The sequence below is a fragment of the Megalobrama amblycephala genome, linkage group LG1, assembly GCF_018812025.1.
Source record: "Megalobrama amblycephala isolate DHTTF-2021 linkage group LG1, ASM1881202v1, whole genome shotgun sequence".
Lineage (NCBI taxonomy): Eukaryota > Metazoa > Chordata > Actinopteri > Cypriniformes > Xenocyprididae > Megalobrama > Megalobrama amblycephala.
This window is the reverse complement of record NC_063044.1, coordinates 22,714,118-22,786,206: the sequence shown is the minus strand read 5'-3', so window position 1 is coordinate 22,786,206 and position 72,089 is coordinate 22,714,118. Positions and strand designations below refer to the sequence as shown.

The 72,089-nt window shown below is 39.1% G+C and overlaps 3 protein-coding genes and 1 long non-coding RNA gene across 7 annotated transcripts; 1 reads left to right on the top strand and 3 right to left on the bottom strand.

Moving 5' to 3' along the window:
* The first annotated feature begins 5,064 nt into the window (after nucleotides 1–5,064).
* LOC125244455 (gastrula zinc finger protein XlCGF57.1-like) lies at nucleotides 5,065–12,659 on the top strand. Of its 3 annotated transcripts, none has more exons than XM_048154542.1 (3): nucleotides 5,065–5,150; nucleotides 5,617–5,737; nucleotides 10,262–12,659. In XM_048154542.1, the coding sequence occupies exons 2-3, from the start codon at nucleotides 5,617–5,619 to the stop codon at nucleotides 11,515–11,517; spliced, it is 1,377 nt and encodes a 458-aa protein (XP_048010499.1). In that variant the 5' UTR covers nucleotides 5,065–5,150; the 3' UTR covers nucleotides 11,518–12,659. The 3 variants fall into 3 exon arrangements, with proteins under 3 accessions (XP_048010499.1, XP_048010497.1, XP_048010503.1); XM_048154540.1 differs by lacking the exon at nucleotides 5,065–5,150 and adding an exon at nucleotides 5,170–5,461; XM_048154546.1 differs by lacking the exon at nucleotides 5,065–5,150 and having other exon boundaries at nucleotides 5,474–5,737.
* A 22,429-nt stretch (nucleotides 12,660–35,088) lies between these two features.
* On the bottom strand, nucleotides 35,089–36,706 carry LOC125245320. The gene is made up of 3 exons (XR_007179487.1): nucleotides 36,324–36,706; nucleotides 36,072–36,149; nucleotides 35,089–35,691 (listed from the first exon to the last, which is right to left on the bottom strand). It is a non-coding gene; the product is annotated as an uncharacterized LOC125245320 (long non-coding RNA).
* Nucleotides 36,707–46,189: 9,483 nt separating this feature from the next.
* LOC125244651 (putative nuclease HARBI1) lies at nucleotides 46,190–47,927 on the bottom strand. The gene is made up of 4 exons (XM_048154802.1): nucleotides 47,456–47,927; nucleotides 47,271–47,386; nucleotides 47,063–47,174; nucleotides 46,190–46,968 (listed from the first exon to the last, which is right to left on the bottom strand). The coding sequence occupies exons 1-4, from the start codon at nucleotides 47,925–47,927 to the stop codon at nucleotides 46,598–46,600; spliced, it is 1,071 nt and encodes a 356-aa protein (XP_048010759.1). The 3' UTR covers nucleotides 46,190–46,597.
* Nucleotides 47,499–50,659, bottom strand: LOC125244894. Of its 2 annotated transcripts, none has more exons than XR_007179400.1 (9): nucleotides 50,175–50,659; nucleotides 49,179–49,249; nucleotides 48,915–49,091; nucleotides 48,763–48,824; nucleotides 48,594–48,680; nucleotides 48,465–48,506; nucleotides 48,223–48,396; nucleotides 48,030–48,144; nucleotides 47,499–47,625 (listed from the first exon to the last, which is right to left on the bottom strand). XR_007179400.1 is itself a non-coding variant. In XM_048155281.1 (9 exons), the coding sequence occupies exons 1-8, from the start codon at nucleotides 50,330–50,332 to the stop codon at nucleotides 48,109–48,111; spliced, it is 807 nt and encodes a 268-aa protein (XP_048011238.1). In that variant the 5' UTR covers nucleotides 50,333–50,655; the 3' UTR covers nucleotides 47,869–48,010. The 2 variants fall into 2 exon arrangements, 1 of the variants encoding a protein (XP_048011238.1); XM_048155281.1 differs by lacking the exon at nucleotides 47,499–47,625 and adding an exon at nucleotides 47,869–48,010 and having other exon boundaries at nucleotides 48,109–48,144; nucleotides 50,175–50,655.
* Between the last annotated feature and the right edge of the window lie 21,430 nt (nucleotides 50,660–72,089).

The following is a 72,089-nucleotide window of genomic DNA, read 5'->3' as shown; positions in this document are numbered from 1 at the left end:
CTCTTCGATACAAAAGCATACCCTTCTGGGAGTTAGTTTTTAATGTTGATCATATTATACAAGCAAGAAGTTTCCCGAATATCCTCACGATTTCAAATATGACATTGATTTTATACAACAGTTTAACAAACAAAAGGGTAATATTAAGTGATGAACATTTTAAACAGTATTGTCAGTATTTTGCTCTATTTTGCAACGAAAGCCACAGCAGAACTGCAGCACACAAGCTGTTTCGTGAACGAATCTGCAGCTCTGAACGAATCGGCAATGATTCAATGAACCATTTATAAATACAGCCGCTTGCTTTGATACTGAAAGAATAGCCCTGTCCAAAGACCCACACTTGCAGTCTTTGCACTTGACCACTTGTCTACTTACATGACATATTTCCTGTATTTGGCTCAAGTGTTCAAGTGGGCCTGAAGACTGCAAGTGTATGTAGAACTTTTGATTACCCGATGGGACACACTTACAGCCTTGCAAAAAAATGCAAGTGTTTACAGAGATTTTTTCAGTGATTACAGAGATTTGTTTCAGTGCTTTGCATTTTAAAATACACTTGTAAATGTCTGTTCAGTGGTCGCTATGTAACTAACATAAGACACAATTTTAATATTGTGTCTTCTGTTAGTACAAAATACACATAGCCTACCCACCTTTGCATCAATAAAATGTGCAACACTTTATATTTTACTTCCAAATTATATGTATTATATAATTAATTTAACTTACGGGCACTGCACTTGGGCATTTTTTAGACATGGGACAGTCTTGCACACACTCACTTCCTGTTGCGTACACGCACTCTCAAGTGGCCAAGACCGCAAGTCTGAGGTATTTGGACAGGGCTAATGAATGACTCGATGATTCACTCATAAAAACAGTGACTTACAGCCACATACTGGTAGTTTTAATGTAATATTTAAAAGTATCACATTTCGTTTTTATCATCATTGTATTTATTGAATTTTTTTAAAGCATTATTTATTTTATAAAGATATTTATAAAGGTAAAAAAAATGCATTGGAAAAAAATCAATTTAAGAGGGCAAATATTGTCCCTTATTGGAAAAGGTGTAACTGCATACATATAGGCCCGGTTTCACAGACAGGGCTTAGCCTAAACCAGGATTAAGCCTTAGTTCAATTAGGGCATTTAAGTAGCTTTTATAAACATTCACTAGAAAAAAACATTTCATATAAAACATTACTTCTTTTTACATATTTGTTACATTCCCCTCATACTGTCTTAACCATTAATGTCTATGAATTTAAATGTGTCTTGTTTTGATGACCATTCTGTTGTCTAACATTTGATATTTTTGTCAAACATTAGATTCGTACTAGCTAGTGATGGAGTATTTTATCTATTTTATAGAAAACAATTGTAGAATTAGTTTGCTTACTATAAAAGCCAGAAGTGTTTTGAGGCCTCTTGGCCTACATGACTATAAGGGTCAGATGTATCCGAGAAGTTAGCTTGGCCACTAAGCATATTTGTCTGGTAGTTTTCCACCAGACAACAGGAGGATGTGAAATGAATAAGATCATTATTAATGGTGTCATGTAAAGGCTTCTTGCATCCGGGGAGTGTTGATTGTTTTTGATACTATGTTTCATTTTGCCTATGAGAAAGGGTTGACAAGAAGCTTTAATTGGCAGAATTCCACCATGAGAGATTAAGTAAAAAGATGTAGACTATTTTGCAGTCAGCCACCCTTACAAAGAGAATTATCTCTTGCATAAGCAACATATGCAGTTTAATTGATGAAGTGACTGTCATAAAAATGATGGGGAGTACTTGGGAGACTCCAGGAAGAGAAAGGGAGGAGAGCACCTGTAAATGAGATCATGGTAAAGAACTGAAGGAGTGGATCTTACACGGTTTTAAAAGATAAGAAAAATGTAGAAAAACTGTGCCCTGGCTAGAGAGATTCAGATGTGGAGCTGGCATCTCACTTTGTTGACATTACAATTGCCCCTGACACCATCAAAATTGTGTCTAGCTTAGTAAGGACATCAAAATAGATTGATAGATTCCAATAAAAAGTGTTTTTGCTTCTCAATTTGGGTATTCATTTTACTGAGTAGGTCAGATCAAGGAAAACAGCAAGGAGAGTTAAACAATTGTTCTGGATAATATGGATGTAATGAATATTGAATAGTTTTAACTATATCTATAATCTCTGGAGTTTATTGTGGTCATTGGTATTTATATGAAGGTATTATATGTGTTGTAACAATTGCCCCCATATGCTGTTACAATCGCCCTCTCATGTGGGGGCAGAATTAACATTTGACTTCTAATGTTTCAATCAATATTGTGAACAAGGCCAAGAGGGCACAAGATGGCGGCTTTTAACATCAGACCCCAGGACACGGGCTATAGCCTTCTCCTGTTCCAGGAATCGCTCAATCATCTTTTGGCGGGAGCCCCATCTGGTTGTGGATTGTTGTTAGCTGATGAGGGGGAAGGCCAAGCTCTGACTGAGCTACACCCAGCTCTCTTCTTTTCTTCCAGCTGTAGGAAAAAGCAGCGACTATCTTCTTGCAAGCTCTAATGGCATGATCTATGCGGGGATCCTTAACACCATTCTCTGTATGATAAAGAATAAAACACAAAGACATACATCACTATTGGGGACTTTAATAAATATCAGTCTACATCCATCTAAAAATGATTTTTCTTCTGTATTTCAAAACTTTGTCATTCCAAAACTCAGACACTGCAGATACACAAATAGAATTTTTGTTTACTATAGGCATATGTGCAGTTTGTGGAGAAATTTGAATCCATTTCATAAAATAATCCATTCGACTGTCTTTATGAATCAAATACAGATCAAATGGACATGCCATATTGAAACATTTTTGCCGAGTTGTTTTTTTTTTTTTTTTTTTGCTAGGCCTAATTTAAAAAAAATATATATATTTTAATAAATCACGTACAGCACTTAAACTTTTTAAACGGTGGATGAACCGCAGTCAAGTAGTCAGACACTCGTCTTTTCGTAGTCGAGTCAGCTTGACTAAATGTTGGGTTGGCTGACTGAAAAAAAAAAAAAAAAGAAAAAAAAAAAAAAAACTCCTCTAGCACTGCATGGCAGCACCTGTGTCCGACAGGACTCACAGCAATCTAACCATTTGGGGACATTTGAATTCTATTGAGAATGTAGTAAAATGCTATGGCGAAAGTCAAACATGATCTAAAGCCAACCACTAAAAAGAAAAGAGGAAAACATGATGATGATCCTACAAGCTTTTTAAACTTTTCATGACCATCTTTCCTAGAATTTATAATATATAATCTATTAAGGCAATCGATTTAAAAAAAAAAAAAAAAAAACAGAGAGAAAAAAGTTAACATTGCCCTAAGCATGAACTGTGAAGCCATCGATGGTATAGTTTTAATTATATCCTTATTGTAACAAATGCTGTGTTAAACAATTACAAGAACTACTTTTTCATAAGGCCAAGTTAGAATCATGGATCTTCATGTGTAAAATGTGTTCTGCTAATATGACAGATATGCCCATTAGGTAAAACCTGGCTGTACTCCAAGAATTAATATGTTCAGTATAAGAACATTTTATCTTAAGATAGTTTGACTTCCCATGGCACTTTGTAAACAAGTGTTAACTATAGGCTGTTACTTTATTGCAGTTGTGTTATCAACCATCTTTGCATGTGTGGATCATTTTGCAAAAATAAAACAACAAACACATAAATAAACTTCAAGAGGGAGCAAACCCAAACTCCTCGCAACCAAGGAAGACAACCAGTCCCCCATCCCAAATGGAAGTGAACAAAATAGAGTAAATCACCCTTTGAAAGTAACTTGATGCTTCAAATAAAGATTGCATTAATTACATTGTTACACCAGTAGGTGGCGACAAATGATTGTTAAAAATGTATTTGTCATTGAATCATTCATTACAAAGATTTGTTCAAAAACGTTGATTCATCTATGAAACAAGTGACATCTTTATAATTGAGTCAGCAGTTGAAATTATTTCAGCGAATATTGTAATAGAACTGCATGTTCAGGTAGCAATGTTTTAAAAAATCTAAAACTATGGTAACATCCTCAAAAAAAAAAAAAAAAAAAGATTTCAGCCCTTTTAACCATTGTTTAGGAAAAGGGATGTGTGAATATTATTGTATTTTCTAGCTACATTATTATCCAAATTATTTTGTTTTTTAGAATGCACATCAGCTTCCTTTTGCATTAAAACTGGATTTCCCCTTAAATGTGTTTAACTGTTGATATTCAAAGTATACTAAACTGAGAGGTAGCCATCCAAAACATTTTGTTTTCTTTAAGCTGAGGACAAATGTATTTAAAATGTTTGTGACCTGTTCAATTCAGTATACACCACATATGTAAATTCCTAGACAATGTATCTTTAATCTGGCCAAAAATCAAACAGGTTATTTTCTCCAAGGATTCTGTTGAATGAACATGTTTGTGCCACACAATTCATAAATGTTGTTCATTGAACTTTCATGTGCCTGCTTGATAATTAAGAAAATATTATTTAGAGAAACCATGAAATAGGCCTGTTTAATGTTATTATTTATATAATATTTTATATTTAAATACATCTGAAAAGTCATAAGTCATCCACATCGCAGAAATAATCACTTCATAGGCAGCAACTCACACAAATGACCCTTAAAATTGAAGACTTTACTTGCTATTGATTTAATTACAAATGTGAAATATTACATTTTTAATTTGACTCAAACTTTTAGCAATAATCTTTGGTATTGAATGAATTACATTTAATTTTGATTGCTTCTTTTACTTAAACTGTTTCTTGAAAGATACTTTTTACACATTTCATACCCATCTTTAAACTAAAATAAACTTGTCCACATTTTATATAATTGGTAAAACACTGACTTTAAATGTGTTTCACTTTGGACACATGAACTCAACATTTTTTTAACATGTTTGTTTGTATCATATTTGTCACTGTTTTAATAATAATAAAAAAAGATTATCTGATAAAAAACAGTTGGATTTCTATGCACTTCTGTGATTGTAGACAGTGCAGCGTCTAAACAGGACTTTTATTTTGGATTTATGACATGACGTCACAAGACTGCGCCGCGCTCCTGCATCTGTTGTGATTCTGCTTAAGAAAGGTATGTTTTAAGTATTTAATCGATAGAAACAGTTCATTGATTTATAGTTGTGGTATTATTTTTTACAAGCGATGTGAAATGAGTTTATTTACTATTTAATGTAACATTGTGATTCTTTATCTAACTGTAATGAAGGATATTTCTGAGTAAAGCTCATCCACTGATGAAACTGAACTTTTCAACTCTGAATCAATTGAATCAAATACTTTGAGAATCGATTCATTGAATCACGACACGTGCTGCTCAAACAGTGAACATGGACGAGAACAAACATTAACTTACAAACAAACTAATCATGTTTTCATCAAAGTGTAAATATAACCTATAACTCATTAAATACCAAATATAGATCCTAAATGTCTAAATATGAAGTTTATTCATTTGCAGCGTTAGTTTTGTGGGATTTTTTTCTAGCCAGGTCATTGAAGACGATGAATATTATTATTTAATTATTCTCTTCTTAAAGATGGCGCTTATTAAAGAGGAAACTGAAGACATGAAGATTGAGTTTATTAAAGAGGAGACTGAAGACATAAAGATTGTAGAATCATTCAGAGTGAAACATGAAGATACTGAGGAACAAACAGGTTGGTTTTATTCTCAAAGCTGAACTCAGTCATTTGATCCTTATTAAAATGTCCAGCTCTACAGAAATAGACAATATACAGAAGTATAATCTTACAGAATATTACATAAGTAGACAACAAATTATTTTACAATTATTTTCTAAAACATTAAACCCAATATCTACTTCTGAATAGTGAACAAAGGAAAAGTAAGATTTTTCTGTTCATGCTCAAAAGTGCTGTACTAATATTATAACAGACTTCGGTAAAGTTGGTTTTATATTCGCACATTCGGACTTCTGATAAAATTAGACTTTCCAATAAATGTGCAATAAATTAATGTTTGCGAATTTTAAGCAGCAACATGATATTGACAACCAACGATTGTCAACTTACAGCATTTTTCACAGTCGATCAAAATAGGCAAGTATTGTCTTAATGGCATATTTACTTGTGAATGTCCACTGAATGTCCAATGTAGTGTGATTAACAAGGCTATTGAATACGGATGTCCGAATGTGCGAATATAAAACCAACTTTACCAAAGTTATTTTAACATGCCTGAACATAAACGGCAGTAATTAAACATTAAATCAAGCAATAAATAAGTCCTATTATTTTGAACAATCCCTATCCACCTTATTCCTACGCCCCATGATGCTTTGCGTGAATTATGGGTGTAACTTCCGTTAAGCTGTAAACAGTCAGTGAAAGGCTCACCCTATGAATGCAATAATACATTTTATTAACTGGGTACAATGAGATAACATTATTCTACTCACCCTTCAACCAATGAACAGTACAAGAACATTTAAAAGTGTAAAAGCATCAACAAGGTACTTTCAACAGACCATAAAAAAAAGTGCGATTCTTTCCACCGCAATAACGGGTTAAATATAACTAGTGATGTATATCTGTATTATGTAATATATGTTGCCTTATAAAAAAAAAAAGAAATTCATAAACTTCAGCATTGTGTGATACTATTTCAAAGTGATTTCCATCATTTTTACAGATAATAAATTGTATTTACTTGTGATAACAAACCTGGAAAGAGACATAAGGCTTTGAGGAGAAAAACGAGAGATTCTTTGTGCATTCCAGTGAATTATTAATGGGATATATCGTAAATTATATCGGGAGAACAGACCACAAATATGCAGTATATGTTGTCCTTTTTCATACTATTACAGTGAAATGCAAAGGGACAAAATAAAATGATCACAAGGATAGAAAGCAGTGACTGAATAGAGCTCTTACCATAGATATTCTTGTTATAACATGTTAAAATATCAAGCGTTACATTATTCTCATGATGTATGAAAATAAAACATGAAAGAAAAATTGACAACTCATTCAGTGAAACTGACGGATAAGCTTTATTTGTAGAGCAACCTTATGATTTGAAATTATTAGTTTCAGTCTTTTTAAATGGAAGTTCCCCAAACCGGAAGTGACACCCATAATTTGAAACACAGTAGGCTAGTCAGGAATAAGGTGGATATCAATAATCATTTTATGTGTGTGTGTCATATGGAGGAAAGTCAGCAGGGGAAGTGTGTGAAACATTTTGAAGTAGAACTGAGTGAACTGCTAATATTTGATGAAACCAGTGAACAATATTTACCTTGTCATTTGTGGCTCAGGTGTAGGTTGGAAATCAGTAAGAATTGGCAGATTGAGGCTAGAGGTGAATTGGTATGAAAATGACATATCGTGATTATTGTGACAAAATTATCATGGTTGTCATTTACATACACAAATGCCTAAAATTGCTATTTTTGTTGTTGTTGGCGCCGATATCCTCATGGGCAGTCCCACCTTACTTCCTGACCACTCTCTATGGTCCAGTCACAATAAAGGCAAAAATCACCAAAAATTTAATTTAAAATTGCTATTTTGGTAGTTGGTGTTGATGCTCCATGTGTGTTTTGATCCTCATTTTGCCTCTGTTGTGCTTGGCTCTGTTAATCACTGCTTGCAAATATATATATTTTTTTATTATTATCATTAAAGTAGCTTTACTTATTCTGTGACCCGGTCAGGCAATTCATGTCTCGTACAAGAGGACTTTTAGTAACAGGTGGATTTTTATACTGAGATTAGCTCATATATGATCCTCCAGGTCATGTCTACTCTCCACCACTGGATAAATTTCTTCTGCTTCACTTCAGACACATACTTGCAAACAAGAGTTGACAAAAGTACATGCTTTAGTATCACGTCAGTGCTGAAATTAAAAAAAAATCTGACACTTTGAGCGCTGTTGAGTGGATTCATAAACACCTCTGATTGGCCATTGTGTTGACGCACTCATCGGATATGCCTGTGATTGGATACAATGATCAACCCATGGGAGTGTTTGAAAGCATCCGTCTGTCAGTGGACTGATCCACAATAGATGCCTGCTTTCAAACGCTCCTGTGTGTTAGTTATTCTGCTTATTAATGGCAGGTGTTCATCACTAATGCTCAATCATCACTTAATTATCTACTTAACACTGATTCAGTGTTTCTTTTTCACACTCTGAATGTTGACTCATATAACCCCCAATCTTTTTATTAACTTTAATAAAGTTTAATCTAAGTTTCATTTAAAAATAGCAACATTTTGACCAATAAGCTGAGAAAATCAAGGTTTTTTTTAAAGACCATGTCTGGATCGGATTCATAGATTACATCCATCCACCCCCCAAATCTTGCATGTTGTACTTTTCATACCTCATCATCTCCTCACTTCAATCTATCTACTTTTACCACAACTGGGGGGAGTACTCTGGGTTCGGGCCAAAATATCCGAGCTCAGAGCCCTCCCCCCCGGACAGCATGCCAAATACGAATAACTATGTTTCATATACTTATTTCACAAGTTCACATTTACATATAAGTGAAAACATAGACTGCTGGAAAATTCTGTCAATGGCGGGAAAGCGTGGTGTCATAAATTACAGAAAATCTCATCAATGGCAGGGAAAGAGGTAACGACTTTTCCTGGATGATATACATTTTTGATAAGATGATTTTTGATAATGAATTAAAATGTGTTTTGAAACAGAAATACTCGCACTAGGAGATCTAAGCCGGGCCGAGCACTTTTAACCCCTCAAGTCTGTCTTTTAACCCCTTAAGTCTTGTACTCATGCATCAACATGTAGGAGCAAATCAGCTCAAATAAAATAATTAATTTTTAGGGAATTATAAAAAGGTCACTTAGTTTACGACCGAGCAACTGAATTGTCCAGCATTCATTTGCTCGTGCCGTAATAAGCTCTTGTAGCGGATATGAATATCCAACTATTGTGAAAACACTATTTAGTAGCATGGTAACTTTAAGATCGACAGTTTAAGTCAGTGGTTCCCAAACTGGTCCTGAAGGACCCCCAGCCCTGCACATTTTGTATATCTCCCTATTTCTAACTCACATTTCAGGTCTTGCTGTATCTACTAATGAGCACATGAGTTGAATCAGGTGTGATATATGAGGGAGACATACAAAAGGTGCAGGGCTGGGGGTCCTCCAGGACCGGTTTGGGAAGACGTTAAATTATGTTAAATGACAAACTAATCTAACACGCACACACATTCATACACATTGCAGAAAGAAAGGAAACGAGAGTTTTAAGAGCGGTAATGAAATGAGCTTTTCTAGCAAAATGTGCATTTCATAAGACCTGACCTGAATGAACCATTAATCACAGTAATTTAATGTACCAGTCCAGCTTTAGAATCTGGAGGTACTTGCTTGTTGAAAAGCCAAGTACACCTTAAAGGGAATCCCCATTCAAAGCCCACTTTGTTTCTTCCAGTCTTATTTTTTAAAATACACACTGTTTCATGCCATATTCCTAACAGGCTTATTTAATTTGCTAAAAATACACATGAAATCATCCATTGTGTTTGAGTTTAGCAGATGACTTAAGAGACCTGATTTGATCCCTTAATTTTTTAGGGCTAAATAATTACTAAAGACTTTGTTGCAATGCATAACAGAACTTAAGGGATCACTTAAGCAATTAAGAGAAATACTAGTGGAAGCCTTAAGGGTTTTTTTCTTGCAACCCTTGTTTCACTAAGGTTACCCTTAACCTTATAACTAAGGGTTTTCTTAACTTAAGGGCTTTCATGCAACCGGGCACAGGAATAGTAGTTTGCGATTAAAGCTGCAAAATCCTTCATCAATGTCAGCTCTCTTCTATCAAGCTGATGATCTTCACCAGGTTTAAAAATAAAGAGGACATACAAATGTGCAGTGGTGGGTCCCTTTGGACCAGGTTTGAAAACCTCTGGTGTATAGAGTATTGGCAGAGTTTAGCTCCATCCTTGATCAAACACATCTGCAAAATTGATCCCAAACCCAAAATTTAACCCCAATTCTTCAGGACTGCTTAAATTATGGGTAGGTGTATTAGATTAAGGATTAAACTTTACTCTGCAAGACAGTGGCCCTCCAGAACCAAAGCTGCCCATCCCTGATCCAAATGATAGGGTGTAGATCATACATGTTGTTGTTATGCATTATATTATTTTATGTCTATTTTTGCCCTAGACCTGATGGCACTGAAAGAGGCGAGTCATGAACTTAATGAAAGGGAAGAAGAGAAAGAACATTATGACAAACATCACAATTTCATGACTGGGGAAAGATCGACACAGGCTAAAATGTCTTCCTCACGAAAAAGAGCTCAAAAGAAAGGAACTAAAAGTTATTCCACCTGCCAGCAGTGTGGAAAGAGTTTTGATCAACATAGAAACCTACAAGTCCACTTGAGAGTTCACACTAGAGAGAGCCCCTTCACTTGCCAACAGTGTGGAAAAAGTTTCACACTTAAAAAAAACCTTAAAGTCCACATGAGAATTCATACTGGAGAAAAGCCTTACACCTGCCAACAATGTGGACAGAGTTTCAGTGGAAAAGGAAAACTTAATATCCACATGAGAATTCACAATCGAGAGAAGGCTTTTTACACCTGCCAACAGTGTGGAAAGAGTTTTACACATAAAGGAAATCTTAAAGACCACATGAGAATTCATACTGGAGAAAAGCCATATACCTGCCAGCAATGTGGGAAGAGTTTCAGTCAAAAAGGGAGCCTTAAATACCACATGAGAATTCACACTGGAGAAAAGCCTTACATCTGCCAACAGTGTGGACAGAGTTTCACTGTAAAAGGAAACCTTAAAGACCACATGAGAATTCACACTGGAGAAAAGCCTTACATCTGCCAACAGTGTGGACAGAGTTTCATTCAAAAAGGAAACCTTGTAGTCCACATGAGAATTCACACTGGAGAGAGCCCATTTGCCTGCCATCAATGTGGACAGAGTTTTACTGTAAAAAAAAACCTTAAAGACCACATGAGAATTCACACTGGAGAGAAACCTTTCACCTGCCTGCAATGTGGAAAGAGTTTCACAAATAAAGGAAGCCTTAAGGTCCACATGAGAACTCACTCTGGAGAAAAGCCTTTCACCTGCCAACAGTGTGGACAGAGTTTCAGTGAGAATGGAAACCTTAAAGTCCACATGAGAACTCACACTGGAGAAAAGCCTTACACCTGCACTCTGTGCGGTAAGGGCTTCACACGGGAACCAAGCCTCAGGGAACACATTTATATTCACACTGGAGAGAAGCCTTTTACATGTGGTCAGTGTGGAAAGAGTTTCAGACATAAATTGACCCTTTATTCCCACATGAATATTCACACTGGAGAGAAGCCATTCATATGTGGCCAGTGTGGAAAGAGTTTCAGATTTAAAGGTGACCTTAAGGGCCACATGAGGATTCACTCGAAAGAGAACTGATTTAAAAGTCGTCGCTGTGGAAAGAGCAGAGGTGTAAAGAGTACCTGAAAACCATTCTTGAATAAAAGTACAGATACCTGACAGCAAAAATGACAAGTTAAAAGTGACTAATTCTAATACAACTTGAGTAAAAGTCTTGGAGTATCTGATTTTAATTGTACTTAAGTATTTTGCTCATTCATGCTGAATTCAGGCTCATTCAGGCTCAAAGATGCACTAGTCCTCAACACCTGAAAGACATGCCAGTGAAAAAAACAATTGATTTGATTGATGAGAAATGTTTATTTTCAAAAATAAAATAAAAACTGAACACCTCAACACTGCAATAAATCAAGGTTAACACAACAGCCTCTCAAGTCTCAGTTAAGGTCAAGCACACAAAAAGCCACAAGTAACCTTCATAAAGGTTTTGTCAATACAGCGGATAAATTCAACTTGCACTGGATGTGTTGGTTTTAGCCTCATCACCAGTGTAGCCAAGTCTGTGGTTTTCCCACATAATTGGGCTACTTTACACAGTTGCAGTGGGTTGTTTTGCATATCCATGGGTTGAAGCAACCCTGTAACAAATTCACTTTACAGGTATGTAATCAATTTAGCTCAAATCATGGGTGAAATATATATTTAATAAATCATAAAGTGTTATGATTAATTATGATATATGTCGACCCAAGAGGGAATTATGCACATATATTGTGAATTAATTACAACGGATTATAATAAATTGCACATATGATTAGTTGTAGTTTAATAGTTGTTTTAGAAATACTGTCCTAGTTTGCTCAGCAAACCATTAGTTTTCTCACAGACTATTATAAAAAGAATGTTATTCTCTGGCCACGAGAATAACTTTCTATTATAGCATCAAAGCATAAAGCAGTGTTGCCAGATCGAAAACGTAGAAGTGACTTGGTTTTTCTGAATGAGCAGCAGAACAACCGAGCATGTGTAGTGATTTTTACTTTGTCCATCCAAGGACGCGAAGTAAAGTAGGGATTGGTACTCACGTCACCGCTTACGTTGTGATTTTAGGATCACTCGTCACTTAAGGTGTGATTATGAGTACATCAGATGACCACTTCCCCCCGTTTCCCTAGTTCAGGGCACCAGTCAAGGTCTTTTACCATTGGCAGTATGAGAACACTCCCAACAGGGGCTTTCATTCATTTAGAACTAATGTAAAGTGGTCAGCTGATTTATCTGAAAGATTGGTGAAATTGCTAACTTGTAGAGCCTTTTCTGTATTATCAGCACAAGGAAGACACAAGTGTAATAAAATAAATTGTATTAACAAAAGATAAACAAGAATAACTAACACAACTACTAAATGAGTACCATGAATGATAAAGGAATAAAGTGCATAAGATACATAGAATACAAGTGATTAAGTTGGGTGTGGCTATGGAAGAGTTACGCTATCTTATGGAAAGATAAACTGTTTCTCTGAAAATAATAAGGTGGAGAACCTTATTATGCACCAAACAAATAAACGAAAGATTATTTGTTATTAACTAACATCAGCTATATTACATCTAATGGAAATTAGGAAATTATATACTGATAATATACAACAATGCCAAGGTCTCTGGAAAGAGGTTTGGTTAAGTGATATTTACGTTCCACTTGGTCAAGTCCGATGACGGTGACGTCTTCCACTGGTTGTGCTGGGTGACAATGCAGTGGGGAGAGGAGCCAGAATCTGTTTCAACAGTCTTGAACACGAAGCTCTGTGGGATGCTGATCTCCTGGAGCACCAAAGGGTCCTAAAATCTGGAACACGCAGATGAGGCCCTGGTGTAGGTGCAGAAGGTCCTTAACAATCTGGAACACGCAGACGAAGGTACCTTGAAGTGAAGGTTTGCTCTCCCGAGCTTAACCTTGTTGCAGATGTCGTTACTGTCTCGCTGGACGGAAACTCTGAACGTAGTGTTTGTTGATGTCTCTTTCCTCGCAAGCTTAGAGGCTCAGAACGTGGTCGTCTCTGTTGCTGCCTCACAAACTGTAGGCTCAGATCACGGGATCTGTTGTTGTCTCTCTGGATGGACCAGAGGCTCAGAACTGTGTTGTATCTGTTCTGTCTTCTCCTATGGGAGACTCAGAACGATATCTGTTAATTTCTCACTCCTTACAGAGTTGGGACCCAGAACCGTGTATCTGTTGTGTCTTTTCCCTTTGACAGGCAGACTCAGAACGGTCTATCTGTTAATGTCTATCCCCTTTGACGGACAGACTCAGAACTGTATATCTGTTAATGTCTATCCCCTTTGACGGACAGACTCAGAACTGTGTATCTGTTAATGTCTATCCCCTTTGACGGACAGACTCAGAACAAGGAGTGTCTGTAGAAAGGGTACCTTTATCCCTTTCCGATGAGGAGGAGATTGCATTTTGGCGTTTCTCCATTCGAGGGCTGCTGGCATCAGAGGGAACACACACAGTGTGGCCCACCCTTCTCTCCCCTGTGGAACTCATTTGCATAAAGCACAAAGTTGAAAGTCTTTACAGTGTCTTTAAAGTTTACCAATGCATTTCTCACTTTCCAAACCACCACCAGAATACCTTTGGCAATATTCTAAACAAATAGAGACTAAACATCATGGAAAAAGATTGAACTGTCATTCAATTGTACATTAACAGCTGAATTTGTATCAGATGTTGCACTACAAATAGCTGTCACTGAGAATACTTATTTCTGTGAATAAGTATGAAATAGATGTGTAGTTTGAATCAGTTCCAAGGTTTTCAAACATAGTTTTTAATGGATTTGGATGGATCTTTGTGATCTCTCTTTTTTTATTTTTATTTTTTATTTTAATTTTTATGGCGGGTCTGTGGCCAACCTAAGGAGGTAGTGTCTAGATGGGTGAAGGGCAGAAACTGCCTGTGGACCAATGAGAAGTCCTGTGCTTTCCCAGCTTGGTACAAGAGGTCTTCTTCTTGCCCTCTAAGAGGTGTCTGGATGTTGTCCTTACATCTTTATCTGATGCCGTTGGACAGTTTGTTTGTGTTAGGCCACCAAGATCCAATCAAAATGTAGCAAACCTTTGTCCGCTGTTACGACAGAGAGGGGCCCGGCCGTAAACTGGGCCCTAGAATGTGCTGTTCACTACACATGAATATAATGTGTTTAATATATGAAACTACTAATACAGAGGTTATACATCTAAATATACACAGAGGATATACATATATACAAAAGCAAAAGTAAAGACAGGAAAATAGAGAAAACAAGTAGCAAAACTTACTAACAGTCCTTGAGAGCTAGCAAAGAATCAGTATCACTTGGTTAGGTCGTATGACTTATCGCATCTAAGATAGAGAGAAGCGGTAGGCTACTTGCGTTAGTTTGCGTGCTGAGTTTCGGTTCAGTGCGGCTGCAGTTCGTTGGCTTCTTTCGTTTCCATGGGAAGATTTGAACTGAGGACTTGAAAGTTTGTTTCGCCGGAGATGGTCGTCCCGAAAGATGAGCGTGTGATGGAAGCGTGGTCGCCGAGACGTCCGGGAGAGACGTGCATGAGAGGGCAAGGAACAATTGAGACAAACGAGAGACGAGGGACAAAGGAAAAATGCATGTGGTTGTCTTTTATGGAAAAACAAGCCAACACGCCTCCTTGGTTGAAACAGCCAATGGTAAGGGTGCAATTTTGGCGGGAAAACATTTTCTTTGTCTTGTCTTGCGGCTCGATTTGCATAATTTATGAAGTGTTAGATCAGAGTACATTTTTCTTCGAAGTAGCATTAAAAATAGAACAATGCATTTTACAGTAATGTGACATACATTGTCAAATAAGGCATAAAGAGAGCTTTACAAAGAAACCAATCTTGTTAGGTGGCAAAAACATAAAAGGGAAGATACAGTTTATACTCAAATTTTATTGTTTAGAATAAAAACTAACACAACTACAGTCATAGCTAAGCTTATACTCTACGGATACATAAATGCAATTTGACATACAACGGCGGGCACACTTTGGCACAGTCATATTTTGTACAATCTTCATGCGTGTTTGTGTGTCTCTCTGTGTGTGTGTGTGTGTGTGTGTGTGTGTGTGTGTGTGTGTATTAGGTTTTGGCTGGTGTCTGGAATCTGACCACATGGTCCTTAACCCACATGGGGTGATTTTTCTTTGAAGTCCCCAGAGCTGGGGACTGGGGCCTTCTGCATAGCCTCTTATGGGCTACAAAGATGCCAAAGTCACAGTCTCTCCTAGACCGGCCGGAGCTGATTCGTAATTTACATGCACAGTTCAAGAGGCTAAAAGCATTTTGAAAATTCCAAAGTTGGTTGGCTAAGACTGATTTTTGTACAGACATTACAACCCCAAATAACATATTTAGCCCCTGTAATGCAACTTTTATCTGGGGAGTCCCACCAAAAACGTGGATTTTATGCGATTTGTGATATGCGATTGGGCTAGTTTTGTGTAGCAATTGGGTGGGTTTTGTTGTGAAAACCTGGCAACACTGCTTATCACCGCTGCGGTCATGACCATATCTCCTAAATAAAACACCTGCGATTCACAACTACCTCCTAATGCACTCGCATTCATGTAAAGTACAAGTTTGGGTGAGTACAGGCGAAACGCAGATATAGTACCTTCAATGCCGCCTTTATAGCAGAAACAAACTGCTGCAGAAAAAGTTAGGTGTCATGCAAAATGCAAAAAGGTTAAAGGGTTACTTCAGGATTTAGCATTAAGCTTTGTATTAGTAGAATACCAATAGTATTTTCGAATTACCGTGCTATCCCCCTTCATATCAGCCCGAGATGAGAGATTTATGCATTTTTATTCTGTAAAAAAGCCTCCGATGATGCAAAAATCGTCATTTTGCGTCATCGGAGGCTTTTTTGGCCAGAGGCTTAAAACTACAGCCAGTAATAGCAGGTAGTTCCGCATTTTTTCACCACGCCCATACATATGCGCGTTTGAGGTTACTCATGGACATAGATCAAAGATTTTATCAAAAGTGGGTGTCAATTATATTTTTAAGCTTACAGTAATTAACTTTATTTTGTCTGCACTACATCAGTGGTTCATCTCGCAAATTTATCGTTATCTGCAGTCATCTCAACCAATACAGCAACAGGCATTTGTGGTAATGTTAGCATAAATAGATAAATAGACTAACTCAGTTTTACAGAACAGTGGCTTTACTTTGATAACAGTCAACTTATATGCAACTTATATGTAATTGACTATCTAACGTTACTTTGCTAAGTTTGCAGTTTTACTGCTACCTACAACACTACATATAGGCTACTGTGTTATCAGTCTAGTATCAGCGAGTCTTACCTCTAGGCGAATACACTTAGTACCAGATGCCCAGGCTGTTCGTCCTCTGGGAAAGTGAATATCGATGGTATCGCGGTGTCCTTCAGAATGGTTCTCTTCATTGCAAGGATATTTGGTTCGTAGTCCTCGTGCTTGAAATGGAGACTACATATTCTGCGTTTTTTTAGGTTTTCTATAACGGTGTCATCTCCAAACTTCGGGTGTTTGATGGCCCGCAGCCACTGTTTACATCGCTCCAAATCTTTAACTTAATCGGAAAATGATGGAAACTTACTTGTCCTTTCCTGGTTTTGGGTGTACATCCAGGTACAAAGCAATTTAGCACCATTTCGCTGTAAATGTATGAACTAACTCACGATTTATAGAATTAATATGTAACAAAGCAAGCCTAGTTGTTTGAATTTTCCTGGTAATGCCGCCTGTAACCGATAGGCGTGGTTTGGGCGTGGCCTCGCAAGGGCAGCAAAACAAGTGCATTCTGGGAGTTGTTGTCTTTCATCCACATTAGTCAAAAATACATTTTCTGCCTTTTCTCGGTCTAGAAAGCTCCAAATTCAAAAATAATTTCACATTTCTACTACATAAATGACCAATTTTAAATACACATTCATCTTTCCAGGGGTGAAGTACCCCTTTAATTGCATTACTCATCACAAATGTATAGGAGTAAAAAGTACATTCACTTGTTCAAAAATATAGTCAAGTAAAGAGTAAAAGTTGCTTATCTCCAAAAAGATACTTAAGTACAGTAACTAATTACTTGAGACCACTGGGAAAGAGTTTCACAAACAGGAAAACAACAAGAATCATGTAATAACTCACACCAGAAAGAAGCTTCCATGTCTTCAGTGTGAGAAGAGTTTCCCATATTAAAGAGATCTGGGCGTGTATGTATAAAGCCACTCAGAGTAAAATTTTAGTCTTAAGTGAGTCAAAATTCTAAGAATGACATCATTTTACTCTTATTCTTAGACTTATGAAGAATGTGAAGAATATCAAAAACTTTAGAAGTCAGTTGTCCATGCCACACTCAACAAAATATAAATACTTTTATTACTAAAATCCCAGAAAATATTTCACTAAGCCAAGCCCATATCCATTTATTTTTTATACTTTTATTGATTTCTGATACATCGGAGCCTTCCTTCACTATAAGTGTGTCCATGCTAGATGAAATATAGTTCTACCTCAGCTGTAGCCTGACATACACATCTTCAAAACTAAGCCGTAAAATTATTAAACAAAACATTAGGGATCGCTTGCAGAGATACCTGATGAGTTTATAGTTGGTGTCTATGTGTACCATGTACTTGGGGTAAGGAACACTATATCTTCTCCAAGCAATACACCTCAGTTTGGTCATCCAGGAGAGAACACAGACACTGTCCACACGGTGCATGGATGCACACACCCTATTGCACTGTACATGGTGCCCCTGTGCCAGTAGAGCCCCTCAAACCATACGATATCCTTCTTCTGAACTCTTCGTCAGGACATGTGCTGTACAAAGCTCTGACAGATAAATTGTTATCTGTGTGACTCGTCATAGACATAAACAGAGAAATAGCTCCGGCTACAATGTTCGTCCACAAGACGCATGTGGTTCTGTTTATTAACTGCTAGAGCACCAAAAGTTACTGACTGCAGCTTTAAACAAACACATTTCTAAATATCTGATGTTGTATATCTTGTTCAAACTACATTGTTTCAACATAGTGTTTATCAGTAAACTACGTTTTGAAATGTATTTGTTAATGTAAAAGCAAGTTCACACTGACCTAACATCAATTAATAAAATCAGATCATTTAGAATAATCATTTCACAACACCCAAAAAGTTACTAGTCTTACACGTGTTTCTTTTTACTATCCTGATTGCATACAGTTTCATTTAGAATAAAAAACTGTAACTGAGGCGGTTTTGATTGACAAATGTGTAAATGATAAACTGTGTATACTCAGACTTTTATAAAATAAAGTAATAATTTACACATGCATCCCAATCTTCGTTCGACATGCTGGATTAGTAATGTAAAGGCTTCATTTCCATTCTAATTAATTCACTTTACGCAAAAGGTGCGCGAAGCTGTGCTCCTCGAGTCCTGCATTCTCAGTGGCTTATGACTGGTTGAATGATAAGCTCGCATCTGATTGGCTAAAGAGTATGATAGCCCCACATGGGAGGAGGAGCAGGCAGAAAAGTCTCAAAAACACAAATCCAAGGTGATATTTGCACATTCAGATTCATGGATAAACTTGTAAATTTTAAACATTAATACTGTTTGTGTACAGTTGTATATCTATGAATTGTGTATTGCATTTGTGAAGTGTATTTTACAAATATATAATTCTATTTTGCACACGTGAATTAGGTTTCATGCATGTGAAATTGGCTACGCATGTGTGAATCATGTTTCTTGCGTGAATTATTATTGATACTATTTTGGCTCCATAATATATAACCCATTTCAAAAGTATATCCACAGTGTATAAAAATTATTTAATATAATTTGTGACATTACAACAATATGCTGGATCTCACACTAACATTACCTGTGCAAAGTTATATTTTTAAGATAATCAACAATATACCACTGATTGTACAGGTTGTGACCAACCAACTTGCTATCACAAGCATGTCACTGTCAATGAGAAACTGAGATGCTGATGGAGTCAGATGGTCTGGTTCTCCTTCAAAAAGGTTTATTACTTCCATGTTTCATGTTCAGAGAAAAAAAATATATAGTGTACTTTAGTTGACACAAATAAATAAAATAGTACTCAGATTTACATCTGAATGGTCCCTACATAAATTCATAAATTCCTGAGATCTTTTACCATATACAAGGTATGTTTACTACAAACAGACACTACAATACAAACAGACTGCCAACACCATCAGCTGTGTCTTGAATCAAGAATAAAGCCTGTCATGAGGCTCAGTGTATACAGCTCTTGATCTTAATCAGTCATAATCAGGCTGTTAAACACCTTTAAACTGCCATTGGTCCATAATGGATACATAAAATGTGGATGTGCTTTGGATTTCTACTTTTTTGACATGAAAATCTATTCTCAATAATTTCTTCAGTTCACCAAGGTCAGACTTGAGTAAATACATGAATACAGTGCAAAACTGCTTTCTAGTTTATTTATAATTGAAATTCAGATTCCTGAGATTGAAGATTTCTGGTATACTTATGCTGATTTTCCAGTGTAGCTGCTTTGAAGCAATAAAGTGCTAAATAAATTAGATTTTACTTGAATAGAGGGCCAAATCTGCAGATCTTGTGCATATCCACATCTCTTTGCTCCTTTATTATCACTGTCATTTGTTGTTGTGTTATCAAAAGAACAGGTTTGAATGTGGAATTTTACCCCAAAACAAGCATAGAAATTCATTGCGAGTATATCAGGGCCTAAAGTCTGTGTGTAAATTAGCTGTTTACAAATGATTGTACGTTTGTTTTTTTTACCTCTAAATGTGATTCTCTGCTCACCAATATCAGCTAATGAAAGCTCACACTTTTGCTGCTTGTTGGGACCATTTCAAACAAATGATCACATTTAAACAGGAAAAAGTTGTGTATAAATATCCTGAATTTTGGTCACTGCGGGTCTCTTTTGGGCGCCAGATACCGAGGGTCTGGATAAATTATATGGTCTGCACTGAAGCCTGCCGACCTCTGTTATTGGGGGGAAAATAACTAAAAATAGGGCAGTAAATGTTGAGGAATGTTACCTTACAGTGCTCATTCAAGCCAATATAGAAGCACATATGAGAAATACTGACAGGCAGTATGACGTCACTGTAAATAAAGATGAAGAGCTTGTTGTCCTGTATTGTCATGTATCTCAGATCATTATCATTATCATTATATTTGAATATACCACATTTAGCCAAGGCTGCAAAACCGACTCCCTGTTACAAATATGGTAGAACTATTACTTCTATCACTAAAGATTGCTTTATAAATATTCTTCCTCATCAGTTTCATCTCCTTAGCATACCAGTGGCCTGTTGCACAAACCTGGTTTCAGTTTCTACCTAGGTAAGTTAAAGATTAGTTTGAGCAAACTCTGTTTTTTTGGGCTCATGAAGGTGGATTGGTTTTTAGCAGGTTTCATTGCTATGGTAACTTACACTGCACGGTGATCACAAACCAATTTCGACCAGTCAGCTGTATCTCTCACTCCAAATTAAATCAGTTTATAGTGAAAACATTTTAGAGACAAACTTGCTCATCTTTTGCTGTTAATTATTCATTATATTTATATTTAAAAAAATGTATGTCATATGAATTATATATAATTTTTTCATATAATTAGGCCCATTATATTGAAAATATTAAACTTTGTTTTTAAATTAAAACAAATATAATACATGCATAATATACAAAGCTTTTGAACAGATTAAACTTACATGTATTCTTTGAGCTCTTTGTGAAACTATATTGGTAACACTTTACATTAAGGTTTCCTTTGTAAAGGGTTTATAAAGGTGCTCATTAATGAGTAATAACTCATTTACAAATGCATACTAAATAATTTATAAGCAGTTATAAATACATGAATAAAAAGGCTGGCTTTTCCAATACTTTATCCAATACTTGCCAAATAGTGAGCCATTTTTAACTCACAAGTTATAAGTGCTTAATAAATGTATTTATTAATACTTTCTTCTCCCCTCAAAACCAGATTCAGGATTATCATAATGTCAATTGAAAAACTGACTGTTATAGTGAGGCCATAGGGTGCTGTATTGTTTTTTTTCCCTCATTATCCTAATATGTCTTGTCTTTTCGTGCATGTTGATGCTGGTCATGATGCTTAGCCACAGCAATTCATAAAAGTTTAGATGAATTAGTCAAACTTTATATCCTCAAACTCTAAATGCAAAAAGTGTGATTGACTTGTTTATTCATGATATTTTATTAATGAATGAATTTCTTCCAATAGTAGTTGTACCAGCAAACCTCAGGGTGGAGACCAGTGAACCATTAATTGATGAGCTAGAAACATTAGCAATCTGTGAATGTGTGCTTGAATACAAAATGGGCACCCATGAATCATTTATTTTTTTAAGTTTTATTTTTGGCGTTTATGTCTTTACTGCATAGAATAGTATAGATGTGACAGGAAACAACCGGAAGAAGAAAAGGGAATATGATTAGCAAAGGACCTCAAGCTGGGATTCAGACTTAGATTAAAGGTGCCATCGAACGTTTTTTTTTACAAGATGTAATAACAGTCTAAGGTGTCCCCTGAATGTGTCTGTGAAGTTGCAGCTCAAAATACCCCATAGATTTTTTTTAATTAATTTTTTTAACTGCCTATTTTGAGGCATAATTAGAAATGCGCTGATTCAGGCTGCGGCCCCTTTAATTGCTCGCGCTCTCCACCCCCTCCCGAGCTCTTGACTCTATCATTGCATAAACAAAGTTTACACAGCTAATATGACCCTCAAAATGGATCTTTACAAAGTGTTCGTCATGCAGCATGTCTAATCGCGTAAGTATGGTATTTATTTTGGATGTTTACATTTGATTGTGAATGAGTTTGATAGTGCTCCGTGGCTAACGGCTAATGCTACACTGTTGGAGAGATTTATAAAGAATGAAGTTGTGTTTATGCATTATATAGACTGCAAGTGTTTAATAATGAAAATAATGACAGTCTTGTCTCTGTGAATACAGTAAGAAATGATGGTAACTTTAACCACATTTAACAGTACATTAGCAACATGCTACGAAACATTTAGAAAGACAATTTACAAATATCACCAAAAATATCATGTTATGGATCATGTCAGTTATTATTGCTCCATCTGCCATTTTTCGCTGTTGTCCTTGCTTGCTTACCTAGTTTGATGATTCAGCTGTGCACAGATCCAGACGTTAATACTGCCTGCCCTTGCGTATTGCCTCAATCATGAGCTGGCATATGCAAATATTGGGGGCATACACCCCGACTGTTACGTAACAGTCGGTGTTATGTTGCCTGTTCTTCAGAGGTCTTTTAAATAAATGAGATTTATATAAGAAGGAGGAAACAATGGAGTTTGAGACTCACTGTATGTCATTTCCATGTACTGAACTCTTGTTATTCAGCTATGCCGAGGTAAATTCAATTTTCAATTCGATGGCACCTTTAAATGAAGTGAAAGTGCGCTGTATTGGAGAGCTTGCCCACAAGACTGTGGCTCTGACATGAACCATTTATTTATGAGCTATAAACAATAATAATCTGTTAATCAGTACCTGTAAAGTGGACACCTGTGAATCATTTATTCATGATTATAAATGTTAGTAACCTGTTAAAGTGAACCTTTTATTGTGAACCATTTATTAATAAGTTATAAACATTAATAACCTCTGAAAGTGTATCTTAATGTAAAGTGGACACTTATGAACCATTTATTAATAATTTATAAACATTAATAACCTCAAAATGAACCTTAAAGGTACAGGTTGTAAGACCTGCCACTAGAGGGCGCACTACCAAAACAATAACAATCGCGTGGTTTGATGATGCTAAGAAGGTGCATGGAATGATGGGATTTGTTGTCTTCTACCCAACTGCTGACGGCCATCAATCAGACGGAAAGATAAATCATGGATTTAACAGATGAGGTAAAGTTTTATAAATGTTGTGTTTGATGTCAATGCAAAGACGCGATCAGACGTGTCCTCGCGCGGGTCTAGAGACGTGATGCCCCGCGTTTGGCATGTATGCCCCATAATACTAAGGGTGTTTTCACACCTATGTATCGCTTGTTTTTTTCCGAAACAGGGACTAAATTTGTTACAATGTTGCTTTTTTTTCTTGGTTCGGTTCGCTTTCACATAGCAACATTTCAAAGCGTACCAAAATGCGTTAGGCAAGTCACATGCGAGTAAAACTGTCCTCTTATTGGTCAGAATTTTCTCTGCGTCATCCATCAAAATAATGATTGACAAGTTCGCTCCATGAGTTTATTGTGGCTTTATTTGTAACTGTCGAGACACACGCAAACACTTTATAAATGTAGCCGTCTTTCCCGCTTTTAAATTATACTACATATATTAATGCTGCGGCAAATTCAAATGCCCTCTCTCTCTTTCTCTCTCGGTCCGTCTCTGGTTTCCCAGCGCTGTCTAGTAGTAGGCGAACTGTTGTCAGTGTGTCGAGAGAGACCATATACATTTTATAATGAAGCAGAGCGGGGAAAGGCTTTGTCGGGACAGCATTCTCGCACGGAGAAGTGTAAATACACAACAGAGGCGCTCGTTGGCTTTCAGCTATGGTAAATAATGTGCTCACTCACAGAATCAGACACTACCGCTTTTTATATCAAATTTCCCGTTATGAATTCTGACATCATTTGGTTCGTTGGTCCGTTAACTGGGTCGGATTGCTTTCACATCTCAAGCGAACCGCTCCAGAGTTCGTTTGAAAGCGTACCGAGACCTGCTTGAAGAGGCTGCTTGTTTGGTCCGCTTTTGGTGCGCACCCGAGTGCGATTGCTGCTTTCACACCTGCCCAAACGAACCGCACCAAAGGGGGGAAAACGAACTCTGGTACGATTCAACCGAACTAAATGAGGCAGGTGTGAAAGCACCCTAATTGTGTTGATCGTTATAATGGCATACGTTTTCTGTAAAGATACGAATCAAAACAACTCACCTGTCGAGTAAAACACAAGCGAGATTGGCATCTCTTTCTAGGTGAAGTTTGTCGCGAAGCTCTCTCCATCTAGAAAATGCAACACCGATACTGATCCTCGCTCTTTCTCTTCTCTTGTCCCAAACTCTTCTTGGGTCGTTTGGTTGGCCCGTACGCTTACGTTTACGGGAGCTGTCCTTGTCGACAGAACCAGCGACAGATGGTAAACAGTAATTATGTTCCATAAATAAGTAACACAATCCACCATAAAACGTGCAAGAAGTAAATAAGGAACTGCTTGAAGCAAGCTAGTGGTTTGCTGAACACTAGACACTACTTCTGCATTTGTCCACGACACTGTTGTCATGTGGTTTCTAGGTCTGTAAAGGCGGTAACAAAGGGTAACTGACGTCATTGACAGGCGACTGCACTGCCCCGTGTCACTGTTTAGAATGGGAATTTTCTCATGATTTACAAGTAGTTGAAAACATTAGAGATATTGTTAGTAATCAGCTGGACAAAATATATAACACTAGCCTAGTGGTTTTTGGACATTTTACTGCGAATATCTTACAAATTGTACCTTTAATGTAAAGTGAACATCAGTGAACTGTAACTCAAAGGAAACCCTAAAATATAATTTATTTAACATTAATTTAATATTTGTTAAAAATAACTCTGTGATGAAGACAAGCCCACCAGCTCGACTTCGGGGAGCAAATCCATGAGGGGATGTAAAAAATTATGGCAGAAGCATTTTCGTGCAAAGTGTAGTTTAGTTACAGTGCCAAAAGTTAGTCCACTGTGAAGAATATAAACAAGTGTCCACAAAAATCCAAAGTACCAAAGAAACAACAAAAAGGGAAAACAAACCAGAAAATAATCCAACAACGATATATACAGGTATCCACAATATACGAAAAGGTTTTTTGGTTTGCTCGAGGCTCCACGGTAGCACTCTTGCTTCGACTTGGTAAACAAGTATTGTCTTTAGGTTTGGCCCTGGCTTATATAGGTCAAACCCTGCCCCTTTTTGGGCCACCCATCTTAGGGTACATATAACATATAATAAGCTTCCAAATACTTCCTCTATTTATATTCAATATGATAATCAACAATTATTAATTCACACACACACACACATATATATATATATATATATATATATATATATATATGAAAATGCCTGTGCTTCTGGATCATGTTTAGATATGGCTTCTTTTTTGACCTATAGAGTTTTACGCGAATGGCGAATGGCACGGTGGATTGTGTTCACCGACAATGTTTTCTGGAAGTATTCCTGAGCACATGTTGTGATTTCCATTACTGTAGCATTCCTGTATGTGATGCAGTTGTATGTGACGGGAATTGGTGATCCTCTGCCCATCTTGACTTCTGAGAAACACTGCCACTTTGAGAGGCTCTTTTTATACCCAATCATATTGCCAATTGAACTAATAAGTTGCAAATTGGTTGCCGCTCTATCGTTCAGTTTGGCCAGTGCGTTTCCCACCGGAAGACTGACTACGCCCACATCAACAAATAGCACTGGGATGAAACAAGACGACAAGCGCAGTGTAGGTTTATGAAATGACCGGGAAATGAATAGGGAATGGAGGAGAGTGGAAAAATGGTAGAACGTCCATGTGCTATCGGGATTGCGGCAATGGTCGGGAGGAACGATACAGAGGATGAATGAGGTAAGTAGACAGTGGTGTGTGTGTGTGTATGTGCACACCCCAGTACTGCTTCCCCAGTGGTGGCAGCTAATGTGACTTTATCACACCATTTTCCCCCTCTTCAAGCCGCGTACTGGCTGGAAACCTGGACAGGGAGTCGGCTACCACGTTGAGTCTGCCAGGTTGGTGCCGTATCTTAAAGCGGTATGGCTGCAAAGCGAGGTATCACCGTGTGACTCTGGCATTGTGGTCCTTCATGGACTGGATCAAGGTTAGGGCCCGTTGGTCGGTTTCTAGGTCGAACTCTCACCCAAGGAGGTAGTAGCGTAAGCTGTCTATGGACTACCTGAGGGCGAGACCTTCCTTCTCGATCACTGAATATCTAGTCTCCCTGGGCAGTAGCTTGCGGCTGAGGTAACCAACTGGCCTCTCTTCATTGGCAGTTCTCTGGGCAAAAACCGCACCAGTTCCCATTGCGAAAGCGTCTACGTGCACCAGGAATCTCTGAGAAAAGTCTGGACTCTGCAGGACCGGGCTGGAGCACATCTTGTCTTTTAGAGTAGTGAAAGCTGTTTCACACTCATTGGTCCATGGAATGGGGTTCATCACCGTTTTGGACAACAGGTTGGTCAGGGGAGCCGCAATAGAGGTGAAGTTTGGTACGAATTGCCTGTATCAGCCCACCAGTCATAGGAATGATCTCACTTCTTTCTTAGTCTTTGGTTGTGGGCTCCTTCGGATTGCCTCCACCTTGTCCATCTGTGGTCTCAGTTGTCCGTTGCCCAGGTGATACCCCAGGTAGTTCTCTTGCCTTGCCCACTCACATTTTGAAACATTTAACATCAATCCTGCTTCCTCTATCCTCTTTAAGGTTTGTTGGAGGTGTTGGAGATGCTCTGCCCAAGAGTTGCTATGAATTACCACATCATCCAGGTACGCTGCAGACCAGTCTTCACAGCCTTGGAGAACTCAATCCATCAGTCTCTGGAACGTGGTGATGTACTGTGCTCTTCCAATTTTCTCCAGCAGATCATCTATTCTCTGGGTATGTCCCTTACCTGGTGGCTCCTTCTACTACTTCAGGAGATTTACATGGTAGGTCTGCCTGGTCATGCACTTCATATGTGACTGAGAGGAGATCGAACGGTGAGAATCCCGTTGATGCTTGGGGTACCTCTTGGCACGCGAAGAGAACAAATGGTAGCCACTCGTCCCGTCCTGTGTCTGCAACAAACTTCCGCAGCATGTTCTTGAGTTTGGTTGAATCTCTCCACCAGACCGTCCGTCTGCGGGTGGTAGGGAATTGTTCGGATGGCTTTGATGCCCAACTGCTTGTACAGCTGCCCCATTAGTCGTGACATGAAGTTCATTCCCTGGTCCGTAAGAATCTCCTCAGGTATGCCAACTCTGGAGAAGAGTTGAACCAGGGCATGGATGATCTTGGGAGTGGTGATAGAACAGAGTGGAAAGGCCTCAGGATACCTGGTGGCATAGTCGCTGACTACCAGGATGTAGCGATGTCCAGCACTGCTCTTTTCCAATGGCCCCCACAATGTCCAAGGTGCAGAGATAACAGGGAGGGGTTGCAGGGGTGCTCTGCCCCACTGGGACACAGCACTTGTCTTTTGGCAGATAGCACATGTGTTGCAGTGTGTTTGTACATCAGTGTATAGTGTGGGCCAGTAAAAGTGTGAGCTAATGCGTGCATATGTTTTCTGTTGGCCCAGGTGGCCAGCCCATGGGACAGTGTGTGCAAGGTGCAGAACAAGAGGACGACAACAAGATGGTACAATTAAATGAGTCACATCATTGGTTTGCACATACAACACACCATTCATCATTGCACAGATTTGTGTCACAGACATGCCAGGCTCCACAGTTAAACAGACACAGCGCACGTCATCACCTGAGTATTAATCACTCACACCTGACACTCATCAAGCACCCTCATCAGCAACACTATTTAAGACACCGCAGCACTCACAGTCACTGTCCGGTCTCATTTATGCATACTCACCTGTTATGCTTACCTTAAGGACTCCATCAAAGTTACTCACCTGTCTCCAGCGTCTTCCTCATCTCCCAGTGTTCTCGTCTCCAGTGAGTCTCTCTGTGTCTGGTCTGCTTCACGTCTGCCTGCTCTCCACGGTTCCTGCAAATAACAAGACAAGTATCAGCTCGACGATCACATCTGCCAAGAACTTCAACAGCTATCACTCACCTGCATTCTGCTTATATTCTGGTTGTTCAATAAACTCTCTTACATTCCATCAGCATCTCCGTCCCCTTCTGTATTATAACAATTTGATGATTTTTCACACACAGCTTTGACAAATAAGTGTTTTAAAGTTTCATCCTTCCTTTGAAGTTGTGCTATGTTCCCTGGGACCTTCCAGCCATTAACTTCAAGGCCCTCCACCAAGGTTTAAAAGGCTTGGGTACCCATGTACTTTGCAAGCCGCCTTTGGTGCCGTGACTTTTTAGGGCCTTTAGTCCCACCCTGCAACAGACTACCATCCAAATCTGGCAAAGGATGCAGACATGCCCATCACATACATTCTGACCCTCCCCCACAGAGTCAAAATCACAGTCCCCTTCTCTAGGCACATAACAAAACCCTGTAAGCTTCGCTTTGCAGGTGGGACACGCAGCTGCTTTGTGGCCCAGCTGCTGGCAGTGAAAGCAAAGCAAGTCTTTGGTCGTTGTCTTTGGCCCTTGTGTAATGTCAGTTCAACACAACCCCTATCAGGCCCACCAACTTTGCTGCTGCCAATTCTGACTTCGGGTCATGCTCTCTCACCCAGGTGTGTCGTAGTGTAGCACCCGAAGAAGCTGCTCCAGGATGATGGATTCAACAATCTCCTCTTTAGAGTGCTCCCACCACCTGTACAGATTCTTTAGCCGGTGGTAAGTCTCTGTTGGTGACTCTCCAGCTGGGACTGTAGACGATCGAAAGCGCTGACAGTAGGTCTCTGGAGATATGTTGAACTTCTCCAGCAATGCTTGCTTCAGGTCAGTGTAGACCTCAGCCTGCTCCTCATCCATTGCCTCGTCCATAGCTCCACTCCTCCTCCGGCCACCTCCAGGTCCTGGCCAGATGTTCGGACCACCAAAGATAATTCTCAATGTCTTTCCCCTGCTGGAAAAAGCCTCAATGGGCTAATGAAGATGCCTTGTGTGCAATTATTCCAATAATTCCAATATAATTTCTTTTTATATATTATCATTTCATTTTCACTTTTCACAAAATATTCTGTTACAGTTTTATATAGCTGCATACTTAAACATACAAGTACAGCAACTTGCTACTGGATTTACAATGCTTTTGTTTGTTTGATGTAGAACACTGGCAAAGTTTACAGATCTATACATCCATGAGTCTATTTCAGCAAAGACAAGACAAAATTATAATCAATAGATGAGTTGAAATGTCATCATGTATGAAGCCACAATTGTATATTATAGAAAGAACTTTTTAACATCGCTAGTAAAATGGAAGGGGGGTGGGGGGTGTGCTTTACAAAGGATATGCATGCAAAATATCTTTGAACAGCTGCCCTAGTAACCCATCAGGATGTTTTCTTCCTGCCCAGTATGACCACTCAATAACTGCAAGATGCTCTGTTAACAACACCTCAGTTTTGTTTCCCCTTTGTCTCCAGATGTGTTCCTTAAAAGCTGACCATGCTCTTTCTAAATGTTGTGTACCTGATTGAGGATCAACAAAACACTGACTGTGATTCACAGTACAGTGGATGTATCCCATATTTCCTAAGGCATTCCTGTATGTCCTCCATTTGTCACTTATGATGGTACTGCCTTGCTTCACATGCTGTCTAATCAGAGGCAATAGGTGGTGTCTTGACCTTCTTTCCACAAGTTTCAGCACTGGTCTTCTTCTGTCCTTTTTAACTCCCATCATTCCGAAGACCCATTTCTTTCTTTGCCAGGTTCTTCCAAAATGCCCACGGGCATACTAAGTGTCACAATGAAGAAAGGACCCAGAAGCGAAAGCTGGTTCTTGTTATTTATTAAACAGTCAGTAAAAGGACAAAATAGGCTGTCTGCCGGTCACCGGCCGTGCTAAGGCGGACGCAGATCAGGAGAAGGAGAACTTAAAGGAACCAGACATCAAACAGGCGGGAATGCCTGGTACAGGAAGCCTGCTGTCAGAGGGTGCACCACTGGAAACGCCGAACACACAGTCCACTTGGCAGACACGGCGGTGCAGGAGCGCAGACTTGAAGGCAGAAGCTAACAGGGTGAAATCCTCGTTCCGCCACGCACACACTGCGATACAGGACTAGATGAGCAAACAATGACAAGGCGTAAGTTGCTGACATGAATGAACAAACAATAACCCGACAAAGACGAGAGAAGAGCATGAGAACTAAATAGCAAGGTAATCAGGGCAAAGGAGGAACAGGTGAGAGACTGTGCAGAGCGCAACCGCTGATTAAGATAGCGAACAGCTGTGAGAGAGTAAAAGCAGTTAGAAGAGAAAGGCAAAAGAAGGAATCAAACCAAACTCCTGACAGTACCCCCTCCCTGATGGGCGCCCCCTGGCGCCCCCGAGGAAGACTGACGGGAGCGGAGGAAGTCCTCGATAAGCGAGCGGTCCAGCACATCCCTTCCTGGTACCCAGCTTCTCTCCTCCGGACCGTATCCCTCCCAATCGACAAGGTACTGATGGCCCCGACCCCGGGGTCGGACATCAAGCAGCCTCTTAACCCTAAAGACGGGGGAGTTAGCGAGAACAGCAGGGGGAGGAGAAGGAGGAGAACGAGAGCGAACCGCAGGCTTAATGCATGAGACATGGAAAACGGGGTGGACGCGCTTAAGGGAATGGGGCAACCTGAGCCGTACTGCCACAGGACTGATAACTTTAGTGACGGCATAGGGACCAATGAAACGGGGAGCCAATTTCCGAGCGGGCGTCTGAAGGGGTAAGTTACGTGTGGAGAGCCAAACCCTCTGACCACACACATACCTAGGTGCTTTAGACCGACGACGGTTAGCGGCATGACGGGTGCGTTCCCCTGTCCGGCAAAGAACCGATCTCACTCTTCTCCAAGTGCGACGACAGCGCTGTAATGAAAGCCTGGACCGAGGGAACAGCGGCCTCGGTCTCCTGAGAAGGAAACAGAGGCGGCTGGTAACCCAAGCAGCACGAAAATGGAGACAGGCCAGTGGACGACGACGGCAACGAATTATGAGCGTATTCCGCCCAAGTCAATTGCTCGCACCAGGAGGAGGGGTTATGAGGCTGCCAAACAACGAAGCATCCGACTAAGGTCCTGATTAGCGCGCTCGGCCTGGCCATTGGTCTGAGGGTGGAACCCTGACGACAGACTGGCAGTAGCCCCAATCTGTCGGCAGAATTCCCTCCAAAAATTAGAGACAAACTGGGGTCCCCTGTCCGAAACCACATTAGTAGGAAGCCCGTGAATCCTAAAGACATGGTCTAACGACCGCACGTGCAGTCTCTTTAGCGGACGGAAGCTTAGGGAGAGGGAACGAAATGAACTGCCTTAGAAAAGCGGTCAACGACCGTAAGAATCACCGTATTGCCACTGGAGGGAGGGAAGCCCCGAGACAAAGTCCAGGGCAATATGGGACCAAGGACGGGACGGAATAGAGAGGGGACCGAAGCAGACCATCGGGAGGCGAATTACCGGACTTTTGCTGAGCACAGACAGAACATGACGCAACAAAGCGACGTATCTCACGTTCCATGGCAGGCCACCAAAATCGCTGGCGGAACGACTGCCAGTGTGCGTCCCACCCCCGGATGCGCTAGCAAATTTAGGAGGCGTGACTCCCAACGAAGAACAGCTGGACGAACTGACTTGACGACAAAAAGCCTACCCTCAGGACACCCCTGGGGAACGACAGTGTGAGCTAGCGCCCTTCTCACCAACCGTTCCACACCCCATGTGACGGACCCCACCACGCATCCTTCTGGTAGGATGGTCTCTGTGGAGGAATCGCCCTCAGAGGAAGAGAACTGGCGAGAAAGAGCGTCAGGCTTAACGTTTTTGGACCCAGGTCTAAAAGAGATCGAGAAATTGAAACGCCCGAAAAAGAAGAGCCCAGCGAGCCTGTCCTAGAGTTAAGTCTCTTAGCAGAGCGGATGTACTCTAGATTACGATGATCCGTCCAGACAATAAATGGAGTGGAGACACCCTCCAGCCAATGGCGCCATTCCTCCAGGGCCAGCCGAATGGCTAGGAGTTCCCGATTACCCACGTCATAATTGCGTTCAGCAGGTGAGAGCCGACGTGAAAAAAACGCGCACGGGTGAACCTTTTGATCAAGAGCGGAGCGCTGCGAAAGCACAGCTCCCACCCCGACATCCGACGCGTCAACCTCAATAATAAACTTGTCTCTCTGGATCAGGCGAAATCAGAATGGGAGCGGATGTAAACAATCCTTTAAGATGTTCAAAAGCGCATTGAGCCTCCTTAGACCAGACAAAATGGGACTTAGCAGACGTAAGAGCAGTCAAGGGGAGCGGCAACCTGACTGAAATTACGTATGAAGCGGCGATAAAAGTTCGCGAACCCTAAAAACCGCTGAAGTGCCGAAGCGCGACTCAGGGAACGGGCCAATCCGTGACAGCCTGAACCTTGGAGGGGTCCATGCTAATGCCCTCTTGCAGACACGACTGAACCAAGGAAGGTAACCGACTGGACATGGAACGCGCATTTCTCCGCTTTGACATAGAGACGATTCTCTAATAATCGCTGTAATACGCGACGTACGTGTTGGGTGTGTACCTGGAGAGATGGGGAGAAAATGAGGATGTCATCCAGATACACAAAGACAAATATGTTGAGCATATCTCTCAACACATCGTTTACGAGCGCTTGAAAAACGGCTGGGGCGTTTACCAGCCCGAACGGTAGAACCCGGTATTCAAAATGTCCTAATGGGGTATTAAACGCCGTCTTCCACTCGTCCCCTTCTTTAATGCGCACCAAGTGGTATGCGTTACGGAGATCTAACTTCGTAAAAATCCTTGCCCCCTGCAGGATCTCGAAGGCTGATGACATCAGAGGTAAAGGATACCGGTTCTTAATGGTGATGTCATTCAGCCCACGATAATCAATGCAGGGGCGCAAGGAGCCGTCCTTCTTTTTAACGAAGAAAAATCCCGCACCAGCGGGGGAGGAGGAAGGGACAATGGTACCAGCCGTGAGAGATTCGTCTAGATATCTCTCAAGCGCCTTGCGTTCGGGAGCGGACAAGGAATACAAACGCCCACGGGGAGGAGAGGTACCAGGAAGAAGATCGATACTACAATCATACGGACGATGTGGGGGGAGAGAAGCAGCCCGGGAACGACTAAACACCGCTCGCAGATCGTGGTACTCCTCCGGGACTCCAGATAAATCAATAGACTCCTCCTGAAAAATAGACAAAGATGAAACAGAGGGAACAGCAGAGACAAGACAATCAGTGTGACAAGACAAGCTCCATGATACAATAGAACTATCAGACCAGTTGATTTGGGGATTGTGCTGTATTAACCATGGATGTCCTAGGACAATAGGGGCCATAGGTGAATGAAACACTAGAAAAGAAATTGTCTCTTGGTGGTTGCCCGATGTGGTGAGACTCACCGGGGCAGTGGCCAACCGAATGTTAGAAAGAACACGACCATCCAGGGCAAAAGCTGTGGGAGTCTCTTTTAATTCATGAAGGGGAAGACCGTGTTCAACAGCCCAGGTTTCATCAAGAAAATTTCCCTCCGCCCCAGAGTCAATCAGGGCAGAGCAGACGACTGAAGAGGTGCCCCAGCGAAGAATGGTCGAAATCATGGTGCGAGACTTGAAGGATGGGGATAGAGGAGTTGCGCTCGCCAATACTCCCCGATCTACTGGCGAGCTCTCTCTTTTGCTGGACATGTGGCAGCAAAATGTCCAGTGCCACCACAGTAAAGACACAACCTCTCCCGGATGCGGCGTTGACGTTCAGCGGACGAAAGGTGTATTCTACCCAGCTGCATGGGCTCAGGCTCTGGGTGAGCCTCAGATGGTGCCGATGATGTGAAAGGGGATTCCCGGAATCCCGTGACGTCAGCACGAGCGCGTCGGCGCAGATCAAAATGTTTGTCTAAACGAATGGCTAATTCCACCAACTCATCCAGGTGTGAGGGAAACTCGCGGGCAAAAATTTCATCCTTCAGCTCATCATTTAATCCCTCCAAAAAGCGAGCCGTGAGTGCAGCCTCATTCCATTCACAGGTGGCGGATAAAGTTTTAAAGTCAATCGCATAATCAGCTGCGGAACGCCTTCCTTGACGAAGAGCCGCCAGCTGGCGAGAAGCCTCGCGACCAAAAACAGAACGATCAAATACTTTCAACATCTCTTCCTTAAATGAAATGTACCGATTACAGCAATCAGCCTCAGCCTCCCAGACAGCCGCACCCCAATCCCGAGCCCGGCTCGTGAGAAGGGACACGACATACGCAACCTTGGCGCGGTCTGCTGCATACATGACGGGCTGAAGGGAAAACACCACCTCACACTGGGTGAGAAATGCCCGGCACTCGGTCGGCTCACCGGAATAACAGGGAGGATTGTTAATACGAGGCTCGGCCGCTTGTCGCGTCCCCGGAGATGAGGACTGGTCTTGACGTAAGTGATGTAGCTGGCTGGTCAAATCTGTCACCTGGGCCGTAAGTGCATCCACGGCGTGTTTGGCGGCTGACAACTCCTCGGCATGTTGTACCGCTTTCTATCTGGCTAATAACTTGTAGATTTAATAAATAATTAACTTGTTATATGCCAATCTATGGACCAGCGTCTCAGAAGGACAGATTCGCTACTGAGAAAGATGCAACAACAACAGTGAACAGACTTGAAGAATAATTTGGTTGAACACACAATGTGTATTTGTTTGACTGCATTCAAAAGGTAAGTTGAATCAATGTGAAATAATAAAAAAAAAATATATATATATATTTTCACAATTGAAAATATTGTTTCTGAATTTTCCTATCAATCTTTTCTTTTCACAGGTTTCGTGAAACTTTTCCCTTGATTGTCAACAAGGTAAGTACTTTATTCACTTTAACTCAGTGTTCGATTCACCCAAAAATTAGTGTTCAAGTATCAAAACCCAAACAATATATCACTTGTCAACCCAGAAAATTGACACTTCTCAATGAAATAAAATAATGTCCTTTGATCTCAAAATCCTCAATTTCTCAGTCTTTCAAGAAAAACAGTTCTTCAAATGGTCCATAGAAGTACAAATGTCTTTTCTTTGTCCATGAGGAACATCTCCATCCAAAACACAAAAAAAGAAGAGTTATTCGATTTCCTACCATTCGCAGAGTTCAGAAAATCTTTTGTTTCCACAGAAAATCCAAGAACAACTCAAGGGAGGCTCGCCAGTCCAAACCCTCCTCAAAACCACTGGAAGGCCGGGACAAATCCAGAATACAGGCATCGGTACATCTCGTCACATCGGACAGGACAGCAATCCAATTTGGACAAGGGCAGAACAAGAAAAACAGAACAAAACCAAACAAAAACAAAAAACCTGACCTTGAACAAACAAGGTCATGAAAATATCATGAATATCTTCATTGTAACAACATACAATAAAGTTATCAATCACTATACATCATTCAAATTACACAGAACTTGAGTATTCTGAATATATGTACATGTATCTTTTCAAATAAAGAATATTTTCTTCATATATGCAACGTCTGTGACTATTTTTCCAACATAGCGCACTAATTATTATATAACTGACAACTTTCCGTCACATACTTGAGCACACAGTTAGCTCGTATGTACTAAAGACAGCATTACACATTTTTTCATATATAAATCAGTCACAAATTCAATTTCTCTTGCTTTTTCCACTTAAACAATAATAATGATTCAATTGTGATGAATAACAAGGCAAATTGACTTACCAAGGAGATCTTTAAACTCACAGAAAATTCCAGAATGGAGCGGTTACAACGCGTCCGATTTAAACCCTTTTCTTTAACCTTTTTAATCAAAAATACACTTCGTAAACACTTTAGCAACACTCTGTCGCTAGTAAAGTATATGCATATCACCATTAACTTTTATATTTTACAAATTGAATGTCCATTTCACTCACATTACAATATCAACGTCATTCACAACCAATGGAAAATAAAATGCGTCACTTCACTTACATCAATCCATCGATAAAACACATCCAGAAGATTATTTCTATGTTTCTGTTCCCCGGAGCGTCAGCAAACACCGCGCTCATCAGCACCTATGCACGATAGAGAGAGCTGCCTCTGACTCCACGAGCAAACCTCGTGCAAAATCCGGAAACTAATTTCTCCGCTGCGCCACATTCTGCGCTCTCATTGGCTCACGTTGCATTAAAAGCTACTCTCTATTGGTCACATTAATAACCAAGTAAAATATATGTTTATATAAAATTAATATTTTCTTTTATAATAGTACTCGTTTTTAAGTAGTTCTCAATAGTTTTGTTTATATATTAGTATGTTTATATATTAATAACTTTATTTCTATATTACTCTGGTAACCTTGGTTACAATGTCTTCCCAGCATAGCTCCCTGGAGCTCGACCGCTGAGCGGATGGCCGTCTCATTCGCTGGGTCCATAGTGGTCGGGTTATTCTGTCACAATGAAGAAAGGACCCAGAAGCGAAAGCTGGTTCTTGTTATTTATTAAACAGCAGTAAAAGGACAAAATAGGCTGTCTGCCGGTCACCGGCCGTCTAGGCGGACGCAGATCAGGAGAAGGAAACTTAAAGGAACCAGACATCAAACAGGCGGGATGCCTGGTACAGGAAGCTGCTGTCAGAGGGTGCACACTGGAAACGGCGAACACACAGTCCACTTGGCAGACACGGCAGTGCTGGAGGGCAGACTTGAAGGCAGAAGCTAACAGGGTGAAATCCTCGTCCGCCACACACACACTGCGATACAGGACTAGATGAGCAAACAATGACAAGGCGCAAGTTGCTGACATGAATGAACAAACAATAACCCGACAAAGACGAGAGAAGAGCATGAGAACTAAATAGCAAGGTAATCAGGGCAAAGGAGGAACAGGTGAGAGACTGTGCAGAGCGCAACCGCTGATTAAGATAGCGAACAGCTGTGAGAGAGTAAAAGCAGTTAGAAGAGAAAGGAAAAGAGGAATCAAACCAAACTCCTGACACTAAGTCCCAAACACTCCCAGAAAAATTAAATAAAACAAGTCGTTTTGTAATAAAACTCTATAAGGGTGGGTGATAAAGCATTTAAATCAGTTTACTGCTAAAGATATTTCTATTAGTAACTTCACTAAGAGCATTCTCTCTCTGTGTCTCTCTCTCTCATACACACACACACACACACACACACACAAACACATATACCTATAACTTAATATTTAAGGAAATTCAGTTACAATCACATGCATGTGCAACAAAAATAACTGAATATAAACATTTGAATTCAATCATTTTTAAAAAGAATAACACAGCCAAGAATTAAAATTTTGTCATCAACATTGTTAAACAACTAACCTTTCGCTTATATCAGAAGCTGCTTTTATCTATTATGACGAATTATCTTCTTCCACCCACACAAAGTTTATTCCGTGCTCTCAGTCTTTCCATTGAAATAATGCAGACACTTCCTTTATTTTTTTGCCATTCTGCTTAGTGTTCTACTGCTTCAAGCAATGCCATCACTGATTAGGTGCCCTTGTGAGAACCTGATAAAGAAATAAATACTTAATAGTTCTCACTTCATCAACAATAGTTATATTTATGGCATCAGACATTCACATACAGCAGAGATAGATAGATAGATAGATAGATAGATAGCACTTTATATTAAGTGTTCCCATGATTCAAAAATTAAATTATATTTTTTCTCTCGCGCATATACTTCAATGAGACCGAGACATCACTGCTGCTGTCAGAGCGCGATCAGACCTTACTAACGAGTGCTGAATGCGGTTGGACATAGTGGTGTATTAGCGATGTCCACCCACTACAGTCTCACAAAATCCTGTGGGAAACACTGTGGATGCATTAATCATTGCATCTGTCTTTCAAAGATGTCAGGTAAAAGGCAACTAATAAGCATCATCTCATTCACCCTGAGGCCAGGTTACAGGATGCTGGCCCAGAGAAGGTGGCGAAAGTTGTTTTTTTCTGGGAATGGGGGTGTTTGGAGATGTCACTCTTGCCTGTCTCCAAAACTTGAGAGCCCTGCTACGATATATGCAGAAAACATACTTTTGAAAGGTTAAAGTATGGTTAAAGGTTTAAAAAGGCCTACTGCATGCAGTGTAGACTTATTCAGTTTGTGAAAATATTAAAGACAATTACAAAATGTAAGTATTTGCTAAATACAGTTTTTTTGCAACATATATTGTTATTATTTGCAATTGTTACTATTTTGTGTTTTTTATAGCGAGATTATTCTTGAATTGTATTCAAATCAGCAGGGTTGTTTTAACAAAAACAAATTGAAAAACAAAAAACATACAAAAATGTATTTTTCATAGATAATAATAGGTGAGATTTCAATCAAATTTTGACCATTTTGACACACACACACACACGCACACACAAACATTTTTCCTAATTTAATCGATCAAAGTTTTAAACTATTTCCTGAAATTTTTTCCGCTGAACAACTAATCAACAAACACAAAAGGGAGATTGATGTCTTAAAGGACTGGGTTGAAGGTCAGAACAATGTAATCAAGGAACTGCAATCTGAGCAAGATTTTCTGAGGCAGCAGGTGGCATCTCTTACAGCAGGTGAGTTGTGATGAGTAATATGCATGGTGATGTAAATAAAATTTTAATTTTTAGATTCATTGCTTATAATAGGACTTTCAGTGTGAGTGAGCTCAGTCAGTTGTACCATAAAAGGAAGTGTTCTTTTCACAGTTTGAAGAAAAGCTTGTTTTTCATGGTTCTAAGGCCAATGCTGACATGTACTGCAAAGTTTCAGGAGTGACAAATGCATAAATACTAAATTATTCACTTAGCGACTCCTGTAGTAACTATGATTAATGTGTAATGCAGAGCAACAGACTTGCAACATTTACCTTAAACAAGAATAAGAAAAAAGGTGAATGTGTTTTTCATGTGTCCTTTATGGAGCAATGTTTAAAAAATATTAGGATTTTTTTTTATTGAGACTAAAATATTTAAAGGTATCTAATGTATTATTTACTTAGTTAATTATTAATGACAATATTAATCATTATAAGTTAATTTGTTTTTTGTATTTTGAGTAGCTAAAATGGTAAATAATTAACTCCTCTAAGCTTATTAAATGTTCAAAATGACTAGCTATACTTCATACCTAATAGGGCCGCACAATATATTGGAATTATCGTAATATCGCAAATGTACATATCGCGAAATGGCATTAGGTCAACGCATATAGCAGTAATTAGACTGGGCATGCAACTGTTACTTACGTGACGTTAAAAAGTTATTAACCGCAATAAGTTGCAACTTATTTGTGGAAAACAAGTTCTTTCGGTCTCACACTGTCTGTTGTCTGACACACAACCGAGGCGCGCACACAAGCCACCTTTCTTACATTGTGTGATCCCTTCAGTTCTCTTTCACGCCTTATTACACTCAAACAGTCAAATACACACACTGTTATGTCAAATGTCTGTCTTGGTGAGTATTCATTTAAACAATTACAGTATTAAGTGAATGTTATCAGTTGGGAAAGAAATAGGATGCATTTAGTAGGATCTGTGGCGTTGCAATTGGTCTTAAAGGAACACAGTAAATTATACTTTGCACCTTGACATTTTTGTTTTTTAAGTCTGACTTAGATTTAATTAGATCAGAAAAATATATATTACCTGTTTATTTTAGTATTATAATTACATATATAAATTTTTAAAAAAAAGCTAATAAAAATAGCATTTCTCTAGGGAAATTGTATATCGCAAGAAATATTGTTATCACAATACTCAACAACAAAATTGGATATTTTCCCAGTATCATGCAGCCCTAATACCCAAGTAAAATAATAGTGCTAAACTGGTTACAATAGTTATTTTATAATAAATCCAAAAGCAAAATATGGAAAGAACTGTATTAAAGATGCTCTAAGTGATCCTGGGTGGAGTAACTTTCTGTTGACATTGGAAGTGTTGTCAAACAAAACAGAGGCTAGCTAGACCCTCCCTCCTCCTCCTCCTCCCCCTCCCCCTCCATGCTTCCTGAAATGCTTCCGCATTTAAAATCATTCTTGTCGGTTATTGGCTGGAGCATGTGTATTATGATTTGTGGTCCAGGCTGCACCAGTTTGTTTTTTCGGAGCTTGTGGCGACTACAGAGACTGCATTTTTTTTACAGTGTGTTCAGGGGACAGGCAGCTAGCGGATAGTGAGGAGATGTTTGCTGTATGTGACAAAAAATGTTTTGGCCTAAAAACGTGTGACATCACTTAGAGCACCTTTAAGTATTACAAATGGCAAATGAGCTAATGATTGGTCCTCTGCTACCATCTACTGTTTATAGTCGTGTCGTGTTTCATGTTCAAAGTGTTTGTTTTCCACTGGGTGTCGTCCACTAAAGCATGGCACAATTTCCATCATGTCTCCATAAATTAAAATGCATTGTGTAGATCTTTATTACAGTGAATTTCACTGCACAACTGTAGAGTAAAAAATGTCACTTTTAATATGTGTGTGTGAGTGTGTAAATGGGCGACATTTGACTCTCGAGGTGGGGAGGCAAGAATTTTTTTTTTGTACCTGCATCAGCAAATTATTCACAGAAATTTTAAGCAAACAAGTTTGTTTTCTTGTTTATTTACTCATTTATATAATAATTCGCTTAATTTTATTATTACAGGAAATGACGTGGACGATTTGTGAATCATTGTCCATCATTTTGTGAGCAACTGGTGATAAAGAAAAATGCCATGTCGCAATATTGAAAATATTTCCATTTTAAACCATGAAGGTGAGCTAGTGGTTATCACACAAACATTGTGCAAACTTTGCGTGAGAATTATGTGGGTGAAGAAGTCTCAAACGCCAGTCAATTATTCACTACAGAAACTGAAAGTAAAAACTGACTGAGCCTTTGGCATCCAACGCTGCAATAACGGCTCATATTCTCTTTATAACTATTTTTATAACTCATATTCTATTTATAACTGCTCATAAATTATTTATTATGCATTTGTAAATTAGTTATTACTCGTTAATGAACACCTTTATAAACCCTTTACAAAGGGAAATTTAGTTGGCCTATTTGTTTGATTCACATGCATTTTTATAGTCAGATATTTTCTTTCAGCTGCCTTCACAAACTTTCACTGCAGCAGTGTTTATTTCTGCTTTGTTAATGCATGTAATTTCATATTTTTCATAACGATTTCTTAATCTTCGGAAGAGACATGAGTTGTGCAGCTCTTTCGCGAGAAGTGAATTAAACTGATGTTGCTACCGACTAAGCTACTGAAAGAGATGCTTCCAGAGGTCATAGATCCTCTTCTTAAAGGTGCCGTAGAATGGAAAATTGAATTTACCTTGGCATAGTTCAGGGGTAGGCAAGTTTGGTACTAGAGAGCCGCTGTCCTGCAGAGTTTAGCTCCAACCCTGAAAAAAAACCTTCAGCTGCCTATAGCCTTAGTAATCCTAAAGAGCTTGATTAGCTTGTTCAGGTGTGTTTGATTAAGGTTGGAGCTAAACTCAGCTGGACAGTGGCTCTCTAGGACCGAACTTGCCTACCCCTGGCATAGTTGAATAACAAGAGTTCAGTACATGGAAATGACATACATTGAGTCTCAAACACCATTGTTTCCTCCTTCTTATGTAAATCTCATTTATTTACAAGACCTCCGAAGAACAGGCAAATCTCAGCATAACACCGACTTTTATGTAACAGTCTGGATGTGCACAGCTGAATCATCAGGCTAGATAAGCAAGCAAGGACAATAGCAAAAAATGGCAGATGGAGCAATAATAACTGACATGATCCATGATATCATGATATTTTTAGTGATATTTGTAAATTGTCTTTCTAAATGTTTCATTAGCATGTTGCTAATGTACTGTTAAATGTGGTTAAAGTTACCATCGTTTCTTACTGAATTCACAGAGACAAGACTGTCGTTATTTTCATTTTTAAACACTTGAAGTCTGTATAATTCATAAACACAACTTCATTCTTTATAAATCTCTCCAACAGTGTGTAACGTTAGCCACAGAGCACCATCAAACTCATTCAGAATCAAATGTAAACATCCAAATAAATACCATACTTACGTGATTAGACATGCTGCATGACAAACACTTTGTAAAGATCCATTTTGAGGGTTATATTATCTGTGTGAACTTTGTTTATGCTGTTTAAGGCAGTCGGGGGCGGGGAGCACGGGATTTAAAGGGGCCGCGCGCTGAATCGGCGCATATTTAATGCTATCACAAATACTATCAAAAATACTAGAAAAGGCAGTTTCATCACAACTATGTTCCTTTTTAGAAAGAAATGGTATCTGTGAGGATTTCCAGTCCTGACCATAGTACTGAGATTTAGACCGTACCATAGTACTGAGACTGCTCTCATTATTGTTACTAATGATTTGTTTATCATCAGATCGTGGTTGTATCTCTCCATTAGTGTTACTGGATCTTAGTGCTGCATTTGACACTATTGATCACAATATTCTTTTACATAGACTCGAAAATTATGTTGGCATTAGTGGAATTGCATTGTCATGGTTCAAATACTTATCTGACTGTTATCAGTTTGTAGTAGTAAACAAAGAGATGTCATATCGATCACAAGTTCAATATGGAGTAAAGCAAGGCTCATTACTAGGACTGTTGCTTTTCACTCTGTACATTCTGTACCCTTGGGAGATATCATTAGGAAGAATGGCGTTAGTTTTCACTGTAACACAAACAACATTAAATTTTGCAAGTTAAACACTTAATATTCTACGTAAATACAACTGATTCAGAGTAAAAAAGATAACTCAAAAAGGTAAGTTGTCAGTCTTGTTCATTGTGTCTTAGTTATCATGGACTTTCAGTTTGTTTTTATTGATCACGTGTTCCCTTGTTCTATTTTCCCGCCACAATCTGTCACCATGGACACTAATCCCAATTATCATCATCTGTTCATCATTTGAGTTAATCATCTGTATATTTAAAATCCTGTCTTTCCTCTGTTCAGTGTCAGGTCTCATTTATGTTGGTGACAGATGCTCTCTGCTTCTAACTTTTAAAATGCCTGATCCAGATATGATTTCTGACAAAGAACTGGAAGCAGACATTGTAAAGGCACATTGCAAGTCACTAATAGCAGAGGAACTGATATCAGGTTTGGACAATATAATAACAGTGATTATTAATATCATCAACACATAAATCAACATTACACAAGGGTATGCCACACAAAGAAAATATTTAATTACAGTTTTACGTGTTCAACTGTGGAAAACCCATACTGCACATCTGTTCATCACTCCACTTTGACACCATGGATGGGACAGCAGATCACCAGAGAGGAAACATTCTCCCAAAAAACTGAGCTCAAAAAAAAAACTATGAGGACATAAAACTTAAAATCACTGAGTCAAAGACATTGTGCTGATTATATTCATATTTAACTGTTTTGCAAGTTGTATGTCAGAGGGAAATACAGATATTTAAATCTGTTCAAGTCTATTTAAGACTAATTTTTGTAAGTACAACATTGTGGCAAGGGGGGCGTGGTTCAGCGGAGTCTGCAGCGGGAGAGAGAGGGAGGAGACGCGCTGTGACTGAGTGGATTAGGCGCAAATAACAAACACCTGTCTCTTGTTTCAGTAATTGGCGTGGAGAGAGTATTTAATGCCAGGAGAAGCAGGAGCCAGCGAGAGAAGGACTACTGGCTGTTCAACACTCCTGGATGCCTGCCTGTTCGTGCTGGAGTGAACTATTTATTGTTTTGACTGTTTTGTGCCGGTCTGCACACCGTTCTGTTGTTATTATATTGTTTAAATAAACAGCCAGTTGTCAAGTCCTCTTCCCTCCTTATATCTGAACTCTGTTACACTGGTGCCCCGGAGGACTCTGGCATGGCGGCGGCATCCATCTTCCCTCCCGGGTTTCGGCACCAGTGTAACAGAGTTCAGATATAAGGAGGGAAGAGCGCCTAATCCACTCAGTCACCGCGCGTCTCCTCCCTCTCTCTCCCGCTGCAGACTCCGCTGAACCACGCCCCTCTTGCCACAAACATATTTTATGTTTTCATCTGAGTATTTATCTAGCAGCATTTAGTAATTGATGTTCAAGGTGAATGGGACCTATTTACATTAATGTGGTATTTTACCTTGGTAAAACAAGTAATATTAATAACTATACTACTAACATATTTTAGATTCAATTTCATCATTTTGTACGATATTTTTGTGTTTCCATAATGTGAATCCAGCCTTTCTGTCATAAGCTATATATTAGAGCTGATTTGTATAAGAGTTACTGAAATCTATGATACATAAAATGCTAAGCCCATTAAAATATATGCTATTAAGGTAATGTGAGTGTGTTGAACATGGTTTTTCACATTCAAACTTTTACAAATGTACTGTTAAGAAAATGACAACCACGAATACATCTATAATAAAATGGCGTTCATTTTCAAGGGGAACAAATTCCAAACAGCAATATAGCTGCAAGCAGCAATGACGGGCCCAAACCACCAACCCGGTGGCTACAGGGCAACTGTGCATGCCGTGCAATAGGCATTTAAAATGGGTTGAACACCACATTTACTCCAGCAGCTGGTGCCCATATGATCCCAATCCACAACAGCCACATCCATTTGATCGTTTAAATTTAGATGAATTTCATGTCATAGAATGTCAGTTTCAAATGAGTGCAGAATATCATCCTGATCTGCCATGTCTGTGCACAGTACTCTGAGAAATATAATCGAGTCTTCGCGAATGTCTGAGATTTCTTATGTTATATTATACTAACACTTCTGTTCATGTGTTTTTTGACCTCCCTGAGCTATTATTTGTGCACCAATCTTATGCACCAAAAGTATGCTTTCATTTAATTTCAAAATGTGTGGTATACAATGAAAAAATTAAATTATAACATTAATAAATAGAGCTAAATCACAAAACCTGCAAAGATGATTTTAATGTCAGTCTCACTTATGCAAGTTTATTTTAAACAGTCACTTTTATAATCATGTGAAATTTACTTTAACAGGGGTTAATACATTTTAATTATATCAATAAATAATTTAAAATTACAATTTCAATTGTAAAAATAATAATTGTAACTCAAACGACATTTAGAAAACTAGTCCTGGGGCCTGTTGCACAAAAGTAGGATAAGGGATTAAGCCAGGATATCTTGGTGATCCTGGCTCAATTGATCCCTAATCCGGTTGCACTAAAGCTGGATGGGGGCAGGAGGATATGTTATGGTATAAATTACCATGGAGATTTATTCTGTGGAGCTAGCCTGCTCCAGACCAGGCTAAATTCCAGGATCTATTTAATCTCATCCCTAATGTCAGTCAGCAGTAGCCACAAATGGAAACCAATAGTTATTTCACTGCTCACTATACATTGTTATCACATATAACTAGACCCACTGTCATTATTTAAACGTTTGTGATCATTAATTTCAATCATTTTGGATAAATAATGATTTTTAGATGATGTTGCTATCATTAGATAATTTACAGTTTCCAATAGACTATAAGGCTATATATAAAATGATAGAATATTAGGGCCACAGAGGGAAAAAAAAAGACAAGTCATAATATTGTAACCAGTTGTTTTAAAGGAGGACAGTTGTTAAAATGACAGATGTGGGGCATTTCGTGAAATTGTACTTCAGTATGGTTTCATAAACAAAGACATGCAGAATATGAAGTATCACATTGTCATAACTATCAAAACTGTAAAAAGAATATGTTGCTTTTCTGCAGAAAGAACCAGCCTCATAAATTTATGACTTTATCCTTTTTCCTCAGTGGGGCCCTAGTACTCTGTCATATAAACAAATACACATTCCATATGAATATAAAAACACAATGTGTAACATTATGTTCCTTTATTGAATAAGGACAAAACAAAGCAGGTAAACTATCAGCTCCTTTCGAAACTGAAGTCACAGTGACTCTACAAGATGGAAAGCACAGAATCAAAGCATATTATACAAAATGATACATACACATTCAAAGGTCTGTATATAACACACCCTGCATGTCTGCACACTAAAATAAATGCAGGACAAATCCATACACATCAACTGAACAGACAAATGGATGGAAATGGATGCAGTAGCCTCCCTGCAGCCTTGTATTACACACAGTATACCGCACAAACATCATAAGAGGCCAAATTCGTAAAAAAACCAACCCAAAAAAACCCTATTTCCTCTGCCACAGCAGGACATTTTTTACCTAAATTGAAAGCACACATACTAACTAAAATAATTCAACACATATTGGTCCCTCAGCAGCCGACCACTGTCGTCATCAGGGAAGATTGCCGGATTGTCCCAGTCCATGGCTGGTGGCACTCTGGGGGCCCTCTCCTTCCTCAGGCAGGCCACATTGTGGAGGACAGCACAAGCCACAGTAATATCACATGCCCTAACAGGGTTGACCCTTAATTTGTGAAGGCAGTGAAAGCGTGCCTTCAGGAGGCCAAAGGTCATTTCAACTCTGGCCCTGGTCCTGGCATGGGCATGGTTGTAGGCCTGCTGTGCTTCCTGGGGGTCTGTGAAAGGTGTCAGGAGAAAAGGCTGGCAGCCATACCCCCTGTCTCCCAGCAACACACCAGAGAATTCACCTGTCAACACAAAATCTCATCATTACTACCTCATAAACACAGTGATATTCTTGACACAGCCATGATGGTTATAAATAGGGGTTGTGTGGCTTACCTTGTGATAGGCACTGATAGATTTCAGAGGCCTGAAAGATTCTGGAGTTATGGACTGAGCCAGGCCATTTTGCCACAACATTGCTGATCACACAGTCAGCATTGCAGACCATCTGAAATCATAAGATGAGGAATATTACACCAATCAGTGCACATCATTGGCAATGCAGAGTGTTCGTCAATGGACAATATCAAAAAGTTATGTTCACCTGAACATTAATGCTGTGAAAGGATTTCCTATTCACAAAATCGGCCTCATGGGCACCTGAGGGGGCTTTTATCCTTATGTGTGTGCAGTCCACTGCACCAATGACATTGGGGAAACCTGTCACACAAAGTAATGAGTATCCTACTATGTGTTAACAGTTGTCCTGTAATTTGTAGATCCTCTTACCTGCAATCCTATAGAACTCCTCTTTCATGTCACAGAGTCTTCTGTGGCCAGGGAAGGAGATGAAGACATCTGCTAATGCTTTGATAGCCAGACACACACTCCTTATTGTGCGGCAAATTGTGGCCTTGTTCAGCTGTTCTGCATCCCCCACTGAGTACAGGAAGGCTCCACTAGCAAAAAAGCGCAAGGCCACACAAACCATTTGCTCCACACTCAGTGCATGGCTCCGTGCAGTGCGGTGCTTAATCCTGGGACCCAGTAGTCTGCATAGATACCTGATGCCATCTGCAGAAAACCTGTATCTTTCATATAGATGGTCATCAGGGAAGGCCAGTGGGTCCAACCGGTCCCTGAAGACCCTTTCTCGCCTGAAGGCTCTCCTCAGCACAAGTGCTTCTTCATCCACCACATCTCGCAAGAATGGGCATGCCATTGTCAGAGCAGAAAGGAACACACAATTTTGGGCCTTCATATAGGCTAGTGGCCACACCTGGTGCTGGGGGGGTGGGCAAAAGAGGCCGGTGCCTTATAACGATGACTTGGTTGTACTGATTGCTGTGAAAATAAAAAATACCTTAGAAAGATGCCACCGTCCTGTGTGCTCACAATAAGAGCTCATATGTCATGGCTCACTTGACTTTACGAGAATATACCTAATTTTTATTTTGAGCTGTGTCATCTTCTTGGAGCTGGGGGAGGAAAGAAAAATAATGATTAATACATTTGTGTACAGTTAGCATACAGTGTACATTGAAGGCATATCTCACCTCCCTCTCAAGTTTTTTTATTTCAAGGTCCAGTTTCCTAATTGTCCTCTTTTTTATTTCGGACTCCAGTGCAAGATTTTCTATCTTTTTCTTCTTGTACTGAATGTCTATGTCTGCCAGTTCTATTTGGCGCCGGAGGTGGTTGCCATACAACTTTCTGATAGCTTGTGAGCTCTGTGAACACAATACAATTAGCGCAGCTGGAATTTGGCAGGATGTGGTGTCCTTTTATTAATACGCACTATGTTGCCAGGCTGGTTTTCCCACTGTATAGCATCTGGGTCCTGTAAAAGAAATTAGATTTTTTGATTTTGATGAGGACTCCTCACCATTGTAGAGTAAATAGTACTTTCACAGTCTTAACATGATACCTCATGCCTTCTGGAATCCACAGAGATGGTCTCCTCCTCATCATCGTCTCCATCATGTGCTGTTGCTGCTGCACTGGGGCTTTCACCCTATCACATTTAATCGGATTCATATTGAAGCTAGTAGACAAGACATGCCAGGCCTACAGTATGCCTTTGATGGAGTACTCACTGGATCAGCATCGTCTGGTGCTTGTGCTGGTGGCTCTAACAGGAACACAGTGCTGCCAGACACTGCAAGGCAATAGGTAAACCAAAATCAGACAGTCCAAATTGATTCAATATGAATGTGGTTGTATTCCATGTAGAGATGGAAGGACATGCCTTGAATGAAGCGGGTGGCATCTTGGGAGGAACCTATGCTCGTCTCTTTCCCCCCAGGGATCCCCTCTAAGACGGGCCTGCCTTTATTTAGCTCCAAGGCCATGTCCTCTGCTGGGGTAAGGTCAGCCTTTGGTGACCCACCACCCGTGCCTTGTCTGTGGGTATTCTTTTTCACTGCTAAAACAGTACAGACAATGTGTGAGCAGGCACCTTCTGGGTACAATATATGCTTGTGCTTTGTTAAATATTAGTCAGGGACCATACCATTCTGCAGAATGTTCTTGTATTTGATTTTGACCTGCTGCCATGTCCGTTTTGGCCCGTTCATGTTTAATCTACATCACACGCACACACACACACACACACACACACACATTCTTTATCACAAGAACATTTAATGGAGTCACACTGACAAAAATGACTTGGTATTTTTGTATTGTTTTCAGTAAAAATATAAAAAAAAAAAAAAAACACTAAAGATGTATTTTCTTGATTTTCTAAATGACCTAGCAAAATAAGTATAGGTTTAGACCAAAAATATAAACTTCAAGTAAATGTGTGCTTAAAACAAGCAAAAAATTTAAATATCTGTCAATATAATAAGAAAAATTCTCTTGAAATAAGTTTACTTTTTCCATAAACACTTACTTTTAGAAAAGTTCTCTTGTTTCACTGGCAGAGTTTTTTGCTTATTTTCCTAGGTTATTTTGCTCTAGAAAATATTTAAGATTTTTTTTAGATATTTTTTTTTGACTGAAAACAAGACAAAAATACTAAGTAAGAAAGACATTTTTGCAGTGCAGTGAGCAACCAACCTTGGGTCCTTTGAAAGGCGCTATATAAATTAAAGTGATTATTATTATAGCTCATCTATGTATTCAAGAAAATTTTATTTATATAGCACTTTTCACAATTGTTTCATTCTGTCAAAGCTGCTTTACATTAATAAAAGCAGGGGAAACACAAAAAAAAACGGTGGACAACATAATAAGCAGAGTACAACGGCTAAGATTAAACCGTACTGAGCGTAGTAACGTAAAATAATAATGTAAGGCTTTAATAATAATATATCATAGCTTTATACAGTGTGATGGAGTTACGTTACACAATTTCACTCATATATGCAGTGCATTTCAATAAAAAAATTTAACCGTTTCATAATTACAGTACAACTGCGTTTTTGGAGATGTGAATTAAATATTTGATTTGTAATTGTGATGTTTCAGCGGAGCGGTGAGTGTGTAATTGTGCACTACTTACGCATTCAGGCGGTCTGCAATACTTTGCCACGCTTTTTCTCTTTGCTTTATCACTGTGGCGGTGTTGCCTTTCTTCTTAATTATATCTTTTACCTCCTCGTATGCCTCCATGAGGATTTGTGCTTCCGATGGGGAAAAGTACGCGGCTCTAGTTGCCATGGTAAATCAGTTAATCTGTGATCTGTGGCGGGGTCTATTTGAGTGAGCCGTGAGCGCGCACCTATCCAGGATTGGTTTCACCTGGCTTAATGAATCCGTGTCTGCTCATCCTGGCTTGGTCTTTGTGCAACCAATTAAGCCTGGACGCACATGTTTTGGCTTTATTGAGCTCAGCTGAGTCATTTATCCTGGATGTCTTAATTCTACTTTTGTGCAACAGGCCCCTGTCGGAATAATAATAATAATAATAATAATAATAATAAACAGAGGAAATCCAAGAGGGTTTTCGCACCTTGGCACTTGGGCCCTAATTAATGGCAATTCTGTAATTTTAAAAAAATACAGATTTTAAAACTATTCAAAACATTGTGATAGTTAGGTGAATCAATTTTTTTTCGGCCCATCCCTAGTTATGGTCAATGTTTATACAATGCCTCATTGATTTGTCATCTTTTCTCATCTTTAGAATTATTCATTTTTTCCTGCATAACTCTATGAACTCTATGATCTGTATGTTGGCTAGGACTGTTCAACGATAATTTTGATTATCGTGTACAAAATAAGAGTCTGTGTCTTTTGAACAGGATGAAGATGTCACAATTTTTCTTATTTCGTTTAAACATCATTGTTTTTCATTTAGTACTGCCCTTCGGAAGCAACAGAAGATACTTGCGTGTTTCCCGGAAGAAAAATTAAGCACAATTTACCTTGATATTTGAATTCAAAAGTTTTCACCCCCCAGCTCTAAATGCATTCTGGAGCTAATGTTTCCTTCTGGAGCATCAGTGAATGTTTGAACCTTTTTTAATAGTTGAGTTTGAGTCCCTCAGTTGTCCTCAGTGTGAAAAGACGGATCTCAAAATCATTCAGTCACTGCTGGAAAGGGTTCAAATATGCAAAAAATGCTTGAAAACTGAAGAATCTGGTGAACCCGGAGGATTTTTCTGAAGAACAGAGCTCAGTTTAACTGCTCAGGACAAACAAGAGACTCATGAACAACCATCACAAAACATAAAAACAGTCGTGGATCATCCAGGTAACCACACACTTTATTTTAATAAATTCAGCTATTATTTTTGTCTTGTGAACTAAATGCAAACATCTTTTATATAAAATATATAACTTGGGACAGTACTAAATAAAAAATAACATGCAGAATCTGTGAAAATGTGAATAATTTTAATAAAATAAGAGGGATCATACAAAATGCAAGTGGTTCACATACTTTTTCTTGCAACTGTATGCGTGTTTGTTCTGTGTATAAATATTATATGTATATAAATACACACACATACATGTGTTACGATACACAGGAGGTCGGAGACACAGATAAAGTTTGCGATGTTTATTGAGACAACCAGAACAGTTAGCAGGTGAGTATTTCAGATGAAGTTTCCAGAAAAAGTATTTATCAAGACAGTGATACTTGACTTGATCTTCACACCAGGTTCGATGAAGGCAGAGAGACGTGGAGCCAGACAGAGGATATATCAAGACAGGAATACTGAACTTGATCTTCACACCAGATTCAACGATGACCAGGAGACTTGGAACAGAGACTGCACATAGACACTCACGGAGAACACAGAGGATCTAGGAGACACACTGGAGACAGGTAAGGAGTCCACAAGGCAAGCATTCAGGTTAGTATGCGTTAATGAGACCAGACAATGACTGAGTGACTGTGAGTGTCTTTTATGGTGCTGTTGATTGGACTGGTGATGAGTGTCAGGTGCGTGTGATCAGTACTCTGGTGAGGGAGTGCGACGTGATTGGCTGGGTGCAGAGCCTGGTGTGTCTGTGACAACATGTATATATTTAAGAATTATATGCATGTATGTATAAATATATATATTTATTTATATTTTTATATTATATATAAATTTAATATTTTTGAATAGAAATATAAGATATTTTTCTTAAATATATACATGAATGTATGTTTATTTATATATACATAATAATTATACACAAAACAAACGTATTACGTAAACACAGACTCCTAGTCTTCACAACTTAGGGCTAATATCATTCTGAGGCATTTATTAAGCAATATATTTAACAGGACTCTCCTGGGTATCAAAAACATTGTAGTCAGATGTCCTTATAGTTTTGCCATGAGTTGGCTTTTATAATACAAAAAGTGCTGTGATTTTGTTTAGTTTAACTCCTACACATATAAATATCTGGAATTAAAGGTTGAAATTCTAAACCCTCTTCCATTATGCATATTTTGATTTCAAAACAAACTATAATTGGTATATGATGACTCGACTTTATTGTTCTAATAGTTTTAGAGAAGACTATATATCTATTTCTGCCCCTGGTCTCTGTACCTTAATGGAAATTCACGGATGAAGAGGAGGAGAATCAAAGTCAGGGTGCAGCAGCATTTATTGAGTCTTGCAATGGAGGTTATGGAGCAGGCATATCAGGGTGTGGACCAAAATATTGAGGAAGATGTGAAGGACAATGCTGATGAAACTGTATATCTGGATTTTGATGTCAATACTGAAGTTGATGACTTGTACATGGCTATACATTCTGATGATGATGATAATGATTTTTGCTCTGATAATTTTATATATATAATTTTAATACTTAGCTTTATGGGCTAACATTACATTACAATATTTTGGTAACACTTTAGTGTAGAGAACACATAACTATTAACTATGACTTTTTTCCCCTCAATAAACTCCTAATTTACTGCTTATTATAGTTAATTATTAAGTTTAGTTATTGGGTAGGATTAAGAATGTAGAATAAAGTCATGTAGAATAAAACATTAATATGTGCTTAATAATTTCTAATAAATAGCCAATATTTTAGTAATATGCATGCTAATAGTAATAAGCAACTAGTTAAAAGACCCTAAAATAAAGTGTTACCATTATTTTATAACAGTGTCATCTTTTTTAAGAAATTTGATATTGTCTATTATCTGACCTTCTGTTGAAGGAAACTATAAAAAAAACAACAAAAAAAACATGAAAACTATTCATGACGCTGTTATAAAATTATTTGACAGAGTATTAACCCTTAATGACATTTTAATGACAAATTCAATTTGTACCACTGTAGTTGAGGTTAAGAAAAATATTCAGGACACTATTATAATGGCCTCATGACAGCCAATGTCAAAACCAACCACATGACAGTTTAATATAATGTTAACTTATAAAGCTAAATAATGTCAAGTTGTCATGAAAAAGACACTGACAGGTTATGATGTATTGATTCATGTCAAGTTGTCATAACACAGACATCTCAAACAATGTCATCTTTGCATTAAAAATTACATAATTGAGTTAATGAAACCCATTAATTTCCAGGCGCTTGAAAAATGTGTTTTTTTTGCCTGCACAAAGCCTGTTCCCTGACAGTGCACAGCTGTTATAGCGGACATAATAAAAAACAAACATTCTTAAAAAGATAGCAAATTTTCTCTTTCACTCTTTGCACCACAGTTCCTCATAGCGACTTGGTGTCTTGGTGTTTAACTCTAACCAATCCAGCCCCTTGCCACCCGGGCCAAGTGTCAACTTGGTAAACATTGTAAAACAAGGTTATGTACTGCAGTTCACTCAGCGGGCCCCATTATTCAACTGAGTGGTCCAAACCACAGTAGAGAGCAGGGACATGAACGTCCTATGCTCCAAAGTGAACACCATGCTGGCAAAAGGAGCCATAGAAATGGTTCCCCCAGCACTAAGTGAATCAGGCTTTTACAGCCAATACTTCCTTGTTCCCAAAAAGGATGGTGGACTCAGACCTATCCTCAACCTCAGATATCTGAATCGGGCCCTGATAAAGCGCTCGTTCAAAATGAACACTTTGAAACAGATCTTTTCGCAGGTTCACCCAGGAGACTGCTTCTTTTCCCTGGATCTGAAGGATGCTTACTTTCACATCCAGGTAGCCCCCCATCACAGACGATTCTTGAGATTCGCCTTTGAAGGGGTGGCATATCAATACACGGTCCTTCCCTTCGGGCTGTCTCTGGCTCCCCGCACTTTTACGGAGTGCATGGGCGCGGCCCTCTCCCCTCTGAGGCAGATGGGCATACGTATACTACCTCGATGACTGGTTTGTCCTGGCCCAGTCGGAGGCAGAGCTAGTGGCACACAGATCCCTTCTCCTCAGCCGCTTAGAGTGCTTGGGGCTCAGGGTCAATTTTCCAAAGAGCTCTTTACCTCCCAGCCAACATATCTTGTTCCTGGAGATTATTCTCAATTCGACCAGCATGAGGGCCGTAGTCTCGCCAGAGCAATCCCTGGCCATTTAGCAGCTCAGAAAAACACTTTCACTCCTGGATCCTCTCTGCCGCTCAGAACATTTCCGAGGATGCTAGGTCTCATGGGCTCAGCATCCCCAGCCCTGCAGTTGGGCCTGCTTCATATGCGGCCACTACAGTAGCATGGTCACTGCTCGCTCAAGGTGAATCAGGCGTGCGTTGCAACTCTGGCTCCCTGCTGTATAGTTAATACAGACAAATATTAACCTGCTGGTTCAAGCAGGGCTAGGCTATAGGGACGATGTGCAAGAGAAAAGTCGTTTTCACAGACGCTTCCAAAATGAGCTGGTTAGCTCTGTGCAATGGTCACCCAGCCTTCGGTGCTTGGACGAGCCAAGAGAGCAAGCTTCATATCAACCACCTGGAAATGATGGCAGTGTATCTAGCTCTCCAATCTTTCCTCCATCTCTTGGCGGGACACCACATCCTGGTCAGATCAGACAATATGACAGTGGAGTCCTTCATAAACCACCAGGGCGGGCTCTCATCCAAGCCCCTTTTCACTCTAGCAAGATCCATCCTAGAGTGGACCCAGCACAACCTGCTCTTACTCAGAGCAGTGCATATTCAGGGAATACTGAACAAAGAGGCGGACATGTTGTCCCGGAACAACCTTCCCCCGGAGGAATGGTTGCTCCACCCCCTCATGGTTCAGGAAATGTAGGATGTCTTTGGGAAGGCAGAGGTGGGCCTCTTCGCCTCAGAAGACAACTTTCGTTGCCCAATTTATTTTTCAAAATCCAAGGATGCGCTGGCCCACGACTGGCCCAGCCTCCTCCTGTACACTTTCCTCCCGGTCGCTCTGATTCCCCAGGTTATCAGACGAATCAGGGAAGGTATCCACAAAGTCATCCTGGTGGCTCCCCCACAGAGGAGCCAACCATGGTTCTCGGACCTGTCTCAGCTGGCGTCCATGGAGTCATGGCCGATTCCCCTGAGACGAGACATACTCTCCCAAGCAGGAGGGACGATTTGGCATCCAAACCCAAGCTGTGTGATCTCCATGTATGGCTTCTATATGGGAGCCTTCAAACCTCCCTGACGATGTCCTGAATACTATCTCACAAACCAGAGCTCCGTCAACAAAACGTATCTACTCCCTAAAATGCCTGGTGTACAGCCCAGGACAAAGACCCATTTACTTGTGACATATCTCTGATATTGTCTTTCCTTTAGGACTTAATGGATAGGGGCCCGTTCTCTCTTTACCCTTAACCCTTTAAGACATGAAGGCTTTTTTAAGAATTTTTTTTTCTGAGTGACATACATAAAAGTAAAGACTCGTAACTCCAAAACTGTAGCAAGGAGAGTCAAAAGGTAGGTGACGGGTTATATCATTTGATAGAACACTTTTTAAATAAATTTAATTACATTAGGACATTTTCATGTTGAGAAAATGCTGATAAAAGACAAAAAATATAATTTTTCATTTCTTTTTATTTGACATGGAATAATTCAGGAAGGCAGTAAGATAGGAGAAAAATTCCTTTTTTGGTGATGCTCTCCTACATGTGAGCTGCATCTGGTTCAAATTTTGTGGTGATAGCATAAAGTATAGTTGAATAAATTGTTATTCATTTATGATGGCGCCCCACAGGTGGTAAACTCCGGTTTAGAGGCACTTCTCAGCATGCATTAGGAGTTTTTCAAGTTCAAGTTCACGTTTATTTATAAAGCACATTTAAAAACAACGTGTGTTGTACCAAAGTGCTGTACAATTTTACACAAGAGATAAAAGATAATAAAACATGCAAGATAGCCCATAAACCACTCAAAAAGCCTTATATAATTCAGGCGACATCATAAGCTAAAGAAAGTAAATGAGTCTTTAGGCTAGATTTAAAAGTGTACAATGTGGGTTGTAGCATATGCACACGTATCAGGATAATCAATAAACTTTGGAATGTTCAGAACGCTTTTAGCATGCTGGACTGGGTTGTAAAACCATCCCGGCTCCGAACAGTCTGCCATAAGATGAGCCCACTTGACACTTTTGTGGACCTGTGAGGGTAAACAGAAAACTCCAACTTCCTCACTTTGGTGACTTCAAAAGGAGGACCCCCCCCCCCCCCCCCAGAGACTGACCAGATCCACATTCCAACACCCCACACACACAGGGACACACAAAAACACACACACAGACACATACAGAAACACACAATCATACATTTTTGACTGTATATGTAAAATACAACTATGCTGAAATATATCCATCATGTATTTTAGGGCCTATGCATGTTTCCTAGTGTTTAAATGAGTGTATTTGTGCTAGTGTGCATTTTAATGATGGAATTTTGTCTGTAAACCATAACTTCTTTTATATGCATTTCTGACGTATCGAGTTTGATCTCGTTTTAAAGCTCCGGACTCGAGCTATTCACTGAGAGATGTCACATAGCTGACAAATGCATTTTTATATGTGTTTAATGATCCTGTGAAGAACGGACTCCATCTCGAAATCCGATCTGATAGTCATTAAGTATGAAAATTCATCCAGGAGACCGAACAAAGAAAGAGCTTGCCCGCCAACTTTGCATCTATGTCATTGGCCATTCCACCTCAAGGAGGTGTGGCGGCCTATCTGTCATAAAAAGGAACACCAGGATTCTCCGGTGTGCTCCCGACGGCCCTGAATCATTCACGTGGGGTTCTCCCGATTGTCTCACTCGTCTCTCCCGGTACGCCTCCGGTGACCACGCGCTGCCATCGCGCTCAGCTTCGGGATCGCCATCTTCCAGCGAAACTCACTCTCAAGTCCTCAGTTCAAACCTTCCCGCGGAACGGAAGAAGCCAACGAACTGCACCAGCGCTAAACTGAAATTCGACACGCACAACCAATGCAAGTATACTGCCGTTTCTCAATCTTAGATGATGAAACTGATTTCCGCGCTGGCCTCAAGGACTGTTTTGTAAGTTTGCTACTTGCCTTCTCTCTTTCCTTCTCTACTTCCACTCTTGTACATATGCGTGTATGTTCTTGTATATATATTTAGACGTATAACCTCTGTGTTCGTAGTTTGCATATATTAAACACTTAATTCATGCTCAATTGTTCTGTTTGTTCTTTCAACTGAAGACCAAGTCACTTTAACGTTTTTCGATCGCTTTATGCTTTGATGCCATAATAGCAAGTTATTTTCATGGCCAGAGAATAACTCCGTTCATATTCTATGAGAAGCTACGGTTTGCTGGACGGACTGGTAGTTTCTCTAAATAATTATTAAACCAGAACTAAGCATATATGTAATTGATTATAATTCATTGTAATTAATGCACAATATATGTTTAATTCCCTGTTGGGTCGATATATGAATCATAATTTATTCATAAGGCTTTATGAATTATTATATTCATATTTCATACATAAATTGATTAATAACTGCTACATCGTTGCAGGGTGAAGACCTCACGCCAACTGGAAGCGCATTCCTCAACCTAGGAGCCGAAACTGCAAAAGCTCGGTCACCCTTGGTGTCCACAAAGAGCCACAGTTCTTTCAAGATGCCTCCTTGCACTGTTGCACCGACACAAGGTAAGTGTTATAGCATATTGTATATGCTAGTACAAGTTAGTTCAAGATGAGCATTTTATGGTTAAAATGTATAAAAAAAATCTTTTTAGAAAATAAGCAATGGTTTCTCTAGATAACACCCTTATTTATCGTCTGGGATTGCGTAGAACGCTTTGAAGCTGCAATGAATCTGTAATTTTGACCTTAAACTGTTTGGAGGCCATTGAAGTCCACTATATGGAGAAAAATCCTGGAATGTTTTCATCAAAAACCTTAATTTCTTTTCGACTGAAGAAATAAAGACATGAACATCTTTGATGACATGGGGGTGAGTAAATTATCAGGATATTTTAATTTGAAAGTGAACTAATCCTTTAATACTGGCAAAAGTTGGGGGCGTACATATTAATGATCCTGACGCAATATGTCCGGAAGTACCCTAATACTGCACTCTTTTTTTTTTAGACAAAAAACTCTAATCCGGGAGTTGGGAACAGCATAACTGGATTATGAACTTTTTCTCTATCACATCTACAGTGCATTTCACAATATCTAAAGGCCAGGGTGTGCAGGCAGTGGGACAAACAGTGCGGGAATATTTAAATTCCACTGACAGCTACAATATCTGCGATGCAAAAGGGCTGGCAATTGCGGATACATCAGAGACCAAAGGTATTTCACTGCAAATGTCCATGTTTATCCCCCTAAACTACCATACATGTTTATCAACTACCCAAAGAGTCCTGTCTTTGAGGATGATGGCAGTGCGTAACACTGAATCTGAAGTTTTTTAACTGCTTACACACAAAAGGTACTGTATGTGTTGGTTAAATATGTTTCAGTTTGTTTCCATTACCTTTTTAAGCAAACTATTTTATTGTGGTACACAAGCAAACTAGAATAAAATAAATGTCATAAAAACAAGAAACTATGCTTCCATCTACAGCTCGAGAGCTGTTGTTTCAACCACACAAGTTTGCAAATGTTCGTTTGAACTCTGTTTTCGTGAAAGACCAAATCGTTGAACTATGTAAGTAACGACAGAAATTGCAATGTTAGTTGGCTAACGATGCTTTTGGGAAACGCACCCCTGAGGTCTTGCGCTGCGTCCCAATTCGCTTACTTATACTACACCCTAAAAGTATGTACTCTTTTTGTGAAGAAAAAGTACATACTTTTGAGTGGGTAGCAGAATAGTATGCAGGTTTTGGGACACACTACCACGTAATAAAATTGCGTCTTAATTTAACAGACCTGTTTGTCGCATATTAGCCTACGTTTGTCCTTACATCTGCTGTCAATTATCCACAGACAATCAACATTCCTACATTACATTTAGCCATTTTATTTATCCCTACCGTGCTCTACATTGCTCATTACATTTGTTTTACAAATGCTTACCAGTGTATTGACGAGACAGGAAAGAGCACGTCGGTGCAGATCTGCGGCTCACAACTGTAATGTGCGGAGAGCGGTGCTGATGTTTTTGCACAATTCTGTATGTATGCAATAGCCGACATGGCAAACTTTCAAACATTTGCATTTTGCCTATCCGTTTTTATATTAAACTGTGCTAAGTTCACCATGCTTAAAGTTAATTTATACTATCCAACAATATTATATTAAATATTTTGTTAATAATTATTGTTGTTTGTTTGTTATTGTTAATATCTCAGAAAGAACTGATAAATAAAGTTTTACTGTTGGCGCTACAGGGGTCAGGAACTGCGTTGTTTTATTGTTTTATAATGTTTCCTGGGGTGCACTTATAATATCAGTATGCCTTTTAGATCAAAGGTTGTCATAATTTAGAAATAAAAGGCATTTTTGCTACCCTGATTTAAGCCCTCTGGTTTGAACGCTGTATTAAGGGGCGTGTCTGATGTGAGACTTCAGTGGAAACGCCCACTGCTGTGATTGGCTAACATCTTTCCATTTGAAATTACGCTCTCTTTTACCGCGTTTTTACTATTACAGTTCTTGATTGACCTCTTATATGTCAAAAGCTCAAGGAAATTTTGATTTATCAGTTCATCACCCCATTCATATTTCACCTAAAAATGAAGATTCTGTCATTATTTACTCACTCTCAAGTTGTTCCAAACCTGAATTAATTTTTTTGTTCTGCTTAACACAAAAGAAGATATCTCTCCACCCCATTGACTGCCATAGTATTTTTCCCCTACTACTTGGTTACAAATATACTTCTTTTGTGTTCAGCAGAACAAAGAAATGTATACAGGTTTGGAACAACTTGAGAGTGAGTAGCCTAAATGATGACAGAATCTTCAATCCATTTAAGCTTAATTATGTATACATGCATATTATAGATACATATTGTACAGCTGAAAATAAAGACAGGAGACTTGCATGACACTAAATTGTTTATTGGTGGTTTTGTAGAGAGGAAACCCTACATCATATTGTCAAATTAATGCCACAGTCCCCATCCTGAGGCTGTATTTTGATGGGGAATCTGACCTCCGCCCTGATCTGCGCCTCAGCAGGGCATCCATACTGCACCTGATAAATGCAATCCCCTATGAGGTTCAACAGGGATGGTTGAAAGAAATAGAGGTGCTATTGTTCATCTACTGGCTGGCCCATGCTGCATCCTACAGGGTGGTTGCTTCAGCCTTCAACATTCCTCGAACCACAGTCCACAGGCTCGTGCACAAGGTCAGTGAGGCTGTCCTTGGCCTCCTAAGAAAAGCAGTTCGGCTTCCTCAAGGTGAAGAGCTAGAGGAGGTGGGTGCAGGATTTGCCAGGCTGGCAGGCTCTCCTGTTTTCAGTGTGGCAGTTGGAGCCATTGATGGGTGCCACATACGTATAAAGCCCCCATCGGTCGACGCTGCCTGTTACTTCAACAGGAAACTGTTCTTTTCAGTACAGTTCCAGGCTGTGTGTGACCACCAAGGAAAATTCTTGGATATCTGCGTAGGCTTCCCTGGTTCTGTGCATGACGCAAGGGTCCTGAAACACAGTGCAATCTATTGCAAACAACTGTACCCACCTGAGGGTCGGTGCATCCTAGGAGATGGGGGGTATCCCTGCCTGACTTCACCCATATGCATCATGAGCCCCTATCGAGAGCCTGTTGCTACCCCTGTTGAAGCTCGCTACAACAGGCATCACTCCAAGGCCAGGTGTGTTGTTGAGCGGGCTTTTGGCATGCTAAAAGCACGCTGGAGGTCAATTTTTTTCAAAGCTCTGGAGGTGAACCCCAACTTTGTACCCACTGTTGTGACATGCTGTGTCATCCTTCACAACATGTGCTTTGCCAATGGTGACATAATTGAAGATGAAGATGTGATCAGCGATGATGACGATGATGAAGATGATGAAGATAATGCAGAACCCCAAGACGTAATGTCTGGCGATGCCATGAGGAAACGTCTGGCAGCAGCAGTTTCTGCACCTGATATCCATGTCCCAGCCCTAATGGAACGTGATTATGTTTAAAATTAATATTGTTTATTCTTGTCTTTTTGTTTATTTCAACATCAAGTACAAAACATCACACACATGATAAAAATAAATAATTATTATTTCAGTTATCTATATTATTTGAGTTCTTCTGACTGAATTAAAGACATACTGAAGAAAAAAAATCACTTTGTTGTTTGTGATGTTTTAGTAAACTTTAAAAGTTGATTATTGCATTATTGCTTGACGTTTCAGCTTGAGGGGGGGAGGGGGAGAGGGGACCTAGCCAGTCGATTTGGTCAGTCACACTTACATTATTTGAGATATTTGTATAGTAACCTTGCAAATCTACACTTTATGTACCATTCAAGTGGTTTTACTGAATCTGATTACTGGATCAGCAGCAAGCGAGAGGTTGTCTTGGCAACCATCGCATGCGAATTGCGCTACGTCTATTTTTAAACGGTTCGCAATGAACACGTTGCAAATAATGCCATATAAACATGTTTGTCAACAGAATGGCAAAGTGTTTTTTTTTTTCTAAACAATTCAAGGAGTTGTAATTACTCGCTGCTTTAAAACAAATATTTGTTGGGCAGGGCGCACAATAAGCAGGCATACAAATACTTCATGTTTAGTAAATCCTACAGGAAATCGCCGATTAAGCAGTTTATATTATAAGATCTATGCTTAAGTTTTGCTCTGTCTAAATTTAATAACATTTGCATGTACATGGTCCTCTTCCTGACATTAATGCTAGAGCCGCTACAACCGCTACGTCCTGCTGGTCAGATCACCTTTATGAGATTGTCCGGGTCCGGATTTAACAAACACAGCATCGGAATCTTCATCTGACTTTATTTTGGTTAGCTCAGGATTTCTCTGAAGTTGTAGGACATAAAACAAACGCTGAATATCCATTCACGCCACACTACAGACGAGCAGTATGTTCCATAGGCTATTATTATCCGTAAAAATGCAGATTCGTCACGTGATAACTTCTTTAAGCAAATGAGAATGGGGAAGGCAATAGGAAGTTTAATTTGATTTATACATTTATTTACAAAAAAAACATTAAAAATGTATTAAATTAACTACATTATATATATAGTACCAACATTTGGGTACTAAAATATTACCATTATTACCAATACTAAAATATGATTAATTAAATAATGGGGTGGCCCACTAGCTACATGGATTATTGGTAGATAAGAAAAATGTAATGGGACACCTTTGTTTTAAATTACTATATATATATATATATATATATATATATATATATATATATATATATATATATATATGTGTGTATGTATGTATGTACAATTTTGGGGTCAGTAAGATTTTTTTATGGTTTTAAAAGAAGTATATTCTGCTCACCAAGCCTGCATTTTATTCCTGTGATCAAAGCTGAATTTTCAGCATCATTACTCCAGTCTTCAGTGTCACATGATCCTTCAGAAATCATTCTGATATGATGATTTGATCCTCAAGAAACATTCATTATTATCATCAGTGTTGAAAACAGTTATTTACATTTTTATTTCATGATGCTATGATAAATAGAAAGTTCACAAGAACAGCATTTGTCAGAAATCTAAATCTTAAACACTACCGTTCAAAAGTTTGGGGTCAGTAAGAATTTTAATTTTATTTTGGGGGGGATATTTATCTCCTGTGAGCTTCTATTAAAGTCTCTTTTAGAGTGCATACCTTCTTTGTATTCTCATTTTTGGGGGATAGAAATAAAATTAATCAATACTTTTATTCATCAAGGATGAGTTAAACTGATCAAAAGTTACAGTAAAGACAATTATAATGTTAGAAAATATTCTATTCTCTTTCCTCTCTCTGCTGGGCTTCTTCCTCTCTCTTTGCCTCTCTTTCTTCCATCTCCTTGAGGTATGTCAAAAGGTCCCCTTCGCTTCTTCTCTTCCTGTTTGTTGGTGCCAAATCAGATGGGCCAGCAACAGAGGATGAGGAACTATTGACAACATCCTTGCTGCCAGACTGGATGAGCAGTGGTGGGGTGATGGACGGCTTACACCCTAATGCAGCATCCATCACCCCATACCACTTCCAGGAGGCTGCTGTAGATTCCCCACCCTCTGTGCTGACCCCTGTCTGTGGACACTTAAGGTCCTGTAACAATCAAGTAACAAGCAAACAACAAACAACAAGCAAAATAAATAAATGAATAGCATGAAAATAAAGTCGTTCACAATCACAAATACAAGCAAAAAAAAAAACAAAAAAACAAAAACAAAACCTTACTTTGTATTTCTGCTTAAGGTTCTCCCATTTCTTTTCCACCCATGCAGCAGACACTTTTCCCTGCAGATTGTTCTGCTCTATAAAAGTTCTTAAGGACAGACAAAAGAGATAAATTAGAGCTGCACAATATAGAAAAAAACGGACATTGCGATGATTTTTTTTTTTGTGTGTGTGCGCGATGTGTTCGGATGTGTTAGGCCTATACGTTATGAAAAAAAAAATGTTTTTTTTTACCAGATGACTTGAATGGCTATAATTATTCTACAATGATTGGTTTGATTTTCCCCAGGTTTTTCCTTTTACCAGGTTATAGTCATACCATGTAGGCTCATTTAACATGTTAAATATCGTTAGCCTGATACGATTTATTTAACATAATTCCACTGACACAACATATAGCCTAACACTTGAAATGAGAAGCAATGCTAGTCTCTCTGCTACATTTGAGTTTAATGTATAGGCTACTTTCTTTGCCGTGCGCAAACAAACAAACTCACTGACGTGGAAAGTTTTATTTATTTAATTACATCACAGCCTTCGCGATTTGACTATTGCATTAAGCAATGTCGATTCTAATTATATATCCTGCCTATCCTAACCATAGATCCACATAAAATGCAACATATCAATCTAAGGTCATTACTCACTCGAATCCTTTTATAGCAGCGTTTCTCTTGCCCGTGAAAACAGCATCATTGGTAGTTCGCCAAGTAATTAGATGTTCAGTGTGTTCATCTGACCCTACAAAATATAAGACGTATTTTAATTAGGCCTAATATTAGCACAACAGTGACAAATGACAATAAATTAGGCTATTTGCTTTATAAATGTATGCACTTTTACATTTAAACGCTGATGATGGCACATTCACATTGTTAACACGTTCGTCCGTCATGTTTGTTCACCTTATGGATCTTAAACTCCTCCCCCAAACGCAAGAGATTATGGGCAACACGAGCCGATAAAGTGTGCACGGATCAACACTTCGAAAATCTACCGGAAATAGTACATCATCCGGGGAATTTTGGCATACACTTTTCAACATACTATGCTTTGGGACACACTTTTTGTAATCTCACATACTATTTAGGATGGATAGTATGGACATTGGGACGCATCGATGGATCCACACCACGAAAATCTGCAGGAAATAGTACACCATCCGGGGACTTTTGGCATACTCTTTTCCACATACTACGCTTTGGGACACTTATTTTAATCTCACATACTATTTAGTATGGATAGTATGGACATTGGGATGCAGGGTTGGAGTTTTACTAATGAGCTGATGAGTTGAATCAGGTGCATTTGATTAAGGAGACATCTATAATGTGCAGTGATGGTGGTACCCCAGGACCACGGTTGGGAACAACTGATCCAGTTTAACATTAGCTACAGCATTTGAAGTACAATTTATGAGCTAAAAGATTTGGAAGGATACAAATACATACTGTATGGAGATATTTTCCCACTGTCCTCGATGTCTGCTATATAAATCTGTTTTCTTGCTGATTTGGCCCTTCGGAGAGGGTTTTGAAATGTATTAGATGGCTGTGTAAAGGCAGTGCTCCCTTTTGGGCGACAGGATAATGGTGTTGAAGGGCCTGCAACTGGTGTCAAAACTTGTTCTTTGCTTGTCCCTGACACAGCAAATGATCCTCTGTCACTCATCAACAGCAACTGCAGTGATGCAATGACTTTATCAATCAGCGATTGGCTCTAGAGTATGTGTTGCAGTTTTTCCTATTCATTACTAGTAGGAGTGAACCATCTTTCTAGTTTCTATATATTTAGTCTTTAGCCAAAGGTCTGTGAGCATAACGTCTGAGGCTGAGACTACATTAGTATTGTGATTCTGCCACATTTCCCACTGACACTCTCAAATTGTAAACTCGGCAGTTAGAGAAAACCAAGAGCTTCCCACTCGTATTTACAACTTTATTGCTATTTATTTCAAATAAAGTTTCTAAATGTTATTTACATATAAAATATGTATTATGTTATTTCATGATTATTTCATTAAGTATAGTGCAGTGGAACTGTATTTTTACCATATGTTACGAGGCTACAATAATTCAAATTTAACAGGACAAACTGAAATAGCATTATAACAAAACTTCTGCCCACAAATTTGAAGGCTGCTATTGGCCAGCTGGCAATAAAGATGAACGACTACGCATTACTACGGAGAGCTTACAACCTACTGTCTATGTTCTGCCTTGCAAGCAAACTGTGCATTAAGGTGATTGATAACATGGTAATGCTACAATAAACTGCATAAATAATAATGGTGAGTTCAATGCAATCAATATCTGCCAAATAGTGTTTACAGCCCGCCCACGGAAGATAGGGGTGGGGTGAACAGTAGCTCATTATCTTTTAAAGGGACATGCACCGAAATGGCTTGCTGTGAACAGAGTTGTTTTTGACAAGGTAAAAAGGTTTTTTTTTGTTTGTTTGTTTTTTTACACAACCATTCAGAAATTTTAATCAAAGCATGTTATAGACTTTTCCTGAAGACCCTAAAGAATCATACTAACTTGTGGAAAATTGGCATCCGATGTCCCCTTTAAAACAAGAATTCATCCGATCAATATTGAGAATCCAGATGATATAATCAAACATATCTTTTGGAGCGCTTTTTTGAGTCTGCATTTATTTGTCAGTAGGGGAGAGCAGGGACAAAAGTACCATTTTTCACAAAAATGTCCTTTTTAAAAGATAATGTTTTAGACTGAGATATTTTTTGCTGTGGTTAATAACTCACAAGTGTGGTCTATCAATACCAGGTGGTATTTTATACAAATGTAGAACGGCTTCAATACAATTTCACTTTGAACAAATTGCACAGTTACATTCGACTTGGTCAGTTGGGACGAAAATAACACAGGTGGGTCAAAAGTAACAGAATAATACAAGCTAGATTTTTTTGTGTTAGTCTTGTTTTTTATTAAATATACCTGATTATGACCTTGTTAATATGTAACTGCAAACATATTTTGTCCTCTTATCTTTACAAAAAAAACCCCATGAAATTACATTAGATTTCAGTTTCATCAAATGTTTCAAAAAGTAACCCGACAGTACAAACTTGAATTGTTTAGAATTTTTTTTTTTTTTGGCAATGACAATTTATTTTATTTTAAGTGGCTATTTTAAGTTTGGTTTAAAATACAAAAATTAAAATTGAAATACAAGGCATTTTTCTTTTTCATAGTCAAAAATTGAGAGCAAAGTTTTAAAAACTGTTTTATTTTCATTTTATATTTCGAATAACATTTTGAACGCAGGTGCTGGATCATTGAGCTAGGCAATTACTAGTAAATATAACCAAAACAGGTTATTATTATTATTTATTTATATGAATAATAAAATAAATATAAAGAAAACTCGCCCACTCGATTTTGTAATATCCTCTAATTATGTAGTCCGTGTGAAAAGGTGTTAAAGGCATGTTCCATGGCAAGTCAGCGTTGCCAACTTTATCTTTGCAGCCGACACTGACTCAGAAAGCACCAGTTTACTAATGAATTAAAATGTATTTTCCACAAATTCTTAATCTCTTTGCTGGTGCTTTGAGGCAATTGCTTTATGTGCGAGTTTGAGCGCTGAATAGGTTAATACGCCTGCCTATATATTAAAGGATGGTTTTGTATATTATTAATTTAATCAATTTATTATAACATGCGACTAGTTGATTAGAAAAATCTTTAGTCGGGGCAGGCCTTCTTATCACAAGGAAGTGCTCCATTTTTAAAATAAAATGCCATAATGACATTATGAAAAGTGTGACAGCTCCAAATCATGTCGTTATTGCATTGCACGAGTTCTGCATGCATAAGGACTCCAATATTTTATTTATTTAGTTCCTTTTATTATCAGCTTATTTATTAAATACAATATGCTACAGCGTGTTGATTCCAGTAAATAATCTGTGGTGGGAGTAACTTACTCTGAACCTAAACTGGTCAGGATCAGGTTTTCTTCGTTAAACCCAGAGTTTCTTTCAGTCTCCACCCCTTTTTTAAGTGGAAGTGGTGTTTAAATACCTCATTCATTTTTTGTTACATTCATTCATTGCGCATACAGAGACCTTCACGCAAAGACAAAGTGTAGGGACGATTACCTTTTATGGAGGATCCTGTTGATGAGGAGGCTGCATTAATTCGCAGAGTTACATTTATACATTTATATTAGGATTTCCAAATGTGGTCGGATGTATTAATGGCACACGTTTCCAAGGATAGACACAAAACTGCACTTTTAATTCTTAAAGGTGTTAGAGGATACTTGAAACTGTCTTTACTAACTGATAAAAGAATATTTATTAGGTGCGCTGAAAGGAATAATATCAATATACATGATCTGTGCACGAGGTAGGGCCTTAAAAACATCAACCAATCGTTTACGCGATCATTGCTTTAACGATTGGCTCTCTGGCTTGTCAATCACTGCCATTACGTTCCTTGTGAGAGATGTGCGCGCTCCAGTAACTTTCCACAGGCGCCGCATGCAATGTTTTTGTCAGGAGTAACAACTGCAGATTATGAGTTACCTGTGGTGAGTCCGACATAATGAATCCACTAACACGACACAGCGAATGCCGGTGGTAAACAAACACTTGTGTTCCAATACTCGTGCACGAGTTTTGGGAGACGTTCCCTCGAAATGAGCTGTGAAGGAGGGGGGGTTGTTCTTACGCATGTGCTCATTTCAAAAACTCATTAACCGTCTTTGGTTTCTCAGTCGACGAAAAGATCCTCTATAACACCTTTAAAACAAATTCAGTATTTAATGCAATTGCATCAGAATTAATTTACATTAAATTACAGAAAAAATTAAGAGTAGCTAGCTGATCCCTTATTTTTTCAAGTAAAAAAGTAAATTACAGTACTTGGTAATTAATTACACCCATCACTGTATAACAGTAATTAAAATTTAAACTTACGCATTGACTCGAGCAGCTATTTTTCCAACTCTCTCTCTTTTGCCACTGCAGCCGTATTGATTTTTGTTGGAAAATGTGCTCATACTCACTATAAGCTTGCATGAGCACATCAAGTTCAGCTGGAGAAAAATATGCAGACCGCTTTTTGTTGGGTGGTGTTGCCACGGTGAATCTTATCTGTGCTCTATTGATAATGGCTTTTTATAGTCATGGTGCATGCGCTTAACTCAGTCAGCCTACTTAGTTCAATCGACTCTATCTCGTTTCAGCTGTTCTGTAACCAAAAACTCAGAGTAAGTCAACTCAGAGTTCATGTTTTAACTTAGAGTTGGTTGAATCTTCTTATTGAAACGTGCCCCAGCTGTATTCCTTGAATCGGAGAGAGATTCTCTGGGATTGATGAGAACTCTCCTGGCCGTGATTAAAAAACTTAGAAGGACAACAACTGGAGTCTCTAGTTATTGCTGCGAGGCAAGTTAGGTTAGGGGGAAATAGATATTGAAGTGTCACCAGTAGACGGGTGGTGATTGGGTGTCGATTAGGAGACCAGAATTAGGCAAACTTTAGTCAGGTGCATAGGGGAAAATCTACCACACCAACAAAGTGGAAAATTTGGTTTGGGCATTCACCCATGCTGCAGCCGTGAGGTTAAAAGACAAACATGCCACATACAAAAAAACATACAAAGATGTTAGAAAGGCTAGCCTGTTACGCTAGCTTAACCCCACTAAAGTTAGTGGAGACACTGTTGGGTAGAAGTCCACCTTGTCATGGATTACCCCTTAAAGACTGTATATTGTAATATTGTAACTAACATAATTTAGAGATAATTTAGAGAAGTTTTCCTCTCAGTAGTCACAGAAAAATATGACTTAAGAAAGGTTTGGAAATAAACACTAGTGGTTGTTTGTCTTATGAAGATTTTGATAGGTCTCAACTCATAGACTATACATGACTAACGACGCAAATGTGGCCTTTTTTCCTGGAGCATCTGGTAATTTCAACACATACGACCTTACTCCAAGACCTCACTATGAGGTTCATGGTGAGGAGGACGCCTCACCAGCTACAACTAGCACATGCCAACATTTTACATTTATGCAAACACCTGCAACTACTTCTAGTTAAACTGCACAGCAGATTGTGCATTATTTTGAGCAAGTAACACATTGCTCAGTCAAGCGATAGCAAACAATAAACATTAGCCTCAGTTCCTTACCAAACAAATAAAATTGTCGCTGGCTAATGTTTCTAGACAAAACAGGTCATCTTTGTCGCTAGCTAAGGTTATGTGAGCTATATCCTCTGTTTGAGTAACTAAGGGTGCGTTCACACTTGTCATGTTTGGTTCGATTAAAACGAACCCTGGTGCGAACAAGCGGACCGAGACTGCTGAAAAGATGAAAAGACGAACTCTGGTGCGGTTCGAATGATATGAACGCAACACGGACCAAAGACATGTAAACAAACCAAAAACAGGAAGACGAGACCCTAAAAAGGACAAAATCCTCACGCATGTCGGTTTTTCTTGTCATAGTCGCGAGTTTGCCCATGACAGGCATCAGACACGCGTCTCCACGCAGCAGATCGTTTGCGTGTAACGGATGGATTCCTGGCACTGTTTTGACTACTTTACACATTTTATAAGCTCTTCACGAGTTCTCAGCTGGCCAACATACCATCACATGCAGGCTATGCACCGCTACACACACACACAAGCGCATTTACCTCAGCACACAGCATTGTTTTGGATGTTCGGTAAGTTCCGTCTCAATATAGGCAATACATCATAAAATTCGACCAATCACGTTGTGAACGTATCCCTATGCCTTTAGGTTCAGTATCTTTTGGTTCGGTGATAAAATTGCCAATCTGAACGCTAATCGAACCAGGACTAAATGTTTTTTTTTCTTCTTTGGTCCGGACCAAATGAACCAAACAAACCGAACTACAAGTGTGAACACACCCTAATTCACGTAGGTAATTAGTGTCTCTTTCTATCACTGCAGGCCAGAAAAGTGATAATCCTGTGAACCCTGATTACATGCCAAGTCTGTTTGCCTACCTGTTACCTGAGCAACGCCAAAGAAAAATCATTTGTTACAAGAAATTTGAGCAAACACAAGCTGTCAAAAGGAGATGTTGTACCCATGATGTGTCATCGTCACCACGTGATAACTGTACTGACCTGGAGATTGACTACAGTGAAGGCTTTTCTGTCTGAGGGCAGATGTCTATCAGCTTCGGGACAGGGTAAGCAAGTTACCTTTCCAGCAGGAGGTGTTCAAGGACAATGAAGAGATGGTCCAGGACTTAACTGGACTTCCATCCTATGCCAAGATGATGGTCGTCTTCACTTTCTTGTCAGGATTCTTAAAGGGACCTGGGCTGTATCATTTTTTTAACAGTGGTGGACGAAGTACACAAACCAAGTACTTGTGTTAAAGTAGAGATACACTAGGTGAAATATTACTCCAGTAAAATTAAAAGTACTCCCTTTTGACTTCACTTGAGCAATGTACTTGAGTATCCAAAGTACTGTAATTTATTATAGCTATAATGTCCTCACAATTTTTGTTACAAGTCTCTTGCTTTATCATCTCAGTTTATGTGAAAAGACTGTTACTCATAGCACACTGATCTATTAATAGAATGATATTAATTATTCAGACACTGATATCTATTAAAATTATCATGAGCCCAAAACATTGAAGCTAAACAGTTTCCTGTAGAACCAAATGAAATAACAGGATTTCAGAGCAGGCAGATTCAATTAAGGGTTTATTTTTAACAGTTTAAAGTTTATGTTTAATAAAAACTTGGATTAAACACAGGTTCACAGTTTCCCTGTATCTGAACGTGATCTCTGTGCAGAAATATAAACTGGCTATATCAGATTTACTGTAACAGGAACTAGTTTAATCAAATTAACTTAATGTAGCTGAATTATTACAATCAATTAATCTGTTTGTTCAGCTAACACTCAGTATTGATCGTCTATCAACATTTCAAAAAGGATATTTTTCCATGACCACAGAAAAATAACAATTTGATCACAACTACGTGCTAAGAAAGCATTATCAGGGACATTGGTTTTATAAGCAGACCAGAATCAACTCGCAAGAGGGTGCACACAAGTTTTATATAACTAAATCACAAACACATAACTAAACTTAACAAAGATAAACATACCATTCAAGCAATAAGAGAGAGAAAATGAATTTGAACCACATCATAATAGGCAAGGCAAGGCAAGGCAATTTTATTTGTATAGCACATTTCATACACAATGGTAATT

Coding starts and splice junctions, on each gene's coding strand:
- LOC125244455 (XM_048154542.1), top strand. CDS start 5,617: ATGGCGCTTATTAAAGAGGAAACTGAAGACATGAAGATTGAGTTTATT. Junction 5,738..10,261: donor AGATACTGAGGAACAAACAG/GTTGGTTTTATT, acceptor TTTTTGCCCTAG/ACCTGATGGCACTGAAAGAG.
- LOC125244651 (XM_048154802.1), bottom strand. CDS start 47,927: ATGAAGGCCCAAAATTGTGTGTTCCTTTCTGCTCTGACAATGGCATGC. Junction 47,175..47,270: donor TTCACAGCATTAATGTTCAG/GTGAACATAACT, acceptor TTATGATTTCAG/ATGGTCTGCAATGCTGACTG. Junction 46,969..47,062: donor CTATCAGTGCCTATCACAAG/GTAAGCCACACA, acceptor TTGTGTTGACAG/GTGAATTCTCTGGTGTGTTG.
- LOC125244894 (XM_048155281.1), bottom strand. CDS start 50,332: ATGGCAACTAGAGCCGCGTACTTTTCCCCATCGGAAGCACAAATCCTC. Junction 49,092..49,178: donor CAAGAACATTCTGCAGAATG/GTATGGTCCCTG, acceptor GTACTGTTTTAG/CAGTGAAAAAGAATACCCAC. Junction 48,681..48,762: donor CACCAGACGATGCTGATCCA/GTGAGTACTCCA, acceptor TAAATGTGATAG/GGTGAAAGCCCCAGTGCAGC.